Below are 64,248 nucleotides of genomic sequence, written 5' to 3'. Positions count from 1 at the left end.
GCTGACAGGCAAGCACATCTTCCTTGGGAACTGCCTGCAGCAAGGGAATGGGGCAGTGCTTTGTGAAGCCACAGCCCTGCCTCCTGCTTGATGGGAGCCCACCGTGAGCCAGCAACCACTGACAGCACTGTCTGTGCCTCCAGGTGCCTCCTTCAGCAGTGACACCACTTGAAGCATGCAGGTAAAGGAGGATAAGCACAGTAGGGGGAAGGTGTGGAGTCAGAGGTGCCAGCCAGACTGTACAAGTACTTGGGCATCTAAAGATGGTGACAGGTACCTGTGGGATTGGGAAGAGCGCTGGTTGCAGCTCTGTTCCCCCATCACCATGCACTACTCTTGTGTAAAGTTATGGTACTTATAGGAATTCATCAATACAAGCAACAGAGCAAGAACATTGCCCCTCCACAGGAATACCTCTGGCTGCAGAGAGCCCCCAGGCACCCTCACTGAGCAGCCAGACCCACTCCATCCCCTGGAGACTGCCCAGCTTCTGGAAGCTATAGGACCTCAAGGGAGGCCCAGGAGCCCAGCATGTCTCCTGTGGCATTGCTTCCCATGACCCAGTGGCCCTGTGGAACAATTACATCAAGCTGCTTCTGTCTTGCATCCCAGGGGAGGGGGCAAATTTTGAGCACTGCAGGCAGCTGTGGGAGCCTGTGGGTTTGCAAATCCTCACATTTATGTAGGAATGGCAAAGTCAGTTGAGCATGTTTTATGCACAGGACAGATGAGTTCCAGAGAGTGGGCGAAAGACTGCCTATTTTGGTTAGGCTGGCTGCACTTGTAAGCAGGCATCTTGTTAAACAGTGAGAAATTAAGACAGCTGAACCTTTGTTAACCAAAAGCTGGCAGAAATTTCTAGTAGCACCTTTTCAAGCAAGGTCAGAACATGTGACAGATCTGTCCAAACATTAGTGCCAAGTTTTATGGGGCAGGTAAAATAGTTTGTATCACTTCAGAAGTCAAAATGAGGATTGCAGATTATTCTTCTGCTGCCTATAAACCCAGGTAAATTCCAGGAGTGTTAGTGGGTGGACCAGGTCCAAACATAGAAGCGTTTTAGGATTTCCTCAATTTGTGTGTGCCTGGGTGATGTTTAATAGTCTGTCTTTAAGTTTTAAATAGCACTCATTCATTTTCCTCTTTAACTGGATGTGTTTCTGCCAGGGCATGTGTGTTTCTCCTGCATTGTAGCTATTACCTTTTGCAGATTTCCATCCCATAGATATTTTAAAAGCCAGCCTAACTTACATCACTGACATGAGGGTCTTTGCCAACCCACTTGCTGTTGCCATTTTCTTTCACAGCTTGGCTGTGGAAGGTTGAAGGATTAACTCCAGAAACAGGAGAACCAGTGTCAATCACTCCTGTGTCTGAAGGGAGTCCTTGGCTGTCCTACATGGGGAGGAAGCAATGCAGGAGTCCCATCTTCATCTTACCTTTGGTGAAACATCTGTCTGTGTATCTCTGCATACTCATCTGGCTGGCAAGAAATTGCAAGAGGATTCAACTCCTCACCTGCTTGTTAGGATGCTGACGGGATTTGAATCCACCTTCTCTGAGGATATGGGCTCATTCCCCTGCCCAAGCTGAATGTCAGGTGGGAGAGCTTCTGCATACTATGTCTGTGCTTAAAAGGGAGCCACTCCAGCCCAGGTACCCCTCAGAGCTGGAACTGTGCCAGGCTCTTTCCCAAAAGGGAAGCCTGAAGGCATAATACTCAATTATGGGAGTAATTGTGGGTATATTATGGGAGTAATTCTCCCATAATATTTAAGCACTGGTTTTGTTAAAACCAGTTAAAACTACAAGCTTGAACAAGGTAGTTTCTGCAGCAAGAGAAAGCATGAGGTGAGACATTGGGCATAAACTCTCCCTCATCCCCCATGCAGTCTGGCAACTACAACTCCTTTCCACTTTTCATGGCCTCCTGCCCTGCAACAAACTCACAGCTCCTTGGGGGCCTCTAGAAGAAAAACCATCTTTCCATTACTTCTGTCTGCATGTGTTCTCCCTCCAGTCAGTGCACCACAGCAATCCTTGGCCATCTTCTGTGCCAGGAGCTCCACCTGTCTCTGGGGGCACAGATCCTGCTTCCCTCCCCACTGCTCAGCCACAGCTTTTGTAACAAGACACAGCACTGACACATACTTGTGTGGGTCGCTCTCCACCAGTGCTCCTGGGGGTGTGTGGGCTAACTCGGGTGACAGCTCTGCAGGACAACCATTTCAGGGGTCAGCCATGCCACACCTCCAGCAAACCAAGGGATCAGAGATTTGGGCTCTCCCCAACATCACTGGTCTGTATGACCTTTACACAGATGCCTTTCGGAGGGCTGACCCAACATTCCCCTTCCAAGGGTTCCTTGTGTCAGACAGGATACAATCACCTTCTTTTCCTTAAGCATAAGGGTTGCTGAAAGAAATACACCCATGGCATTTCATGCACTGCCCCTTCACTTAGCCTTCCGGGGGGTGCTCCAGTGCTGGAGACTACAGCAACCAGTGGAGAGGGGCTGTTGGGAAAAGCCATGGGAAAAAGGGAGATAAAACCAAAATATAAAAGTCAAATTTGCTTCTGCATATAAAAGAACACCACAAAAATGTGTTAACAGAGCAGTTGCACAGCAGTGTTTTCCCATGTCTAAGTCATATGGGAAACTTTGTCGCTTCATCAGCACACCAAGTTCTGACCCAGCTGTGGTGCTGCAACACAGCCAAAGCCCTTCTGGCTTGTGAGGGAACCTCCCACCAAGGGGCTGAGCAGTGCTGGCTCTTGGCACTAGGTTGTTGCACTTCATCCATCCAGCAAGACATCTGCAACTTTGCCATTCCAAGAAGCACCAAGGTTTTCTGCTGTGGTGTCCTTTGAATGAAAGCATATTGTAAAGAAGAACTGTTGATTCACACCATTTGAAAACATAAAACTATATAAAATTTTCTACTATATGAAAAATGTTATCTTTTCAGAGAGGTAAATCCTGCTTTCCTGTCCTCCAGCAGCAGCATGAATCTGGCATATGACTACTAAAGCCATGAGCAGTAGCAAGAATAGAGGAATTTCTAGAGAGAGTTGTTTTTCCATGCCAGCTCATTGGAGATGTCGTGTCTAAACCCACATATTTAAACACATAAAAAAGTCAATGTATCAAAACCCAAATTGTTCTTGTAAATAAATATATTCTGATCTGTAGTGTTCCATTTGCAGGGCTATATTTTTAATGTACACCTTCACAATTTGAATTTTAACATCTTTTTCATTGAGGGTTGGAATTATCCTTTCAAGCCTTACAGCTAAAGCACAAATTTCTCACAGTGCTATGAGGCAGGTGTGCTGTAACTGCTGGTAGGGACTCTGCTCTGGTTTTATCACTAAGGGAGACAGGTTTGATTTTCTGAGCTGCCAGCCCTCAGAACAACTCAGAAGCTCTGACATCCACCTCTTCAGAGCCAGTTACAAGTCAGTTTGCACCACTGTAAATTGGCTTCACAAGAATTTAAAGTATCTCCTATTCCTTGCAGGAGACAGGCAGGAACAGGCATAACCTGAAATACTTTGGATACATCCAACTTCAATTAGTAAGAATTCCCTAGTCTGGAACAAAAGCAACAGCTGAGGTCAGAATGGCCAGATTGACATGTTCAGGAAGATTGTCTTGATCAACAGCTGCTCACAAAAATGTGCAGTTCTGTTCCCACAGCCAAATGCTTCTGCTCTGGTTTGATCAGCCCCCAGCTAACACATCTCATTGGAATTGACTGCCAGTAGCTCTCAGTGAGCTCTTTAAGAGCCTCTGAGCAGCAAGTGACCCTTGATTATTAGACAGGCAACTTATTTCTGTAAAGTCTTTCCTTGGAAGATCAGAACATACTCAACTCACTTTGATTTCTTCATGATTTTATTCTACATGTAAACTTAACTGATTTATACTAGGAATATCTAGTATTGCTCTACAGCAATTGTCACTTATTTCTCCCAGCTCTAATGCAGGAAGGCCAAGTCTCTTGATTCACTACTCCACGTTGTTACATGAGGTGTGTCTGTCTCATGGAAATGGAAAACACATGGTCAGACCCAAAGGCTGTTTCTCCAAAAAGGGTGAGATCTCTACTTTTGTTCATGGGAAAGTGTGCTTCTCTAGAGGATGAGTCAAGAGAGAGAACAGCACTGCAGGGAACTGATTCATTATGTGTCTGTGTAACACTCTGAGAAGAAAATGGGAGGAAGGGAACAGAATTTAAAGACAGAATCATTTCTTTGTTCCTTCGAAGTGCATGCTCCCTTAAAAACTGCTGGGTTTCTCAAAGTTAACATGTATCTTCATGATCCCCAGACTATAAAGATTAGATGCAAAGGGGGCTTTGTCTCCCCACATTTAAACAGCTAGCTGAATCCAGACCACAGAGAAAAAGGGTATTATGTTTCCCAGATCATAAGCCAAGAAGAGTGTTTTTATGGGAATACACATGCTTCTGTATGTAACACCCAGTGAAAATCTTCCTAAATGCACTCAACACAAAGAGCCTGTGCTCTCCTTGACACAAGGGGAGTGTCTAATGATGCTAAAAGACAAACATTACAGAATCAACAGGGAGACACTTACACTGGTACCTGAAGGAACATTGTGACAAAGAATTCCATCACTGAAGGGTTATAAAGAAGGTCATCATGAAGTCAGTTACTTGTCTTGTAGGAGCTTGTTTATGAAACAAGAGCTGTAAACCACAATCAAGAACCACATCTGAAGATGTGCTGCCCTTTTCCCCTCAAGAGCAGCAGAGTAGCAGGCCCTCAGCAGCAGAGAGCACGTGATCTTCAGGCACACCACAGTGCTGTGCTGCTGCCTTAAGGTTCCCTGCAGCAACTCCCATGTTACAGTCAATTAAATAGGCAGATTCAGCCTATTAGGTGATCATGGGCCCCATCCAATTAAGTCTGACTAATGACATCTAGAAACCATTATTTGGAAACCCTGGATCAACAGGTTATTTTTAAGAAAAGGAGGTTAATAAGAAAAATCTCTGAAGACCAATGTCCCTAGACTGACAAATACTCCAGCTATATCATGACAAACAGATCCACAAAGCATGTCTCATGCTACTTTGGATAGACTTCTTGCATGCTGTGCACTAGAAGCAAACAGAAATATGTGCTGACTCACCTGACCTGTGTATACTCTACAAACTGGAACCTGATAAATTCCACTTATCTGTGTCAAATCCCAGCTACACTGCCACTGAAAATACCAGTGCATGATACTTCACTGACAGCACTGCAAGTTATTTACTATTCCCCATATTCCTCATGAATCCATCATGAGCCCCAAAAGTGGTTCTCCATCAACTCTTCCCATTTTCATTTGGTAAACAGTGACATTTCTCCTGCTTTACAACTGAAGCTAAAAATAGCCTATTTAATTTCATAACTTCCTGAACTTCATCAGAAATGTGTTTTATGCAGCAAGCACCAGCACTGGCAACAAACTGGGAATATGAATAGCTGTGAAGAGCCTACAGAGGATCAAAGTGAATTAGGTACCTCTTCAGGAGGGGATGATGCTTTGAGCAGATTACAAAATACCACAAATTGCAAACCAATACACCCCCTTTAAAAACATACTTCCAAGAAAACAATTCAAACAGTATTGATAGTTTTGGGGGTTTTTTTGTTTGGATTTATTTTCTCATATTTTATTGAACGAAATGAAACAAAACAGACAAACACAAGAAATAAGATCTGTGTTCCTCACGTCTCATCTCTAAAGCAGTCATTCAAAATCAACAGCTAGGAGCTCCTCCAAGTGCAAAGGCCAAGAGAGACCACAGTGCCACAATACCAGAGATTCTAAGGGAAAAGAATAATAAAATGCTGTTAAGCTACTTATATTTACGGTCTAATTTTGTTCTTATCAAACCCTGAGATTCTCTTCCAAACCATGTCAAACCAGAAATTCACCCTTCATGAGCATTGCTGTCACCACCTCACTTTGAACCTGGAATTCTCCCTCTACCAAGCTTTCAACTCAACTGTAGAAATAAAAACACATTCATCCCACACCTGGGAGACTGTGCCTCCCTCTCATCAAGATTATTAGAGCTGGCCTACAGCTCATTGAGATTATTGCCTGTCTGCTATAAGAGCACCTATATAGTTTTGTGCTATCCATGGGGTAACATTCCCGGGTTAGCCACAATCAAGAGTTAAAGTCCAGTTGTCCAGGGCTGAAAGCTCAGCCCAGCAGTCGGCAAGCAAACCTGTTTCAGCCTCCCCTATTCCTCCGAGGGGCTAGCAGGAGGGCAGTGCAAACTCGTGGCAGGCTGCTGCAGTGCCAGGGCCTCAGACCTGGAAGGAATGCTTCCCCCTCCCCATTGCCGTGCTCCGCAACTCACTGCAGCAGGCAATTGACGCTCGGCGAGTGCCTCCAGTGGCGATAGACGGAGACGTGCAGGTGAGGGTGGTGCCTGTAATCCCGCAGGACGAGCCTGACGCTGCAAGGAAAGCACAGCTTGAGCCTCAGCCCGCAGGCTGCTCACAGCATCCCACAGCTCAGGGCAGGAATTTCTGTCCAAGAGCTGTCACAGCAGAGAGAGGATGGGATGAAGGCCTGGATCAGAGGAACAAAGAACTGAAAATTAAGAGTTCCTGATCACTTACTGCTTGTATTTATTGGAGAGCAGAAGGAACTGGTTCTTTGAAAGCCGTCTGACATCAAAGCTACAATGACCATTAAACTCTTGGTAAATCTGTGTCTCGCTCAGCTCTGGCCAGCCTCGGACATGAACAACCAAGGCAGGGGGATGACGACAGGGAGCATCTTCCCCAGAAAAATTCTGGAAAATGTACAATATTGAGACATACCTGAATTTGGAAATACTACAGAGGCACTACTAATATAATCAGAAAATATGTAAAACATGACAAATAAATGACAGGTTGCATAATACAGCTGTTGGTGTAAAACTATTTTTCTTTTGCCCCAAGATTCATCCAAATATCAGTCATAAAAACAAACTGTCATAATTACCATGGAGAAACCACCTGGACACAGCACTGTAAACTGCCTAGTGCCACCTTACAGAGTAACAGTATGAATACATTTCACAAAGCAGAAATTCAACTCATGTGCCATTTTAAAAGGTCCACTGTGTCACTTGTATGACAACAATTTCTGCCAAGGTGGGCCCCAGCATCAGTGGATTCCTCTCCTCTAATGAAGCCATCAAGTTGGTTACTGACCTATGCACCCCTCAAACAGGTCACAGACCTGCAATTCATACGCACAATGCTTGAAACACCACCTCGGATGAAATTCACTTTGTTCACATGCTCAGCTAACGCGGCAAGATACTGCGAGAAAGAAGGATCAGCCCCCACTGCATCACTAAATCAGAAAAAAAAAGAGAACAAAACTTGGTTTCTGCACTACTGCACTGTTACACAGTGTCAACCTCTTCAACTAGTGACAAAACAGGCATTTCAGATCTTAGTATCTTCTACAGAAGTCAAAAAGCTACAAGAAAAGGGAAGGGAACTTAACTGAAGGCACTCATTCACAGAGATTTCAAAAATGGAAACTAATGGAAAATTATTTGACCCTTACCCAAGTGAACTGAACTTGAGAGAGCTTGTTCAAGAAAAAAGAAGTCAGGTCATTTCCCAACCTCTGAGCCATCACATGGTCCCTGATTTCATTTTTAAAATGTCAGCTTTGACATAAAACTACTACGACTACTATAAAATAAAAATCTAATTAGAACATGACATTTCCAATAACACTTTCTTTTGTCCAAAAGGAAGGCCAGCCTGCGAAACAAAAAGTCAGCCACAGCAAACAGAAGACTGTTTTCCATACGACCCATCCATGTAACGCAATTTTCAGTCAGCACTTAAACATTACTCACTCTGTGGATCTGCACAGTAGCAAATGAGCTGACATGAGAAGAACTAGAAGGAATAATGAGATGGCATTAGAACAAAGCTAGAGAAACACAGCAAAATACGTAGAAAGTAAAAATGCACTGAAGTGCAGCTAAGTTACTAAGAGCAACAGACTGTATATAAACAAATATTTCTTAGCATCAAACAGATCTACAGAGAACGATTGCCAAGTCCCAACACAAACTCTGAAGGAGTTTTAAAGCAGCATTTTACCTGAACCACAGAGAAATGCATCATAGCCAGCCTCATGAGGAGATTTCTTCTCAGCTGTAAGTGTCCAACAAAATCAGGTAGTAAACACATTTAGCATGTTGTGAAAACTGCTGTACTGCAGAATCCTAATTCGTAAGATCTGCTGTTCTGGAGGTTCTTTTCCCCCTCCCATCAACTTCGTTTCCTTTCTCACCCTGAAAACTTTACACTCAGTAGAAAGTCTGTGCTTCCTATCATGCATTTTAAAACAACACCAAAAAATGCAGCAGTTACATGAATGTCTAAAAAGCTTTGCAAGATGCAAAGATGCTTTTTTTTTATTGATGGTAAAGGAACCATTTCAAAACACAGGAGGCTCTGTGCTGCAGGACACTATGCTGCAAGAAGCCAGAAGACATCTGCCTCACAGCAGTACCACACCATGGCCTGGACAAAACCTCCTGCATATGCATCACTAACCCTGCACACCAGCCACTGAGCTCCTGTTACTTTGTCATTAGCTCCCTGTACTTTCCCTTCTAAGCCAGCTGCTTCCCACCTCCCCTTGTCCCTTTCAAGGGCTGCTGACTCTTCACAGCCCAAGTCAGGCTCAGTTCAGCCCAACACAGTGCAAATGTTGTCTGTGCCAGCAGCATAATGCAAACCTGCCCTGCATTACTCTCAGCAGCTACCAGGGACATGCAGAACACACATTTTGGGAGCCCAGGCTTTGGGTCTGGACAAAAACATGTACCAGCAGCTCTGGCCAAATTCAGCAGACCCACTGGCATTCACTCATGCTCTGCATGTGGTCATCCACAGAGTAAAACAGGTTTGATCTACCTGGCTTTGAAGATTTGCTTAAGAACATACCGTATCTTGAGCAGCCACTTGCAAGAGCTATAACAGGGCATGGTGGACCTTTGCGATTTAGGATGCTGCCGAAGACAAGCAGATGTGTAAGATTTTTGTCTTTCCTAATTATGTTAGAGAAAAGTTACTGTTCTCTAGTGACCTGTAGCTTCATTTCAGAGAAACCTACTGGAGACTTTGAAAGGAACTTTGGTAGGCCTCTATGAAAAGGCCAAAATACTTACTTGAGCAATATCTACCAGTTTTCTTCCTGAAAACTAACTCCTAAATACTTCCTTAGTCTCTTGCCTCACTCAAAACTTGTAAGCAGCAACTCTGTTCTAGTTGCATGCAAAAAAAAAAAAAAAAAAAAAGTGAGCAGAACTAACTAACACTGCAGGGAAAGAGGTTCTAGATGGTTCTATCTGAATGGGGAGCCCTGGAGGATACACAGATAACCCTGGAATGACTGAAATAAAAGAAAGAACAAACAAACAGAATCTGCAGTCTGAAATTGCTAAGAAACAAACAAAACCTCAGAATGCCAGTATTGTTTTTAAAAAAATACTAATTTTGCACCTTCTTCTTGGTAGTAGCGGTAAGGAGAAACCGGCAAAATTTTCCTTTCCTGAGCAAAACTGACATGGAAAAAAATAATTCACAAAAGAAGTGTGAAATAAGAGAAGTCTCCTACCACATCAGGACTGAGCTCATGAGATACAACATCTACTCATGTGCTCCATTTGAACATTTTATGTACTTACTCCTTTGGACTCAGTGCAGCCCTGTCTTAGGACAGGCATTTGAAATTAGGAAGTGTTTTCACCATGAACTGAATCTTGCTCATTTCAGAACATGACATAAGCAACATAATTCTCAAGCTGCATGTATGGCTGTCTGCAAACCAAATTTGTGACCAATGAAATAGCAGTGATTCAATATGAAAAGTTACTCAGAACAAATAACTTACTACACAATTACTTTATAGGAAAGACAGACAAATCCTTTGCTCTTAAATTTAGAAAGACAAGAACACAATTGAAAAACATTTGGGAGGAGGGAAAGTATGAACATCGGAAATGACTGATCACAAAATATTTTTTCAAAGACACAGGGATTGCTGAAGGCTCTATTGCCCACCACTCACCTGCACAAAACTGCATACACCTCCGAAAGACTAGAAACTCGAGGAAACAGATATTTCTACAAAATAAGGATGTATTAGAAAACCAACCAAGACAGACTTTATGGTGAGTTCAATTACTTGCATTGCCAATTTTTTTAACGAGATCTAAAATTAGAACATGCCAAGGCAACATTGAGAACTGGTTGCATTTCTGTAACCACGGGGCACTGAGGGAAGATACCCTCTCTTTTGGGTGAAACACAAGTTTGAACCTCAGACAAAAAGACCTGTGCATCTCACCTTCTGCACAGATTTTGTAACAGTCTTAGTGTCTATGATGACAGGAAACAGGTTGTGAATGTTCCTTTTAAACTCCTCATAGCTTTCTGAAAGCAAAGCATATGTAGAGAAAGGCATCAGGAAACTGGGAAAAGGCAATGGTATCAAAAAGTAATGGGAAAGAGGAGTGGTAGCAGGCAATGATGCCCACTGCAGCAGTTAGAGCTCAGAAGAGGCAACCAGCCCTGCTGCTTGCTAAGCCCTGCAGGTGCCTGGGGTGGCAAATGGCCACTGCACATCCTGTTCCACCCCCAGGGCAAAGGCAGCAGCCCGGGACAGCAGCTACGCATAGCAGTACCTGGGAGGGGCCTGTAGAACTTGTCATGAAGATGCATCAGGTCCAGAAACATGTTGTGTCCCACCAGGGGCTACAGGAGGAATAAAACGTAGCAGCCCATTGGAGCATATTCGTGGAGAGAGCTCAGAGATAAACAACACAAGCACACCCAACAGCTATAACCCTTTCCTCCAGCAGACAGCATCCACACATGCACAGGAGTCTACTACTGCCTGCAGGAAATCAGACTTGTGGACTCCCTGAGAGGGTATTGCCTCAGCAGCATTCTATTTTCAGTGGACCTAAGGAGCTCGGTGGATTCTCAATTCAGCTGAACAATGTTCCAACCATCAGATTTATATGCTTGCTCACAAGGGCAGGGACACTCTTTGCTGCACATCACCCACAGTCTTCTGAAGCTGAAATCCATCTGATAAGCTGCATACAGAATGTAAGAATTTCCACACAAAGTCAGACCAATGAGGTCCATATGGTCCAATAAACTGGTCTGTCATGTGCTGAAAAGCACAGCTTGCCCAAGAGGCAAGAACCTGCTCAGCTTTCTTAAATGGTGACTCAAACTGTAATACCAGAATTTTTAATATTGTATTTAGCACAGCAAATTCAAAAGAGATGAAAAAAGAAAGTAGGGATAAGGCATTTTACCTTCTTGGCTTTAACAAGTATCTGGAAGAGGTTGGTGAAGCCCCGAGCAGCCAGGAGAATAAGCTTCTTCTGACAGTGGTCATAAGAAGAGTTCTCAAGAAGCTGACGATGCTCTGGACTCACTTTTTTCACCATTAGCTGAAAAGAACAGTCAGTGGGTATCTCAGCCTCCCATGTTAGTTGTATGTACATTACTTACTGGGGTTCAGTAATACTGAGGTCAAGTTCAGCTTCAAGACACTGAAGGACAAAAAAAACGCATCCCCTGGGACCTTGGAACTGTCTCACTTCTACATGGAGATCAGACTTGCTCAAAGTGAGTCTTATTAGTGCTTCTCTACTTAAGAGGGTGATTCCTACCACAGGCCTTTTCTGAGCACAAAAGAACGTAATTCAATTTAACTTGAGACCAAAATGTTAAGTCCATGGCACCAAAAAGCCAGAAACAAACACCAATCATACCAACTGAGTCTCCAAAAGCAAGGCTGCAGGTGAGAAGGCTGGGTAAATCTAACACTCTGTGGACATTGGTTATCAGACTGAAATAGGACTAATGCAAGAAAAGATTTCTGTAAGATAATTCTAAGCAACTGACTGATATCATACTCATAACCATGGTTTGAGAAGTCCACAGACATAGGTTTAATACACAAAATATTGCACCAAATGTAAAATACTAGTAGCCAATAGCAAAACAGTAAATCACAGAGAATAAGTCTTCAAAGCAACTACATGGCAGAAGTCAGAAAAGGAAAACCACAAAAAAAGGCTAAAACTGTACATTCTTGTGGAGGTATTGAAGAAGAGACCTAATAAAGGCTGAAGATACAGAAGGCACGCCTGAAGAAGCGCCCCAAGGACGAACACTTCCATTTCAAGGGATTTTGTGGCTACAGGACAAATAAAAAACAGTTGCTCAGTTTTCTGCATCCCTTTTCTTGGGATCTCACAATCAACGTTTCCTTTGTCATTGTCTTATCCTCCTCCTAGACCCTATCATAAAAACACAAGCAACATTTCAGAGTCCCTGCAAGAATGCCAGTCCTATCTGTCTAGGCAGAAATCCTCTTTTCAGAAAGTCCACATTTTCATCTCACCTTCCTGTCTCCCAGAGGCTTTGTCCAAACATTTTGGAGAGCCTGCCTCAGAACCAGCTGAACGTCAAGCATATGATAGCCTATGACAAAAAAAAAAAAAAGCTTCAGAGGGGTGCAGACAAGCCTAGTGCAGACAAGCTTATTAAGGAAAGCATGTTTTTCTAGACAGACACACTGACCATATGTTTCTCCCCCAGTATACAGAAAACATTCCTGGTACATTACCATACACAGTACATAAACAAAACAAACAAACAAACAACATGCACACAAAAAGAGCCCAAAGGAAAAAATTTTAAAAACTACAAAAACCCCTGCAAAAGTCACAGCAAAAATTTCAGGCAAATGAGCTTTTGCAAGGACATTGAGGAAAGGAAAAGACTAACTGAAGAGGGAGGAAGGTTACTACCCTGAAAAAGACACTCTGTGGTTTTGGACAGTTTCAGAGCAACAGATCCAGAAGCCAACCACACAAAGGGTACCAATGCATTTTCCCCCACAGCTGAAAAGGAGCTAACCCAGTCCTCTCCTGAATAACATTAAAAGAAACACCTTAATCTGTCATCTTGTTTACTTAACAAGATGTGTGTCTTTCTTATCACAGGTGTTCACCACTGCCAGACTATTGAAATATCAGCATCACATCTAGCTGACAAAGCAGATAACAAACACACTACAGTCCCCACCCTTCATATTGCACTTTCTGCAAAACACATCAACAGATGAAGCCTTGAATACTCTCTGTCCTTCCTAACCTTTTCTGTATTTTATTCCCTGACCTGGGCACTGGTGCTCTCCCTCTGAACAGAGCAATTTAACAGAAGAAAGGACAGTAGCAGCCCCAGAGGTTCACAAAAACTGATTAAGCCACTTAGAGCCCACAGGTGCCTACGGGAGGCACCCTACTTCATACCACTCAGATCCTGCAGAATCATAGTCTCCTCTTCTGCTGCTGCAGCTATCCAAGAGGTCACTTCATCAATAGCTTTCTTCAGGACATCCCTGTCTGCATTATTAGTGCTGGATGAGGGGGAAAGAGGCAGTGTGAGAAATGCTCTTTACAGCTGAAGCCTTGTGCCTTGCTGTAGGAATGCAAAAGCTTCATTTTGCAACATGCACCCAATTCTCCATGTTGTATACTGTGATCTCAAACTTCCTTCAGAGACCACAGCATGCTGGAACTGCTGGCAGCAAGGTGTTCAGCCCACCAAGCTTCAATATTTCTTCAAAACATTATTTAAGTGAAGCTGAGCCATGAACACAGAACTGAGGAGAAACACTCTGAACAGCATTCACCTGCAGACTTTCCAGCTATCCTCTAAGAGATGCTGCCTAAGGGTCTTCTCCTGTACCTCATTCATGTATGGGATTCCATCTTTGAGGAACTGAGGGGAGAAAAGATGCCAGGTTGGTTATGTTCCCCTGGATTTTCTCACAGCACATTAGAGAATAACAAGGTCAGGACAAACAGACTATAGGCAGTCCAACAGGTATGGAGGAAAGAAAAGGATATTGGGCAACTGTAATAATTTTGTTTTTCCTCTGCTTTTACCTTCCCTTTAGTAAGATACTTCCAAGCCTCAAAATATCAGATGCTCCCTGCCCAAAATTGCAGAACAGTATTCTTACGGGATGACACAGCCTGAATTTTATAGAAAATGTGGCAATACAAAAGATGTAGGTGAACTGGTATTTCTGCACCTTCATGGATAGTAAAGACACCCACCAGGGTCTGTTTAGTAAATCCTCAGCTCACCAGAGATGGGTCTTGGGTTTTTTTTTTGAGAAAGCTAATTAGTTCAGAAAAAACAGCACTCACTACTCCTGTTGATAACAAACTGCATAATGCACTCATACTAGCAAGATGTAACATTTAGGGATACTAATCCTTCTGCAATTGCACAGATTTCCTCTGTTCCGCCTTTTTGGCAAAGAGATTATTACATACCTTGTTATAGTCAAAGCCATAATGAGATAGGAACTGAATACTAGACGCAGAGAGGGTGAATTCAACATCCCTTATTCCCAGTGTTGAGGGAAAGAGAAAAAAGTTGTATGAATGTACCACATACCTAAAATGAAAAAGAAAAAATCTCTGGAAGATAATGACAAGAAAGAAGTCCAAAGGGAATTATGTATAAAACCACTACTGTATTATCCTCATTATAACAGAAAACTGCTTTTTTACTTACTTGTTTGAATTTTCTTTTGAGAATATTGCCAGCCCTGCAAGAAAGAAACCTCTATTGAGATGGCAGTGGTTAGCTGGATGTCTACAGAGTGTGTGTAAATTAGATAAGGGATGTGGAGAGCCCCTCAAGAAGTACATATCTGCCATTCACTAATATCACAGGGCCAATCTTAGCAACAACGGCAAGGCCACTCCTGCCTCCCTGAGAGCTAAACAGGACAAGCTTTTACTGCTATGTGGGAAAAGGAGTCAAATCTGAATTAAATAGCAAATAGACTGAACAATGGGCAAAAAGTGAATTGGTGATGAGTCACTGACTGTTAGTGATGAGTCTGTGGGTCCAACTGCTACAAAAATGTTTGGAATGAGCTGGGTACCACAGAGGACTGAAACATGGGTTTTACTTCTCAGGTTCTTTTTTCTTCTGTCAATCCCGAAAAGGCGCATTAAGATCTTACATACCCAAACACTTTGAACAATATTTCAAACTGTTTTCAAGCTGGCTTCTGGATTCCTTACTGGTTCTTAACTGTCAAAAGACCTCCTCCACAGGCCCCTTCTCGTGTTGATTTTTTTGTTATTTTAGGAATATCAGAAATAGAAGCCTTCATTTTCCTCACAGTCCCCTTAGTCATCATGCACTGTATCAAATGACACAGGACTGAACAGGAACTGCCATAATATGCTTCTTGCTTGCATCCTCTGATTTAAAAGCCTTGTATTTTTAATTGCAACTTTTAAATATGATCAACTTTAGACTATTAAAAATTTGCTAAGTTTGAAACATCAGAGGGGGAAAAAAGCAAACGTCTCTGTAAGAGTGAATTAAGGCCAGAGCCACCTGCAGGAACCACCTGTTAGCAAAAGGCCAGTTACCTCTGAGACCTCGGAAATCACTGTGTCAGAGCAGCACTTACCAAGCTGAACGAGAGTGAAGCGCTGAACACTCTGCCTGGCCTTCAAGTACCGATCCACAGGGGAGTCAAACAAGCTAGGAACAAAACCAAAATTGGGGAAAGGAGAGCAGACACACAAAGGTTTGCTTTCCACAAGTTGTTCTCACAGGGCTAGAGCAACAAGTCTCCCTCACGTTTCAAGTACAACAGCTTTACCTGGGCTCGTTGTTTTGTAGGGAAGTTGAATGCAAGCCAGTGAACTCCGTATCAAAGGCTGTTGAAATGGAAAGAACACAAGAAAATCTGAAATTTGTGGCATGTGATTTACCAGCAAGAGGACACGGGTCTCTCAAACACTTCTCTTCACAGTAACCTTTGTCAAACCACCGGCAGCAGGCTCAAGAGAAAGGCTTTGGGGCTTACGCCTCCAGCTGCCTCATACCAGTGGCAGGACGAGGGAGGGACACTCCCCACGTCCCTCAGGAGGGGCCTGCCTCACCCTGTGCAGTGTCGGTGCCCCCACCGCGGACCCCCTAGCACCCCAAGCCCCCAGCCTGCCGAGCCGGGCCAGCACCGCAGCCAGGGCTCCCTTTCCAGCCTCTGCTGCCTGTTGGAATCCCCGCGCCTCAGCGCTCGCTGTTGTGGGCGCAGCAGCGCCATGATCGCTGCAATATCCCTCAGTGCCCGGGTCCCTACATCGGCAGGGGCCAGGGGACCGAGGGCAGCACCAGGGCCGGACGAGACGCCCCGGCGCTCACCCACGAAGGCGGAGCGGAGGATGCGGCGCCTGAGGCGCGGCAGGCGCCAGGCAAAGCCCTCGGCGCCCACCTCCATCGCCTCCCTCCCTCCCTGACTCCCGCGGCCCGGCCCGGCCCGGCGCGCCTGCGTGCCCGGCGCTGCCCCGCGGGGCGGGCCCGATCGGCTGTAAGGATGGGACCGGCAGCGCCGCGGGGGCTCCGAGCGTGACCCGAGCGGCGGAGACAAAGGACAGGGAGAGTTAGGCTAAAAACGGGAGAGGCTGTGGAGCCGCCCCGCGGAGCCCGCGCTCACAGGGAGCACAGGGCAGCTCCTGCTGCGCTTCTGCCGGAAATACAGGTCGCACAGAGGCCGTCACTATCTGGGAGTTATTATGAAGCAACTGCTAGGTAAAAATCCAGTAAAACACTGGGGTTTTTTTCATGATGTCAGTTGAACGCTGAGGATTTAGTACAGATGCCAGAAGGGGGCTGGGCTCGCCCTGCACACTGGTGAACCCCGGCACACAGCCGTGGCGTTCACGGCGCTTGCCCCAGCGCCTGCAAACACAGCAGCAAGTACAGCACCGGGATAGAGAACTGCAGTTGCACTGACCAGGCTGGCCTCCTTGAAGCTGTTTGACACAGAGGTTCAAACACACTTAGTGTGGGGATTTCACAGCCTGCTCATACTGGGGAGCTCTGCAGATCCACCAGGCAGAGAGACGCTGACAGCCCCAGCCTGTGCCAAGCAACAGGCAGACACACAAGGAGAGAATGGGGCTTCTTACTCCCTACAGCTGCCATTTCTGCGCCTTCCCTCCTAGACCTATGTGGTTAAGCAGTTGGAATCTCAGGATTGGAAGAAAGCTGCAAAGATGAGTTGGGGAATTTAATCTTTTCACCAAGATTAGCACATTACTTTATCACAGTTCTCAACATTCACATAATGACTACATTGTGCTACATTAGACTGGCAGTTTACAGGGAACAAATATCAAAGCATTTCCAGAGCTCAGGTTAGAACAAACAAAATCAAATACTAAAAATAAAATACATTTTTTAGATTTTATTAATAAATTCTGTCAGGTTGAACTATGGTAAATTTATTCTAGCCTTAAAGGTGTTGATCATTTTATTATAAAGAATATGACACACTTATATCCATTTGAAAATATTTTATTATGACACATTCCAACTTTTTCCAGCTCTGGACCTTCCATCTGCCAGTACACAAACCTCAAGAAGTGAGCCTTGTCCCTTGGAAAGTCTTGCCAACAGTCTCCATTTTACCGGTAGATTCTTCGTGGCTCATGCAGAACGACACCACCCTCCTCCATAGCTTTCTCAAATTCCTGAATCTTGTTTAAAAAACAGACATAAATAAATATCAAAAAAAGCCATCAGTAGTGAAATATCAGTGAGGACATGTTATATGGAGGGGCAGAGGTTAACAGCCCACAGAAGCGTAATGCCAAGAACTGCAGCTTGTCAAAGCTGCTTTTCTTAGTGTTGCAGGGAGGGATTGTCAAGCCACGTAAGAAAATGAACGGTGAAGAGAAGTAAAATAAATGGCTAAAAAGGAAAAAAGGGCCAAAGGAATGAGATGGGTACTTGCCGAGTCACAACGGTGCTCCCAGGGGATAATGGCTTTAAAGTTCACAAAGTTGATTCCTGCTTCCAAACAGCGCTGTGCCATTACACGGCCAAGGTTTTTGCATGCAGCTACTCCCTTGGGACTGTATAAGTGTCTCTTTATTGCCCACTCTCGGGTAGAGGCAGATACCACAACATCCCCGTTACAGCGCTCCACAAAGGCTTCTACGTAATGCTGTGTCCGCTGAAGCCGTAATCTGAGGGTAGGAAAGAAATAACATGGGATTATAATGTCTTTTCCAGAGAACACAGTCAAATGTTTAAATTACTCCCTTTATGAAATAAAATTGAGTATTATATTATATTACATTATATTATATATGGGCTTTGCTTATTAAGACAAAATAAGACTCATGTTGGGAGGAAAGGGTTAAAAGCAGAAGAATGGCAAGGAGGATTTGCCCAAGTGACCTTGCAGCTGGAAATGCCAAGGCCTGGAGAATAACAATGTGGGGAACACCATATATTATGCCTACTGCTGTTTATACTCTGTTTTGAGAAGTAGAATCTCTGTGTAGAGATAACATAGGTGTTTGGAGAGACTTGGAGGCACTCTCATGGATGTGCTTGAGCTCCCTGTTTTGGGAGAGAGATCAAAGCTCAGAGAAAATAAAAAGCACAGGGGAGACCACAGCATGATGGTAAAGCTAAATGCCCTTAGTAACAGCAGGTGTCAACAGCAGACCCACTGCCTGCTAGCACAGACTAAGCCTAACAGTGCCTGCATTCCCACTTGTGTGTCTCTGCCTGGATGTTGCTTTGGGATCCTCCAGATAGCGAGGTAATGAAATAAATGTACTCTTTGCATTTCAGACATAGTTTTGTGGTTGTACCAGCTGCCTGTGTCGACTCACGTAACTCCTGTTACTAGCTCAGAAGAGAAAAATCCCAAGAGCAACTTTTCACCAGTCATTCAGGGCCACAGTCCTACAGTGCCTCAAAACTCACTCCAGACCAAGAACTGTACACCTGCACAGTGTGGAACAAGTACATATGATGAGGGCAACTGGTCCTGCAGAAATGGAACTTTAGGGTCTCTATGCAGTCCCTTAAAGGCTTGTGCTGACACAGCACATAACTTGTTGAGACCAGCAAGTGGTCAGAAATTACCTCATGAACATCAACACATAACAATAGAGTATTTATTAGGAGCAACTATTTCATATTGCACTGAGTCAGTATCAGCTTTCCCAGTATGAACAAACCGCATGTGGTTCTCCCCTCAAAAACAAAATAAGATTTTGAAATGCCAACTTAAAGTGAACTTACTTTCCAGAGGACAACCAAATTTAAAAAACACAAAACAACCAACCAAACAAAAAACTCCCAAACCCCACAAACAACCCCCAACAGACTATTATGGTGTTTCAAATAAAACAGTGAAGCATAGTAAGCACAGGACTAAGAGAATCCTGTGTTACAAAGCAGTTGCTTAAGCAACATTACAGTTGCCTTAACAGTAGACAGAAAAATCTTGACCACATATGCTGAATTTCATGTGCTGCTAGTCTCCTGTTCCCTGAACACAGAAAGCACCTGCTGATTAGGAAATACTAACATGATAACTGATTCAGCAACCCAAACCCCATATTTTGTATGTGGGTTTCTGGGGTTTGTTTTAGTTTGGCTTTTTGTTCTTTTGGAGTCTTCATTTCTGCTAGTGCTTCCTGACTCACCTGTGCCAGAACTCACGCTTTGGCCATGTTGTCTTCCAGCCACGCTCCTTCCTAGCCAGGGCCATCTGCTCCAAGTTCCGAGGATTTCTGTTAGTGAAGTTGGGGGAAACAACCTCATTTTCACTTGTGTCCACCTCGGTCTCAGTTTTGAGACTGGCTGTACTTGATGCAAAACAACGACCTTGAGGGGAGAGTAGGAAAAAAAAAATCCCAAAGATTCAAATAACATATACTGCAGACAGTAGAATGAATACAGTACAGAATCAGGTCGCTTGTAAAATCAGCATAGCAAAATCAGCTTGCTTTTTTCTCTTAAACATTTAATAGGTGGATGACAAGACCTCAGCCTGTTTCTTCAATTCATGAGGTGAACTGCAAGTAGATTAACGCCATTTCCAAACTGGTATATAAAATACAAGCCCATGCGTGACTAGGAGATCGCTAGGACCGAGGCTTTAGAAAACACTGAAAGCGAAGCACACAAGGAACCAAAGGCAGCGCTACCAAATGACAAGCACAGCAGCCCCGCCAGGACACCCGGCCCCGGGATCGCCCCGGGGATCTCGGGGGACGCGGAGCCACCGCCGCGGAAGGCCGGCACGGCGAGCGCTGGGCTTACCCGCTGCACGGAGCCCGCCGGCCGCCAGCAGCAGGCGGCTGCTGAGCGCCATGGGGAGCCGGGCCCGGCACAGCCCCCAGCGGCCGCCACTCCTCTCCCTCCGCTCAGGGACAGCCGGGCGCCGCCATGCGCCAGGGGCGGTGCTTCCCGCGGAAGCGGCCGCGGGAATTCCTGCCGCCGCCGGCGGGGTCAGGCGGAAGCGCCGAGCGCCGGGCTGCTCCCGCCCCGCCGGCCGAGCGGCTTCCAGCGCCAGCTCCCCGGGAAGGGCGCCCGTGCGTCAGTCGCCCTTCACAAAATAGAGCAGAAAACATTTTGCCAACCCGGGGGGTCATCTTTTCACTTCTCCCCGTGGAAAAAGGGCTTTAGGAAATGCTGGCCTCCCTGGGTCGGCGTTTCCTGGGACGGGTCTGAGCAAGAGGGAGCAAGGCTCGGAAGGGAAGGGAAATGGGTGAGAGCAACAAGTTTCTCCTGATTTCTGGAATCCATTTGATAAGCGCTGTGATATGAGCAAAAAAAATTTATTTCAGGAGCTACCATCACCCTGTCTTAGGCTTCTTTCCAACAGCTCCTGCAGCACACAGGTACAGCACAGCTTCTCTGCCTTCTCCAAGCATCCTCCTGCACGTACGACCACGCAGGGCTTGTATTTAACTGCTGTGGGCCTGAAAATGCATTTAACAGCCCATCTAACAGCAACTTGTGTTGAAGGGAGGCTGAAGGCCTGGTGAGACCCTGGCACCCCGTGACAGATGAGCTCTGACACTGCCGCAGGTGACAGGCAGAACTCAGGCTGTGGTCACTCCTGGCCCCTCGAGGTACCTGTTGTCAAAATACGAGAACCCTGTTCTCACCACGTCCTACGAATCTACACCCATTCCGTGCCCATACTGACCCTTGCCCATTCCCAATCTTCCCCACCACTGCCTGAGACTTTTCCCTCGGACTGCAAGCTGACAAGTATAGCCACCTAACCTTGACATTGGAAGTGCCACGATAACGGGAACAGTTACAGCTCAGAGCCCTTCAAACAATACAGTGGTGCCATTAGCAACTGCAATCGCAGTCACGACTGAAGGTAATTCTCATTAGAAGTGTTTGCCTAAAGTATCACCAGAGGTGATGACACTGAATTTCAGTTTCTCCAGGAAGCAGGTCTTCAGCTTTTGCCATCGCAGAACCTGAGACTGGTCTCGGAATTTGCAGCCGTTCCCCCAGGACTTGGGGTACAGTCCTGAGCAGTGGGTACCGTGTTTGAGCAGCACAGCTACAGACACACACGCCGAGATCCCCCGTTTCCCAAGGAGGCTATTTCCCTGCCGGGCAGCAGGGACCATTCCCGGGACCATTCCCGGGACCATTCCCGGGACCATTCCCTGCCCCGCCGCCAGCGGGACCCCGAGCGCCTGCGCGCGCAGGCCCGCGACACCTTCTAGAAGCTCGTGGAAGCGCCCCCGGCCCCGCCCCGTCGCGCGGCGGCTTTGTTCGGCCGCGCCCGCCAATCGCGGCTCGAGGCCGGCGTTGCCGCGCCCCGGGATTGGGCAGGCTGGCGGCGCGGTCCCGCCCCTCGCGCAGGCGGGGCGCGTTCCCAGCGTGCCTCGCGCCGCCCCGGCCATCCCGCCGCTCCGCGCCCGCCCGCTGCTTGCCTGTGCGTGTGGCGCCGCGCCCGGGCGGGAAGATGTCGGCGATGGAGGGGCCCTTGGCCGTGTTCGGCGAGCGGACCAGCGGTGACACGGTCCGCACGCAGAACGGTAACGGCGGCGCGCCCCGGCGGGGGCCGAAGGAGCGGGCGGGGGGAAGGGAGGGGCAGGAAGGAGCGAACATGGCGCGGCCATGGTCATCCCTGCCATGTGCTCACCCGCCCCGGTCTGCCCGGGAGCCGCTCCTCTCGACAGAGTCCTTCCGTCCCGGGCCGCTGCTGCTGCAGGCAGGGGGGGAAGGAGGGAGGGGGGCAGGCGGGTGGAGAGCACACGCCATCCCGCGCCGCTCCCGGGAGTCTGAGGGGCGAGCCGATCCCGTTCCGCCGCTCCCTCGGCAGCACCAAACACTGGGGTGGGGCGGCTGCTGCACGGCGGTCTCTCGTCCTGTCCTGTCCTGTCCTGTCCCGACCGCGTAGGGCCGGAGCCGGCAAGGCCTGCGGGGAGCCCTGCAGGGGAGGGGGCAGCTGAGGAAGGTCTCCGCTGCCCAGGCACAGGCGGATAACTTGCTCCTGAAAGTGGGGACCGTCTGCGAGATGTGTAACTGTGGTTCTCAAACACGTTACCCATTGCTTAGGATTGTACCCCAAGTCCTGGGGGAAGGCTGCGAGTTCCAAGACCGATCTCAGAGTCTGAGTAGACGAAAGACAAAGGAAGAAGCCGAAGGCTTGCTTCTTGGTGAAACTGAGATTCACTCATGCAGCTCTGACGATACTTTAGTAGGCAGCTCACTTATAATTAGCCTTACCTTAATTTACGAGTGAGATTGCACATGACAACGGCACCTTTGGTACGTTATTTCTTCCAGAAAGCTGCCATTACTCCTCCTAAGCAGACGAAATTGTTCTGTTGTTTGAAGGCCTTTGAGTTATAACTATTCCCATTCTACTACCACTTTTTCAATTTCTAGATTAAGTGGCTATGCTTGTGGGATAGAGAAAAACTTGCCATGGTCTGAAGGAAAAGGTTGATTGTATCTTTTTCCTATATGAAGATGGCAGAACAACCTTTGAATGAGCCAGTGTTTTAGAGGCTTTGTGTTGCTTCAGTAGTCACTCAAAGGTCACTTTTCGGTGACTTAGTTGCAGGAGTAGGTGTTTGGTCCATATGAGGTCTGTGACTGAAACAAAAGATGTTTTAGTGGTTGATACACGGTGATGCTGTTCTCTGCCCAGAACTGAGAACTAAATGAGAGTGAAGTCTCATGGCACAGCTTGCTGCAGTCAAAAGCAGCAGTGCTATCAGCCCTTTCTAAGCAAACACTACTGCTCTTCTGACCTCAGTCCTCCATCTTACCCAGACAGCAGAGAAAGCATTCTTTTTCTGGTCAGTCAGTTTTGCCAGGTTAGTTAGCTAAACCAGCTAGGAAGGAGGAGTGAGGTTTGGCACAGATAGTATTTTTTTAGTAGCAGCAAGCCTAGCAAAGTAAGATAAAGTTTCAGGTTAGGTAGGCTGAAACTGTAATCCTCGATTAGATCACTTGTTGTCAAGTTCCTGAATTGTTCTTGGCAAAGTTTCTTTTAAACCTAAGAATCATCCCAAGTTGGAAAGATAAAACTTTTTGTTTTTCTTTTATTTATTCAGTCACTGCTGCATCTGCTATTGCCAATATTGTGAAGAGTTCTCTTGGGCCAGTTGGTCTGGATAAGATGTTGGTAGATGATATTGGGGTAAGTAAAGTTACTTTAAGAAGTGTCAGGAGGACTTGTATTCCTGTGTAAAAGTGCTTCCACTTAGTGTGCTTCATAGGCTTAATGTGCATGTGTCTGTTTTTCCTGTGGTTCTAAGAGGGGTAGGAGGATAGTGGTAAAATTGAATATCAGGTAATGTGTGTTACATTGTTTTAGTTTCATGTATTGTGGTAATTTATATGGTACAGTTATTTCTTTTCTGTTGGCAAGTTCTTGTAACCACTTAAAATACTGGTCAGATTGCAAGAACTGAGTTTCACCATTTAAATCAGGTTTAACTGGTGCTGGCTTGTACATCCTGATCTCCACATTAGGAGAAATAACATAAAAATTTCCAGAAATATCATAACAAATTTTTAAGCAATAGTTTGTATTTTAAAATACTTAAAGAAATTAAAGAAATATTGTCATTTTCCAGGCTGCTGTAATAAAATTCTGTGTTAGAGGGAGGTCACTGCATGACTACTAATCCAGTATTTGCAAAATGTTTGATGAGTTTCTGTAACATAAAGGCTTTTCTGATCAAAAGAAATTGCAGATTCTGCACTGGCAATATTTCTGTTGTTAGAACAGGACTCCTGGTGAAAAAGAAGCAGAAAATTTTTGGTATATATGGTTATTTTATGGATAGTTGCAAAGAATAATTAATTTCTTTTTGTATAAATGTTATGAAATGCAACAGTGAAAGTGTAATAGAAATTTACATCATAGTCACTTTGGATTTCTGAAAATTAGGACGTGACCATTACTAATGATGGTGCAACCATTCTGAAACTGCTAGAAGTGGAGCATCCTGCTGCAAAAGTCCTTTGTGAGCTGGCAGACCTGCAAGACAAAGAAGTTGGTGATGGGACCACCTCTGTGGTATGTAGCAAGTTTTACAGGCAGATATGTCAAAAGTCAGTGGTTAGATTTTGCATTTCTCTAAAGATGCTAGTTTCCATATGCAAGTGGTACTCCGGAAGGGAATTTGCCTACTTCTGTTTCATTTTTTTTCCTTTCTTGAAGGTTGATGGTAGATGTTGAATTTACGTTTTTAATTTTTAACAACTGGGAGAAATGAAAGTGACCAACCAACAAGGATACTGTGTTGCAAACTTGCCTGACACTTTAGACACTTTTGTAGGGGTTGGAATCAGGTGGCTCTCGCCTCGTGTCAGAACCTGGTTTTAGTTCTGCATTGCAAAAAGCAGTTACTTTGCTGTTGTGGAATGCACGTATTTAGTGTTTGTATTTCAAACAGGTAATTATTGCTGCAGAACTTCTCAAAAATGCAGATGAGCTGGTGAAACAGAAAATTCATCCTACCTCCATTATTGGTGGATACCGACTTGCCTGCAAGTAAGAAACTGATACCATTGAATTTCTGTATTTTGTGACTACAGACTTCTGGGTGCCAAGTGGAATACGGTGGTTTGTTGGAGGGGTGGTGGGGTTTTTGTTGGTTTAGATTGGGTTTTATTGTGGGGTTTGTTTTTTGGTTTTTTTTAAATTATATTTCTGTAATCATGTAACGGAATGACAGTCATGTTACTGTCCTTGGAGATTAATTGATTTTAGCCCTTTGTTCTTTGAGGTAACATGTAGAAGAACTGAGAACATTAAAGTTTTTGTCTTTTTGTGTGGGGGTGGTTCTTACCAGTGTATTTGTCTTTATTTTACAGGGAAGCTGTTCGCTACATCAATGAAAATCTTGTTATTAACACAGATGAGTTGGGCAGGGAGTGCCTAATTAATGCTGCTAAAACATCGATGTCCTCGAAAATTATAGGAGTGTATCCTTTAACTTGATCAAGTGAGTGAAGTGAGAGGGGTTGATTAGACAGCTTGAGTAGCTAGGCTAGAGTACCTTTTGCAGCAGTTTTTATAAAATGATGCAGTATTGAAGCTCTTGTGTTTGTAACACAGTATGTCCTACCAGATATGACCTGGCATGGGAAGGCATGTTCAGACTCTTCCAATTTATTTAAATCTGGGTTGGCATATTATTGCTTTAAAAGAGTATTAAAACGGTATTGTCTCTTAACAGTTGTGTTGCTTGTTAGGGAGGCTAGATAAAGAATTGTGTAAATGGAAGAATGTGTTACAGAAGTAGCTGGGGAGTGAATCAAGAGGAAAGAAAGTTGAATTTTACTCCATAGGCACAGAAAAACCTGCATTGTTAGCTTTTGTGCAGACTGAACATAGGATATGTATTTTCCTTTAGGAACAAAAAGTACATAAAAGGCAGGCATCACATTAGTCTGTAGTAATATTCTTACCAGTGTTTCAGCTTTTAGAATTACTCATTCCTTTAAGACAGTGGTAAAGAACACTTTCATGGAGAAGGCACTTCATGCCTTTCTGAAGCTGTTTTTTTTGAAAGTTAGTTTGGGCACTGTCATTTATTTCTGTTTGAGGTTTTTCGGCTTTGGTTTCTTTTGTTTTCTTAAGCATAATACTAGTTTTCTTCTCCAGCTTTAACCTTAACAGCCTTTTAGTGATGGTGATTTCTTTGCTAACATGGTGGTGGATGCTGCTCTGGCAGTGAAATACACAGACCAGAAGGGTCAGGCTCGGTACCCAATCAACTCGGTTAATGTTCTGAAGGCCCATGGCCGCAGCCAGAAGGAGAGCATTCTTGTGAACGGTTACGCGCTGAACTGTGTGGTGGGCTCTCAGGGTAAGAGCACACTGTGTTTCGTGAATCTTTTGTGTCTACTCAGTCCTTTTCATCTTCGTGTGTGGCTCTTCTTACTGGCTGCATTCATTGCAAATCATGTGGGGTTTCAGTTCCAGAGCAATTAAACAAGAACACAAAATAGTGCATTTCACCAGTGTTTCTTCTGCCAGCTAGTAGTGATCCACAAAGTGTTGGTAAGTTGCTGTAGTTTCCCTAGCTCAGTGTCAGTAAGGTAGCACTGTGGTCTGGTGGAACTTAAACACTTCCCTTGTGGGGAGCCAGTGCCAGGTTTGTGAGAAACTGTTATTTTTGGCAGAGCTGTGCTGTGATTAGGTAACTTGAAAGATGTGAGACTGATAGGTCAGATTGTCATGGTCATTCACATTTCAAGGATAGGATTTGTCAAAATGTAACACAGGTCACAGGAAAGTCTATATTGGCATTTTTCTGCAGTAGGGTCGAACTGGAGGTAGAGAAGCAAACAGTAGAAATCTGAAATGTGAAAGTAACATTAATATTAATCTCTAATGCTAACTTGATCTTCTGTTAACTTGATTTGACAAAATCCTTCTCTTTATTTTTCCTCATCAGGTATGACCAAGAGAATAGTTAATGCAAAGATTGCATGCCTTGACTTCAGCCTGCAGAAAGCAAAAATGAAGCTTGGTGTTCAGGTTGTTATCTCAGACCCCGAGAAGTTGGACCAGATAAGGCAGAGGTGTGTGGAAGCTTGAATAACTGAGGCAGTGAGGTTTCACAGGCTTGACTTGGTCTCTTCAGTTGAGGTGGCTCAATGTAATTTTGGCTGAGTGCGAGAGGTAAAAAATGTATTGAATGTTAACATTTCCCAACAATACCATGGAAGAAGTCTTCACTTCTGGAGGCAGAGCTAGTATTAAGTCAGTTTTCAAGAAATGCAAGTGTGTTTGTGCAGTGGTCCATTCTTTCAGAGCTCTGCATTAAGGTTTCAGGAGATGGGCTGACAGGATCTGATGGTCTATTTTTTAATAGCTTTTTATAACTTTGACATTTGTCATTGTAGAGAGTCAGATATTACCAAAGAAAGAATTCAGAAGATTCTGGCCACTGGTGCCAATGTTATTCTCACCACTGGAGGTATTGATGATATGTGTCTGAAATACTTTGTTGATGCTGGAGCTATGGCAGTACGAAGAGTTGTAAAAAAGGACCTTAAGCGGATTGCTAAGGCATCAGGAGGTATGTCTAAATAAGAATAACTGATTTATAAACTTACTCTTCAAAGTAGAAGCTGTTGTTAGGGTATTTGTTACTGATTTTTAAAATACGGCTTCTTAACATTCAAGGTCAGGATGAGTAAAGCTGAGCCACTTCTTTTTAGCTTTACTGTTGTTTTTATGTGACCTTTGTCAAAGTAGATGACTACTGCAAGACTTGATAGCTGAAAATTTACAGTGGGGGAGAAAAAGGGGGGCCTTGCACTGTGAAGATTGGCCTCTTGTGGAAATGGGAGCCATAATCTGTATTTATTTAGAAGTCTTTATTATGTATGCATTCATAAGCCTCTGTTTAGACAGTTAAGTACATTGTTTAGATAGTTCAAGACAAATGAAGAACTTCTACATCACTAAAAAAGTACTTGAAAAAAATCTGATCCTGTACAGATTTTTATCTGTTAGTTCTTAAATTTGGAAGAAAACATTTTCATTGTGGTAAAGCATGGGAACTTGTACTAACTGTGGAGAAGGAAGTCCTGTAAAAGTTGAACAAAAGGAGCAGTCAGTATCAGTTATAAACTGAAATACTGAATTGCTGCCTGAGAACTAGAAGTGCTGTTTAAGAAAAATCTATTTAACAAAGCTTTTATTTCTGTTTTTCTTTCTGTACACCTATTCTGGGAAGGGAGCAAAGGATGATGTGCTGGAATTGAATGCTAACTTCACTTTCTTGTTTGTTTGTTAAAGCAACCATATGTTCAACCCTTGCAAACCTTGAAGGTGAGGAGAGTTTTGAGGCATTAATGCTGGGACAGGCAGAAGAGGTGATTCAAGAGAGAATCTGCGATGATGAGCTGATTTTAATCAAGAAGTAAGGATCCTTTTAAAAATAATCCATTTTATACATGTTCTCTGCTAAGTTTGCGATAAAATGCCATTTATTTACTCCATGCTATCTAAGTGGTTGGAGTAGTTACACACCTGGGAAAAGATACACAAATCCAGTGCAAATTAGAGGTGAAAGGATCAGTATTTAATCTCTTTGGTGGGAGCTGGACACTCTTTGTCAGCCACAGTATATGAGACAATCAGATTGCTAGACAGATTTACTTATATTTTTGTTTATAAATAAATGTTTCTAAACTGACTTCCCTTTACAGAAAGTGATGGAAAATAGGTACCATCTGAGTAACTTCATCTGAATAGAGGTGCAAGCTAAATCTTGCCATTTGTGGTGAAAGACGGCATTCACTTGTGCTGGTGTCACTGATGTCTGGCACCTGAAGACTTGAATAGCAGTTCATTTAACAAGAACATATTTTGGATAATAACTTTTCCACTGCTCCACTATTTCTTCTGGGCGTTCATGTTGCTGTAGTTTAATTTGTGTGTGAATGAAATGCTCTGCCCATGGCACTTGTGTGTCAGGTACATGATGACAACCCATTCTGTAACGTTGGCAGTCATTGGCTTACTTGAGAGCTCTGCAAAATGAGTCTTTCATAATATCTAAGTCCACTTTCCCCCTCTTTGATGAGAAAACATCTTTTCATCATACTTTGGCAGGTAGCTTTCTTTGAAAGACTAAAACTCTAACTAGGTTCTTTCACGTTAGAAATTAAAGTGTTGACTTGCTATGTTACAATGTATGTGTCCTGCAAGTGTGTATAACAATGTTAAGATTATCTTTTAAATGTTGAGAGAATGAGGCTCAACTGAACCCGGCATTAGAAGAGAAAATTTAGCAAGAATAATTTTAACTGAAATTCCATTGAACACAGCTGACTTCTGATTCCTTTTTTCCTTAGTACAAAGGCTCGTACTTCAGCATCAATTATCTTAAGAGGAGCCAATGACTTCATGTGTGATGAAATGGAACGATCTATCCATGATGCTCTCTGTGTTGTTAAAAGGGTTTTGGAATCCAAGTCTGTTGTACCAGGTGGTGGTGCTGTAGAGGCAGCACTTTCAATATATCTTGAAAATTATGCAACCAGCATGGTAAGGTTTGCACAAAGAAGCAATGGTGTGTAATTGTTAGACTAGGACAATGAATCTCCAAGCATTTATTTTCATCTACTAGAAGTCACTTCTGTGATTCATGAAAATGTAGATCATCATACAAAATCTAAGATGGTTCTTCAAAATGGAGGATATGAGTTAATTCTTTCTCTGATAATTAGATTCTACAGTTCTTTGATCCAAACACGTTTTGCATGTGAAAATCCCTACCTATTAGTACTTTTCTTGATCATGGCTGTATTTCTTCCTCTCTTTTTGTAGCTATTGGTTTAAAAACCTTTTTCCTTCTTCTAGGGATCACGTGAACAACTTGCAATAGCAGAATTTGCAAGATCCCTCCTAGTAATTCCAAATACATTGGCAGTAAATGCCGCTCAGGATGCCACAGATCTTGTTGCAAAGTTGAGAGCATTCCACAACGAGGCTCAAGTTAACCCAGATCGCAAAAATCTGAAATGGCAAGTATCTGTCTGTTAGAAGGCTACTAGAAGTGATGGGGGTTGATGACCTAGATGGAAAATTGTTCTCCCAGTTTACTGAGCCATGATTTGCGTAGTAAAAAAAGGCAGTGAACTCTTCTGCTCCTGGCCTTCAGTCACATGTATGCATTGCTGTATAGTTACACAGCATACTGCCAGCTGTATTTGTGCTGTTTCTCCCTCTCCATCTGACAGCATTCTTTCTTTGCAGGATTGGTCTTGACTTGATCAATGGAAAGCCTCGTGATAACAAGCAAGCTGGTGTCTTTGAACCAACCATGGTCAAAACTAAGAGCCTCAAGTTTGCAACAGAAGCTGCAATTACTATTCTTCGAATCGATGACCTTATTAAACTGCACCCTGAAACTAAAGAAGAGAGAGGAGGGTGCTATGAGGATGCAGTTCAGTCTGGAGCACTTGAAGAATAACTTAGGCTTTATTTATGTTTGTTTCACTTACACTTCCCACTCTTATAACTAAAATGTTAATAAAACAAGTGGTTGAATGTTGCTGCTATTTTCTTGTGATAAAACTAATTTTTGAAAGCAAGCTTGGTCCTTGCAGTGAGAATTTAAGCTCCAGTGTGTAACAACTCGAGTGCCTGCAATAGCCACTAGTATTTGTCAAGTCAGTGCTTGAGTGTCAAAAAGTAGTGGTGTACACTTGTTTAGTTTTAGAAAAAACAAACAAAATGTGAGCTCTGTGATTAGAAGTTTATTAGTAAAATGTTTCAAAGCTAGTTAACACTAGCTGTTCATTTATTCCCTCACATTTATCTCTCAACACACATGGCTATTCCCATTCCTCCTCCTATACAGAGAGCAGCAACACCCCGTTTTCCACCAGTTCGTTCCAGTGCATACAGAAGAGTTACAAGGATGCGACAACCAGAGGCGCCCAGAGGGTGACCGAGAGCAATAGCTCCACCTTGTATATTGATCTGAAAAAAAAAGCCAATATAGACAGTCAAGAATATTTAACTACCTTAGCTGACTTTCAACATAAATTACTTCACTGGGATGTAGCCCTTGATTATGTGTGAGCTTGAAACCACAAACAGTTTCATAAGAGAAGAGAAAGTGAACATGAGTGCAACAGCTGGTAATTAGTACTTCTGAAAGGGTCCTATCTTCACTCTGCAGATAACTGAGGTGAATGTAGGGAGGGGAGAATAATACCCATGCTTTTTTGCCATCACTGAAACAATACTGTGGCAAATATACTTGCAGCAGCATTTTCAAATTCTGAATCAAGTATGCTTGAGCAGTTGCCTAGATTTGCATAAAAATGTACTGCAACAATGTTGGGACTTGTTCAGCTGGGAAACACTGCCTGCCAGCAGAGCCAGAGGCCCGAGCTGTGTGAGGAAATGCCTGCTGGGGCTCCCACCCTCTTTGCTTACACCAAAGTGATTGCAAGAGAGCTGTGTTCACCCTTACAATCCCCATGAACAGAATGGGACAAGTTTAGTGTTACAGAAGGTAAACTCATGCCAGCCAACAAATTCATTACCTTTTCTGGATTTACTTTCAGTTCTTTTGATATTGCAACAGATAGTGATGCAAAGGCTTCATTAATTTCAAACAGGTCAACTTGCTCCAGAGTCCAGCCAGCTTTGTCAATCTGAGAAAACAAGACAAATAGGGGCTTATTGTCTTTCAAGTCTTCCTGAGCACCAGAAGCTTTTTATTAGATGTAAATTGGGTGATTTGAAGCTACCACTTCTAAAAAGTTGAAGGAAAAACAATTTTTTGTATAGCCAGTGTCAATATTAGAATTCTTGAAGACTAGAGAGAAAATTTCAGTGCCAGACAAGTCAGCACAATGTGCTGTAATAATGCTGGCTGCTCATAAAATCTTGACTAATTTTACTCATGTAGCATGGTAGTGTAATTGTGACAATCAAACTATGTAGTGCCCTTACTAGAACAAACACTGGATTCAAAAGCAGGCTCTTAACAGATTAAAAGCAATTTTTTTCAGGACATAGTGTGACTTCATTAGGGAATCTCTATTTAATAGAGACTTTTACATGGGAAATAGTGAGGTGCTGACCATTGGTGATCAGTGCCACGTCTGTTTTGTCCAGTCTCTCCTGCCTTTACATTTAAAGTTGCCACTTGAAGCTTTTCATGAGTGACTATTTTGGGAGATGGTTTGGCTCATGTTTTCACTTGAGAAACCCTCGAGATGCAATTGCCTACTCTGGTACAGGCTTAGGCATGTTCCCAGATATGTATATTTTTACTTCCACTCTCTTTGTTTCTAACAGCAATGGTTTATCAACAGAAGCATCAGCAATGATATTTCACAAGCTAGGCTAGTCAGACTGGTGCACCTCCGAGGCTATAGTCAAGGTGGAGGGCCTTTTTCTACTAAATGAAATGAAGACAGTATAGAGTACCCCATTCTTCTGGGAAAAACAATATACTATGTTATTGTAACACAATGTGTAACATAGTCATTCTCTCACTATAAAGTGCTACTATAAAATTCCGAAGTGATGAACATAATATATGGAGTGTGTGAACATTTGACAACACGCATTACAAAGTTTAATCACAGAATGTTCTGAGTTGGAAGGGACTAGAGGATCATCGAGTCCAACTCTTCTTAAGGAAATGGCCCAGATGGAGATGGAACCCACGACCTTGGTGTTATTAACACCATGGTCTATGAAGGAGTAGTATGCCCTTTTTCATGGTATTTATACACTTACAGGTACTGTTAAAATACTGCTTGTCTGTTCTACAGTTTAAACTAAAACTCTGTACTGTATACGCAGTTACTGCATTCTTCATTTAAAAGAACAATTTGAGATCTGATAAGAAAAAGCTTTAGCATTACATTTCTGATTTTGTTGTCAAAAGCCACAGAGGTTGAGTGAGTTCAAGTCAGACATCCATATTGCCAGGACATTTCAGAGGTGAACAAAATAAGGCCTTTACACAGTATTAAAAAATATAAGGAACATTAAAGCTAATCTGTTCTTAGCTGTACAAGAGCTCTTTTCATGCTCAATTTCATAGCTAAGTTTTCACAAATAATCAGATGGGGCTGCCATGGGCTCTGTATTAGCAAGCAGTGTGGTACCAGCAGGGCTGCTCACTGGGGATTGAGAACCTTGTCCTGTGGACTGACCACTGAGCACATCAGTGGGTGCAGTAACGGTCTGAGCACATTAGATGTGGTTTTGGAATACACCTTCCTGATTAGTTTCACCTGAAAGGAATCCATTTGTAAGCTCCAACATTTTCACAGGCCAGACTGAAATACAAAGGGCACCATCCCATTTGCTAATGCTGATGGCACTCACTGGCCCTTCTCTCAGTGCTGTAATGCTGCAAATACAATCAGGCAATGATCTGAAAATTACCCTGGCCAGACACAGCATCAGACTTGTATCATGGCAGGACCAAATCACTCCTGAATTAGGTTAGTTATACACATCCCTGAAATTTGATCTTTAGCCTCCTAGGTTATCTAGGTACCCTTCCACAAACCTGACTAGTTTGTGCTCTGAAGTCCATTCATACACTTATATGTTGGGGTTGTCTTTTTCCAATGAATAGGCACTAGGAATCCTTAATTTTATACACTACACCATTTTGAGTCTTTTTTTAACTTAGTTTACTTTTTTTCTATGATGTTTTCTTTAGAACAGGGCAAAACCAAGACATGGTCAGAAAATGAAAAGCAATTACGAGAAGGGTTTTAACTTAATAGATACACAGATAGGTAAGTGATTACTTACAGCTTTCCTTATTGCTGAAATGGGCCCTACTCCCATTATAGATGGATCTATACCTGTCTGAGCCCAAGATACAATCCGAGCCAAAGGCATAAGACCTCTCCTAGCAGCTTCTGATTTCTTCATTAGAAGAACAGCTGCAGCTCCATCATTTAGACCTGTGGAATAACAAACAACTTATATGTATTTGTTGGGCTTTATGGCTTTTACTGCACCACTTTTTCCTGCTTGCGTAAGATCACAATCTAGACAAAACAAAAATCACAAATAATGCATTGGTTTAGGTCAGTATTGTTCATATCAGCCAAGTCTGCTCTCTGCCACAAACACTTGAAACTGTATATTGCTGTAAACGCGACACATTTGTGATTCTGTTTGGAAAGCAGCAGGTGGAAGAATCAAAGTACAACCTGAAAAAGAAGTACATCAGATTTGTTAGGCAAGCTTTGAAAGGGGCAGCATAAGGACAAAGGAAGAAAAAGCTGCTTGTGGCAGTGTTATTGTTTACCCACAGGAGTAACATTTTCAAACATGAATTGTTAAGTTTTCCATTGTCCAGATCTGCAGTATCAGAAACCCTTAATCAGTTTTAAAAAGAAAGAATGTAGTTTCCATTCTTTCCAGCCTATCAAATATTGCTGTTATTGTCCCAACTCTTGTATTGTTTCATTGAAAACAAGGAAACAAAAGACAACTCTTTAAAGAAATCCTCCACTGTATCTAAAATGGAGTTCTACCTACATTGTCAAACACATAGCCGTTTCCTGCAAAACACATTCAGCAGTAAACACACAGCAGCCACACCCCTCACAGAGACCCTATCTTGAGCCACAAGTAGCTACTTTCTTTTCCATTTCACAGAGGCCAGATGGACCAACCTGAAGCATTAGCTGCTGTTACTGTCCCAGTTCCATCTGTCAGGAAACAGGGCTTTAACTTTGCCATTGTCTCCAAGTTGCTCCCAGGTCGAGGGTGTTCATCTGTTTTAACTTCTAAAGGACCTGCAAAACAGAGCATTAAGCTCACAGGAGGGTCTAATCAAATACACACATCTCAAACAGAAAGACAGCAAAAACAACAGGCTGAGTGGGAATATACACCATATTCCTTTCAACCAACAAGGCATTCTTACTCAGAGACAGCTTCCAACTCAAGGCGGTTTAACAAACTGCTGTAACCCTCCAGCTCCTGCCAGCAGAGCAGACTGCAGCTGATACAAACAGTATCAGCTAGAATTCTACAGTATCAGGTAAAATACTGTCTAGTTGTGCAAAAAAAATACTGTTCTTGCTGTGCCTACCCCAATAGCTTTTCTTTCAGCAGGAGGCTCTATTTCAAATGATACTTCTAGTAAACTTGTTACAAAGAGTAGTCAAGTGTTATTAAAAGTTATCATCTAAACTGGTATCATGAAAGCCCTTCACTGGTTTGTAACCAGCCTAGTGCCAGGACTTTTTCTGCAGGGTCTATTCAATGGAAATGCTGAACAACTGATTCTTGATTTCTTTTTGGAAAATTCAGGTTTTGCATCTACCTCACAAGAAGCTGTGGAATTCCCCTGCCCTAGAAACAGACTTTTGGCTCAAGCATCATAAGAGGTTTATTTTTATCCCTAACAGAACTAAAGAGAAGCATATCCAACATATGTAACCTGACCTAGTCAATTAACTAGGAACCCTAATTATTGTCAATGTGTATTTTACTAGGTGAGCAAGGTTTGCCAGATCAACATGACTGTTTTAAATTTGGTGCAGCAGGAGTCTCAACAAAATGAAAAATACTGATTTTGGTACCATACCCAAGCCTATGTTAAGTCAATGCTTTGTCTAGGTAGTTGTTCTATCTCCAGCACAGTGGTAGTATTTGCAGAAAGCTACATTGAAATATTCCATATTTGCATTGTTTCTCTCTTTTTTAAAATACAACCACTTAAAGCTGACAAAGAGAGCAATAGGCTACATGCTTACAAAAAGGTTGTATAAGTGGGAAACTATCCACTGATTACAGGGGACATAGTAGAAAACAGATTTTTTTGTTAAAATCAGCTCTCATTATCTATTCACACCTACCTTTTTTAGAAGGTACAAGAACAGGAACTATTTCTTTTGTAAAATAGCCAGCTTTCTGTGCTGCCTCTGCCCTGTTTTGTGACTGTACAGCAAGTTGGTCTTGTTCTCCTCTGCTGACTTGCCACTTATTGGCCACATTTTCAGCTGAAACAGGAACAAAATGCAAACAGCCATCACAAACTGCCAAAATTTTAAGTTGCAAAATTGTAAGCACAAATGTAGTCATTAATGTTTGCTGTAGCAAGCAGCTGAGTTTGTCTAACAGATTTCATTCTGATTTCCTCATTTTGTTTACTCATGATTCTCTACTATATTTTCTCTTAAGGGTGAAAATTTCCATGTGGAATCTCCTCCCAGATGTTATATCAAATTAAATACAAACAAGCTTTTGTAGATTATTGCTTCTCTGAATTATTATGCTCAGAACTCTCTGCAGCCACTTCAGAAGAGGGGACAGTTCTGAAGTCACTCTTTTTCATAAGCAAGGTCTGGAAAAGCATTTGGCTGACCATCCCATCCAGGGTGCAATAACCTGAAGCTGCAGAACTACACATATCCACAGGACACTTTACATAATTGCTCCTCACTGTAAATCTGTGCTGCTGAATGCACCAGTTACATAGAGGGATTATTTTATTTTTTTTTCTGAAATTAAATTTCTCAGATGTAGACAAGATGCAGAGAGATTAGCTCAGACAGAAAAAAACCCCAAAACATCAGCTCTGCAAACAAAATGGAAAATGCTTTCAAGGCCATTCAATATTACAGATTTCTTTCTTTCTTTTTCATGACTACAATATAAGGACAGCTTGAAATGTTACATTATTTGTAGCTTTAGATTTCTGAAATTTCCTGTCAGTGAATTCTTTCCCCCTCCCCAGTTGACCATTTCATTTTATGGACTGTCATCACTTACCTGTTATGCCCATATGATACTGATAAAAAGCATCTGTAAGGCCATCAAGGATTATAGTGTCCTGCAAGGAAGCCTCTCCCATTTTCACCCCAGCTCGCATGTGAATGACGTGAGGAGCCTGCAAGAGGGTATTTTGAAAGGAGTCAGATGTTTACATCTCCAGTGCACAACACAGCCAGACCACTGAAGAAACAGACCCCTGCCTGGTGGCTGGAGGTACCCATCCCAAATCCTGGCAGTCTCCCCAGCTGCCCACTCTGCCTGTCCCTCCAGAGCCTGCCAGCTGGCATGCCATTTGGCCTGTGCATTCCCCTAGCAGATCACCATGCAGCAAGTGTTGCTTCCTCTCCCCAGACTGAATCTATTATTCCTGGGGCCACATGGCTGTGACTCTCCCATCCTACTAGCCTGCTCCAGGTAGTTCCCAATTGCACTCTGCTGCCAGTGAATGTCAACATCACTCTCAGCACAGGCAGCTGAGCCCTGGCAGAAGAGGCCATCCCTTCCTTGGGCATTACTATCTCAGAACCATTCCTGAATACAGCCTTGGGACGAACACTTTGAAATAAAACTGTTTTGCTTTCTTTCCAAGCTCTAATTGTTTGGTGAACAATAACATTTTCAGTTATTCCTTCTTTGGGCTTCTTGCAATACAAAAAAGTTGTCTATTGCCAGCTTGTCACAGGCAAATCATTCACTACAACAGGGCTAGATGGAAATGAAAATGAAATCTTAAATGCAGTGTTTGCAGGGCAACTTTTCAGCAGCTACAGTATTAGGCCTTTCCCTTTTTTTAAAAAGAGCACACTACTGAAGTCAACTGCTGCATGTGTAAATTCATTCAGAAGCGCAGCAAGTGACCCTTTCGCTCTGCCTCCAGGCGCCAGCCTAGAAGCTCAGGGTTTCAACATCAGCCTGTTTGCTCCCAGCACAATGCCAGTGTAATCCTCTGCCTTACCTTGCTCATACTTTCCATGCCTCCTGCGACCACAATGCTCGAGTCTCCCGTCAGTATGGACTGAGCAGCCAGGCACACTGCCTTCAAGCCCGACCCGCAGATCATCTGGCAGCTCCAGGCAGGCACAGAGTATGGGATTCCTGCAGCCACACTGGCCTGCCGGACAGGGTTCTGGCCAGCACCTGCAGGAAGAGGCAGCATTTTTCTTTTGTCTGTTCTTAAAAAACAAACGTCTGCCTTGTTACTTTCCACAACAATATCACAACTCCACCAAAATTTACAGCTCAGTCCTACTTTTGGTTGGTGGGTAGAGGAGCGCCCAGCAGTAATCTGTTCATAGGAGCCTCTCTCATTTATATTGTTGAGTAATGAATACCTGCTGCTGATAGTTTTATATCTGCAACTCTGCTTTTGATGGCAGGTTGTATGAAACACAACTTCAGATCAGCCCTAGCCTGTTGTATGTGAGAGATGAGAGCTCATTTAAATTGCTGCTTGCTGAAGTGTTTCTTTTGACATCTTCTGTACATCACCAGCAGTTAACCTTCCCTGAAAGTTCATATGGAAACTAAAAGCACAATTATGCTTGGATGGACCTGAAAGCTTCCAGTCTTTGCTGCGATCCTGATGGAGATAATATGAGCACTATATTCAAAGAAAACAGTCTTCATCTGCATCTCCCCAGGCCAAAGCTCTTTGTATGCAAAGAAAAGGACAAGGATAACACATCATTCAGCAAGCTAAAAATACAGAGGAATACGGACCATCTTTAAGTAAGACAAAAATATCTATTTCCTTCCTCCACATTTAAAATACAAACCTGCCTATGACTCCGCTGATTAAACATTACCCTGGAAAAACCAAGAGCCTGTTCAAAACAAACAATTCCCTGTCAGCTGCATTTTCATTAAATCAAAGTATTTGTCTCCAAACAAGTAGCATCACAGATCTTTCAGGCTGGTCCTGCAGATAAACACAAATGCAGGCCTAGCTCTTAAAACCTCAGAGTTATCGTTACTTTGGATGTAAGATTTAGGAGCTGATATGACCAAGATGGGAAGAAGAATGCTGTAACAAAGAAAAGAAACTGATTTTCACACATACACTGCTGGCTACTTCAGGGACTAAAAAAAACCCCGAACTATCCCCCCACAACATCCTTTCCAAAACCCCACCCTTTCAGTCACCCAGAGCGGAGGGAGAAGCAGCCACGATGCCGCTCAAGTCCTTTGTTAAGGAACCGTGTCCCCAACGGCAAGGGATAATGTCCTGGAAGGTGAAACACGAGCTGTTTCAGCGGGACAACCCCGGCGAGATGCAGCCTTAGAAGCAGCGCCCAGCCGCGGGCGGAGGGTTCCCGCCGCCAGCCGTACCTGCGGTGAGGACCTGGCCCAGGATCACCTCCGACACCTCCTCGGGAGCCAGCCCGGCCCGGCGCAGCACCTCCCGGATGGCGGCGGCGCCCAGCTCGTGCGCGGGGAGCGACGACAGCCCGCCGTTGAAGGAGCCTGGGAGGGAGGGGTGACACACAGGGAGAGCGCTCAGCACCCGGGCACCCGCCCGGACACCCGCCCGGACACCCGCCCGGACACCAGCCCGGACACCAGCCCGGGCACCCGCCCGGACACCCGCCCGGACACCAGCCCGGACACCCGCCCGGACACCCGCCCGGACACCCGCCCGGCCCCGGCGGGAGCATCCCCCACCCGGCGCGCCCGCCGCTGCCTCTCACCCACGGCGGTCCTGGCGGCGGACACGAAGACGACTGGGTCCGCGCTCATGGCGGCAGCGGCAGCGGTGGCAGCGGAGCGGAGGCGGTGGCAGAGGAGCGGCAGTGGCAGAGGAGCGGCGGTGGCAGCGGGAGCCCGAGCGGGAGCAGCGGCCACGGCCGGAGAGAAAGCGGAGTCGGCGCCGGTCCCGCCCCTCGCCTGCAGCCGGGCGGGGCGGGAGGACGGAGCCCGAGCAGGGGATTCGTGGCTGGGCACCTGAGGATAGCGCGGGGGCCGGGCGGGCGGTGGCGTGGCAGGGCCGCGCCGCCCCCTTGGGCGATGGGGCGAGGTGGCCTTGGCCGCCTCCTTCCCAGCCCCTTCCCAGCCGGGGCGGAGAGAGGAGTGGCCCCGCCGGGCAGGCCGGCGCTGCCGGGGTTGGTCACTTCCCGGTGCTCCCCGCTCAGACACGAGGTGCCTGCGGAGCGCCGGCTGCCAGCTCCGTCTGCTGATTTACGAAATAAAGCGTGCGGCTCAAGTGCTCTCTTGTCGTATTGTGGCTTTAAGGACAGTTTGTTTATTTCATGACGGCATTTCATGGGATCTGCGTGAGCAGGGAGAAAGAATAATAATTTGAATTAAACTATACAAAACTGCCTATCACAGGTTTGGTCTACTCAGCAACTGATGCCCAGAGATTACCAATACCCAACTCAGCTTTTTTTTTTTTCTTAATTCTAGCAGAAGCCTAACATGTATACATATATATTATAAATATATATATTAGCACAGGCAGTGCTCTGCCGCTGGCCCAAAAGCTGTTCCTGTCTGACCTGACCAAAGAGGCAAGCAGGGGCTGCTCCCAGGCTGCCTCCATGGGAAGCTGCAAGGGGAAAGGTGAGGCAGCCGGATAGGATGCGGCGCTGGCTGCAGGAGCTCCTGGCAGACAGGGAGCTGGAAGGAGAGCAGGCGGCTGAAGCAGTGGCCGCAACCCACAGCTGGGCGGGCAGGCAGGAATGTTTCTCTGCGGGAAATGTAGGTGGGAAGCCTAGAGATGTGAGGTGGGGAGCAACAATATTCAGATATCTGGAGGAAGAAGGGACGGAGTAAAAGGAGAAACCAAGAAAATAAGTCAAAGCAACTAACAATTAAAAACAAAAAATTAGGTGGGCTAAAATAACTGCTCTATCGCACAGCATAGATCTTGAGTCCTTACTCCTTCCTTCCTCATTCACAGATACCTGGCCTAAGGGACATGCCAGCCAAAGCACTGCATTGAATTTGCATCTCAAAGCCAAGAAGATTGTTAGAAAATGAGCTGTTCCTGCTACCTTAGCTACAAAGTTAGGAGACATTTTTTTTATCCAGGTAGTAAAATTCCGGAGGATTGCACAGGGAGAACAGAAGTACAAATTACATCCTAGAAAAGCACAGCATACATGATGACAAACACCGACAAACATAAATGAGGTTATATATGCAGTGAATGCACCAGTACACCTGAGGTCATGTCCTGCATGTTGGCTAATCTGAACATGCCAGTATTAAATCTGCATCTGCAAAATGCATCTGAATCTTCTGTGGGCACAATGAGCAACAGGAGCACTACAATGCCTGAGTTGGATTCTTCTGACTCCTATCAGCCACTATTCTTGCTTTACAATGTAAAAAGCTGCAGCATTACTAGACAGAGAAAAAAACCCTACCTCAGCTATGGAGCACTAGAGTGTTGGCCTAGACTTCACCAATAACTCGGTTCAACCATGCTGCTCAGAGGACTCCAAAACTCAAAATATAGTCCTCCTTTTAGATATTGTGGTCTTTGTAAAGGATAAGGCCAAAGCAGAAAACCGTGTGTCATAAGATTTCTTCAGTTACTTTGGGGTTTCCAGCTTTCAGCAAGAGAAGAATCCCCTCAGATATCTTCAGGAAAGGAAATCTCTGGAAAATCCCACAGGCAGCCAAATGCTTAGGTGGACCGAAGTACCAGTCTCCTAAGGAGATGCATTAAAGGATGCATTACTTGGCAACATGCATGCACCACTGCTTTTCTTTAAGGATGCTGTACACTCAGAGCAGCTGATAACACTGCCAAAACACTGGGATTAAATTGGAAGGGGAAAATATGTTTTGTGTCTTTTCAAAAGGTTATCAGTAAGCAACTAGTAGAACTAACATACAAGAAAAACTCAGGAATGTAGGATTTTAAGCAATATAGTTATTGTTTTAGAAAAATATTGTATGGTTCCTGAGCAACCCTGTATGACTGAATGTAGTCCCTACACCTTTTCAAAATTCAGTCCAGAGTGAGTAACACAGACATATGAGCGCAGCACCAAATCAGATTATCAACTGTATCATATAGCACTAATATATCATATAGCACTAATATATATGTCTGATTACCGCTTTAGGTCATCGATGGAAATACAAAGTCAATAATGAGATGAGTGAGATGAGTTCAGGTTAAATGTCAGCACGTGCCCAAAGTCCACAACCTGAAGTAAGCCTTACGGACAGGATTCTCTTGTACTTAAAACTTTACAAATATCACCACAAAGATTGAATTGAACATAAAGCAAGGCTTCAGCCCCTTCCCTCCCCACACTTCCTTAACAGACAGAAAGAGTTCAAATATGAAGCAGCCCTAGCAACTTCAGACCAGCTCACCCCAGTGGGCTGACCTGCTGCACCTTTGCTCACAGGCCCAACCAGCAGAACTGCTTTGCAGCTGAGCATTAGTGATGAACCAGGCTAAGATGTTGGGGCATCCTGAAACAACAGACATGAATTTTATCTTGGTATGTCTATCAGGTTTGCAATATTCTACTTAACTCTGCTTGGATGGTGTCCAAGATTGAGATCCAAATGGATGAAATGGGCATGTAATGTAAACAAAACAGTGCAGCAATTGCACAAAGGCAAATAATTATGAAACGTGCATGGTACAGATCAAAGTTAAGTTTTTTAAACGAAGAAAAAAGTCCTACTAAATGTCACTAGGCAGCAGTGCTTCTAAATTCAATGCAGTTAATGAGCAGCATAATAGTCAATAGAAAACTACTGGTCTATGTTGATGCATTTTACCATTTCTTGGAAATCTAAACTCTGAGAAATGAGGTCATCAATTCAGAACAAAAAGCTTACTTGCTATCAGTTGCCCAAAGTTTATTTACTACTTGGCTATGAACACAATGAAATGGACATGTGCCTTCCATGAAATACTTGAAGTGCAAAGATTTTTGCATTTTCATTTGCTAACAGTCACTCAGTTTTATTAGAAATAGGCTAAAAATTAGAGAATTCCAGTGTCCACTAATTTACTCTTCTGGTGAATATATTTTTTCTAAATCTGACCTTTACAAAGATCACTGTTGTTACCAAAATTACCAAAATGTGAAACCCTTGCTTTTTAAAATAAAACTGAGACTTGGACAATTAATATTTACAAAATCAGGCTTGTTTGGAATGTGAATTTAATAAAAACAAAGCTACATGTTTAAAGAAAAAAAAAAAAGCCAACCAATTACTTAAAATTCATAACCCTTGATATATTAAAAAACAGATTTCACAAATTTTCTGTAATAGCAAATTCTCTAGTCTATAAAATGTTATACACAAATATTGGTACTAATATCTGCTGAGGGCACTCAGGCTTTCTGGACACCTTTAATACCTTAAGGCCCTTTTTCATGTCTAGAAAGACAATTTTTTCCATGTTTTCGTATCAGTGGACTGGCATTCAGTTGTCTACAAGTAGGTTCAGCAAAAAATGGCATGTTTCAAAGGATACACAATTTTCCCAGTGAGGACGAGAGCTGTACTTTCTAAAATTCCTTAGTGTCCAACCTGACTGACAGGGTGCTTGGAAATCAAGGCAATAAAATGTCCTTGGCTGTGTTAAGAGCAATTTGTGTTTTCCTTGAATCCATCTCTGTAAGGGAAAGTTTATAATCTAATCGGTGTTTAATTAAAAAATGTTGTCTTCCCCTCAGACAGGAAACCATTTGCACTATTGAAACTATCTTGGCCTTTCTATGGTTTAAAAAAAATATAGTAAACACCTGGGCTTATATCCTTAGCAAATATATGCACACCTGTACTCCAAACACAAGCTTGCAGTATTTATCAAGCATCCCCCAAACCAAATTTAACCTGAGTCACCATTTGGTTGTAATTGTATCTAAATGGATTATCAGTCAAGGGATGTCTTAAGGACAGGTTCTGGAGTTCACTCACTGGTGCAGTCAGCCCCTAACAGGAAAAAACTGACCACTCTGAAATACACACCAATTCATAGGGATGTGTGGGAGCATTGCAAGTGCTGCCATCTTGGAGACGAGGCTTGCAAATCAAATTGGGTCTATGTACTTGTACATTATCATAATGCTGATTTTATATGCTTTCTGGGGCTTTGATATAGATATAGATATACCCTGATAAAAAATACTGGTCATTAAAAGATAATCCTTGTAAGAGCTTTCTGAAGAAGTTTAGTTACTTCTTGCTATAAAGCTGTAAGAAAAATATGTGATAATTCCACTAAAACCCGTAAAAGCATATTATCAGGGGATATAAAGACAGCATTAAGCCTGCAGCCTAGTGTTCAGGAAGATTCTCTAAAAGAGGGAGAGTTCACTGACATTGAATTTGGTCTGTCTGCTGCCCAGATGTTTACCTACTAGTTACCTGAAGGACCTCTCTGTATCACTTTCTTCTCAGTGCAGCAATCCATAGATTTTATCTCTTCCCCACACCTGTAGGCTTCAGCAGCCTTTTCCAGTGCACCCAAGAGCTCATTCTCTGCTCTAGATGTACCACAGTTTTGACTTGCTCCATCTCCTGTCCTTGCAATCAAGGACAGCCTTTGCAAGAGCTAATTGGCCTTTCTTTAGTTCCTGATATTTCAAGGCCAAGAAATGTATGCACAGTAATCCAAACATCTTTTGTTACTTTTGAAAAATGCTTTATCTAATTTTCCCCCTAAAATTCCTCACTTTCCTGATCTGCAGATTAATTTTTTTTATGAGTGTTTCACACTAGAAAGTGTTTTCCCCCAGAGCCTGCCTTCCCCAGGGACAAAAAGCATCCCTCTGAGCTGGGAAACACAGTGTTTGTGTTAGTCCAGAGGGCTTCTGTGTGAAACCAAGGGGTGGAATAGAAACCCAGAACTGAGCATGTAAAACCAAGGAGGAGCCATCAAGTTAATGGACAATTAAGTTAATGAGTAACACACTGTCACTGGAGGAACCTAAAACCCGGTGAGCTGTTCTGCCCACACATTCATAATCTGCTTCCTGTTCAACTTTACCATTATAGGTGAATGAATGTGTGAATTTGGCTTTTGTGTTGGTGCTTGTGCAGATCATGACATGCCCTCTCATCCAAGGACCAATGCTGCTGCTGGGGGTTATGATACCACCTATTACTTGAAAAGCTAATTTACTCCAGTTACTACACTATAAACACAACTTAAGGTGGATGTCAACACATTTGTTCCAGCAGCACTAAAAACTCCCAGCCTGGTTCTCACTGTGTAATGTGATGTGCAAACAGAATAAAAGAGTATTTCAGTTAAATTTCCTTTTCCCAGAGGTATCAGAGGACTGGTTACCAAGTTGTTGCCCTTATGTCCCTAAACAAAAACTATAGGTGTAGCCTGATAATACACTTACTTGTTTGGAACCACAGAAGGAAAGCAGCCCAGAATATTAAGCTCTGCAGGCTGATTCCACTTATCTCTACATGTCCCTGGCTGCCTGCCTCTTGCTCAGCTAGCATATTTCCCACAAATGTAATCCACACTTGTAAAGACAAATTTAAAATAACTAGGTGCTGATAAGGGGTAAAAAATGCAGGATACTTTCCACCTGCTCACAAGCACAAACAATGGTGGAAGGTTTACCATCCCACACCTTAGAGTGTATCTGAGCTAGACCTTTATCTGTACTATACTAAGAGGACAAAAAGGAGGCCTGGTTTCCGAACATTAAAAAAAGTAGCCAAACTCTAGAAAAAATACTGGGAGATCTTGAGTTTAAATCACCAATACACAGAAAATGTTAGGTATGTTGTATGCAGAATAGAAGCAGCCCTGAGTGTACATCTGCAAGTATTTTATGTAGGAGTTTGAATTTCTTCTCCTGCTTGGCTTATATGCTTTTAGTATTGTAATGTTTACATTTGTACACAAGGAAATCAAGTCAATTCGCTGCATTAATATTCTTATTAAGACCTACTCTAATATTTCAGTGCATCTCTCATGCTGCCATATCCTATGATGGCTTCATCTGTTGGTATCTTGAATGCTTAAAACAATTATCTGCAAGAAAAGCAGGAGCAGGAAACAGTGTACAGTAATCACAGTGTATCTCTTTTTCACTTTAAAATGAGGTAAGACTTCATAGGAATTTATTCAGGTCCTCTCTCCTTGTGGTCACCTTATCACCCTACCTTGGGTAGCCGTGTTAAATCACTTGGAGCGTGTTTTTTAAACGTTCCAAGTTCTCACTGAAAAACCTGTGTATTCACAGATATATACATATACATGTGAGGCCACGTGCATTGGATTCTATTCTGCAGTGATAATCTTCTTTTTACTAGCAGTAAGAGTCAGGAGAGATTTCTGGAGCATCTTCAGCACTGCGATAGTGGGTGACAATCCATTTCCTTTGTGCAGCCCAGGTGACAGACTAATTTAGCCTGCAGCAGCTTTACGACTTTGCCGGCAAAAGGCAATAAAGTATTTACCCAACAGCACAGCTCGGGAAACCACGGACAGTAAGAAGGATAAACTTTATTTTAAAGCACCAGCCCACTGCTAGACTCCAATGAAAGGCAAGCAGTGCACTTTATTATTTTTATTCCCAAACGCGGAAACTGCTGTTTAATTTCTTCGGAGCAGCTGTAATTTGAGTCCCAGCGACTGAGGACACTGGCTCGCACCGAGGCGGCCGAGCGGCGGGCAGCAGCCCCGGCAGCCCCGCCGAGCAGCCCGGCGCCCATCCTGCACGTTATTTACTGCTGCGCGCGGTTTTCCTCCCCACAGCTCCCATCTTCCCCTCCAGCCTTCCGGGAAGGCGCCGCACAGCTTTTCCCAGGAGGCGCCGGGCTCCCGCTCCCCTCAGCCGGCTTGGCGGGAGAAGAGAGGGGCGCTGCTCGCCCCATCCCGTCGGACAGCGGCGCCCCCCGCCGGCAGGAGGCCGCGCGGCACCCCATGGAGACGGGCGCTGCGCGGCCCGGCCGGCCGGCGGGCTTTAAATCGACGCTCTGAGAAGCCGCGGGGACCGCCGCGTCCCGGCGGGGCGAGCGGCCATTCCCCACACGCCAGCCAAGGCACCCGCGCCGTGACCCGCCGCCGCCCCGCGCTGGGTGCGCGCGCAGCCGCCGCCCGCGGGGCGGGGCGGGCTCTCATTTCCTCCCTGGGCGCCATTTTGTAGCGCAGAGAACCCGCAAATAAAGAGCGGGCGGGAGCGGCGCGCGGGGGAGCTCGGGCGGGGGAGGTGCGGCTGTCCCGGAGCTGGTGGTGGCGGCTCCCGCGGAGCTGGTGCCGGCAGGCGCGGAGGTGGCGGCGTTTCGGCCCCGCTCGATGTGAGGAGGAGCGCGGCCCAGGCAAGCGGCGTGCGAGGGGCGCGGGGCCTCCGCGCCGCGGGCGGGAGGTGAGTGGCCGTGCGAACACTCCGCCCCGGCGGGACGGACGGAGCAGGCACCCCGCCGTCCTGGGGCGCAAGACGCCGGCGGCGCCTCCATCCCTCACCTCGGGCGCGGGGGGGAGGAGCGGAAGCACTTAGAGCCATTTTGTGCGAGGCCCCGAAGCCCGGCCTGGCTGTGCGGCCGGGATCCTCCTCCTCCCAGTGCCTCGGGCTGCCGCTGCGCCCCCGGCCGCCGGAGCCGCGTTTGTCGCTTCCCGTGTTGGAGAGGAGGGAGGGCGGCGGGGCGGGCACTGCCGGGGCTGGGGGCGGCCGCAGCAGCTGGGGCTGTCAAACACCTGCGGCTGCGCCCGGGGAGGGGGGGCGGCGCGGGACCCCCGCGGTTGCTGAGGCGAGTGTGAGGGCTGAGCAGTTACGGTGCTACTGTGAACCTTTCCTTTTTAAACGTCAAAAGGCTTCTCAGTAAAAGACAAGGAGCCACTGGAGGGGGTCCAGGGGAGGGCCGTAAAGATGATTTGGGGTCTGGAAGGTTTCTGTTGTGAGGAGAGAGACTGCGAGAGGTGGGCCTGTTTACTTTAGAAAAGGGAAGACTGAGAGGGGATCTCATCAATACATACAAATATCTTAAAAGAGGGTGCCGAGTCAATGGCGCCAGACTCCTGTCAGTGGTGCCCAGCGACAGGACGAGGGGTAGTGGCCGCAAACTGAAACACAAGGAGTTTCACCTCAGCATGAGGAAGAACTTTTTTCCGTTGAGGGTGGCAGAGAACCAGAGCAGGCTGCCCGGGGAGGTCACGCAGTCTCCCTCTCTGAGACGTTCAGAGCCCACCTGGACACGTTCCTGTGTCACCTGCTCTAGGTGATCCTGCCTGGGCGGGGGGCTGCACTATGTGATCTCCAGAGATCCCTTCCAGCCCTGACGATTCTGTGATTCTGTAAAATGTATGTATGTGCATGCGCACACATGCACATGCTTTGGGAGCTGGGGGCCCATGCTGGGGCTTTCCCCGTGGAACTCTTTTTTCATATCATTAAAATAACTCTGAGTTAGTTCAGGTATAACGAGTAAAGCCTCATACCAGATATTGTTCAATCACTTTTGTTCATTGAGGTTTTTTTTTTAATCTTTAAATCATCCTGTGTTTTATAAATGTTGTAGGAAAATGGGTGCAGGCCTCTGCCAGAATTACTAAAATTAAAATGCGCTTTCCCCATTTCACATGTCTTTTAATTGAAACTGCCATAAAAGCCTAAAACATTGAGATTTCCTAAAAATTGTTTTTAGTGCCTGTGACAATGTTATTCTAAGTATGGAGTATGGTTTTATGTTGCTTGTTTCCAGGGGCAGATATGCAGAAGGAGTGGTGTGTAGCAGCCACTGTTTCTGCAAAATCATGAAAGTGCTTAGTTAGGATAGTACAGTTAAGCTGTTCGTAATTTAAATCACAAAATATAATCGTGTTAATTCCAGTCAGTTATGCAGGAATGTTGTTCACATTGATTCTTTTTATTGTAGAAAGTAACACTGCATCACGCTCTTGCAAGATATTTCTGCTATGGGGAGGAGAGAGATCCTCTCTTTCGGAGAAGAGCCGAGTGATGAGAAACATCTCTCGTTGCACAGCCCATGAGAAGTTACTGTATTAAATTTAAAGAACGAACATTTCAGTTGCAGTGTTGCTGTCTGTAACCTGTCCTTTAACGGAAAACTAAGGCAAATCAGTGTAACAGTTGCTGTAGTCAGCGTGGTGCTTCTAATGTTTCTGAGAAACACGGAGCAGAGCGATGGCAGTATACAGCCGTAATAAATGTTTAAGCTTTTGGTAAGTTACTCCAGGTTCCCAAAAAGCTGTTGCAGGACAGTAATGAGGTGTGGAAAGAGCACTAAGTGTTCATCTGTAGACATTATCAACCTGAATTTTCCAGTATAGCCTATAAAATATTTTTAGCTAATGTGTTTTTATTTTTTAGTGTGTGGTTCTATCATGGCAAGTAATAATCGGTGGCAGTAAGACAGTAACTTCTGTGATGCAGTGGCACATAACTTCAGTCTTCACTTTTGTGCTTTTGTCTGAAAGCAAAAGATGGCTTTGTAAATGGTGATGTGATGGGTGTAGAGGCTAGAGTAGCCTGGTCTGCTGGAATTTTGTGTGAGGTCTGGAGATGCAAAGTTGACTACCTTTGGGTGGTGCATCAACCTTTGTTTCTTGTAGTCATCATTGTGACAGCAATCATGTTTATAATTGCTGTATGCTGCAGCAGGAGTCATAAGGCAGGTCTTTGGGGGAAATTCACCTCTTTTGGCGTTTGTGTGCTTCTGATACTTTTTTGAGGAACAGACATGTAATGACAATGTGTGCACCATGTTATCAGTGTTAGCTGTAGTCGTGTGGAACACTGAAAAGCTTGTTTCTTTCTGTTGGAGACTTAGCACTTGCTGAGATCCTCAAGACTGCTTCCGAACTCCAAGGGGTTAAAAATTCTAAAAATCTTCAGGAAAGTTACGGTGGGAGAGGTAGCAACCTAAACACATGTGTCACAAGCTTTCCCCCTGTAATCTCAAGTTACTCTGAATGACTGAGTTGGGTGCTGGCAATTTGTGTCAGTAGCCTCTTATGCTTGTATTTTATATTTAAGGTATGTTTTTGGTGAAACAGTTTCAAATCAGGAGCTGCATGCAGAAGTTCAAGCAAAATGCTTGAGTAACTTCATGCGAGTGGGAGGGAAGGGGGTGGGAGTGGAGGGAACTTGGTTTATGGAAGCACTTACGTGCCTGCGTGTTACTAAGCCTAGCAGCAGGAAGCTGCCATTCATTAGTGAGATGCTTCTACTGAATGTTTTCTTTCTGTGGGTTCTAATGTCAGTATTTATTATAGGAAGGGAGTGTGAGTGTTGGTTGTTTTGTTTGTTGTTAACCAGGATCTTGTTTGGTAGGGTGCTGTGTAGTTGTCAGTGGTGTTAGTTGCTGCAGACTGAAAAGGCTCTACTTCACTGGAATGCATTTGCTTGTCTTACTGACCAACAGCTTTAGGGTTTGGATAAGTTAAATTAGTTCACTGAGTGTCATTGTGGAAATACTAAGGTAATCCATGAAAATCATTGAGAAAATAAAATACCTGCTCCTTAAGAGCATTATTTCCTCAAAACTAAGTGTTTGCAACCAAGGAGTTGACACATCCTTTCCCTGGTACCATGTGCATTGTAGCAGCTTTACAAGCTAGTCAATTCTTAATATTATGTGCAACTTTTCCATTGACAAGCATATTGCAAAGATGCATGCTTCTAGCAAACCTTGCATTTATTCTTATTTGAATACCTGTAAGATTTATGAACTCAGTATTTTTTGCATAATCATAGTATTTTGTAGAAAATACTGTGTATTATCCTTTTGAGATAAGGAAACATGTCCTGTAACTCAGGAGAATATTTAACCTAGCAAAATGTAGTTCTATTGCGGTCTGTATGCACAAGAGGAGTTCAATTTGATGGTCTATCTAAGCCATTTTGCATCTTTTCCTGAAAATACTCACATGGGTTTTAAAACAATACTTCCTGGTCATTAGTATCTTAACAGAATAAGTACTTGCAAGAACATGTTGTAATGTTCACAAAATGATTCTTTTATTCCAAAGAGGAGGAGGAGGAGTATAAATTGCTTTCCTCAGACCCCGATTATCCTTTACCATGTAAAATACAGTGTTATGTAGATGTAGACACATATGAAATGTCAATTTGATACAAAGTTGGGTGGTTTTGATTAGTTAAATGGGAAGAATTGATTACTGGTAGGCTTTTTAGCCATAAATAGAAAGTTTTAGTTCATTTAGAAAAAAATGCATCTAACTATATCTAGATGACAGGAGCAAACTTGTCATAGGGTTGTTTTTTTACTCTGGTGCGGCATTGTATGGAACCAATATTTCAGTGGTGCAGTACAAGCTTCTGATTTGTTCAGTGTTCCATGTACACTGGAAACTACACTAAATAAAACTCCTTTTTTTCTCCTCTCCCTTTAGAGTTCACAATGACGAATGAAGAACCTCTCCCAAAGAAGGTATGTGTAAAATTACTTGTGACTTCATCCTTCCAGGTAATCATGACAGCTTGATAAGTTACGCTTTTCTTTTTGCTTCATAGGTTCGCCTTAGTGAAGCAGATTTTAAGGTTTTACCTAGAGATGAGCTTATCCTAAGGTAATGTAACAAGTGTTTTTTCCATCTAAGCATTTTAGTGAACTTTTAGTGGAAGATGTGTGCATTTACTCTTCCATTGTCTTTTAGCATCCTTGTTCCAAAAAACTATTTTGTCGGTTTCATGATGCATCTCTTCTGTAAAGTTCTTCTCTTGTCCCAAAGATTTTTATTTGTAGTTTGGGAGGGAACTCTTACCCAAGAGGCAAAATCCTTAATAGTATTTTGTAAAACATGAGCAGAAGTGTTTTTTTTCTTCACTTGTAACTATAGAAGATATGATTGTTTACATTCCTTGCTAGATAGCAGGTTATTTTAAACATCAAAAAATGCCAACTCTTTACTCCTCCAGTACGTTTCACACTTTCTCAGTCCATGCAGTTGTCTTCTCAGCATGTTCAGATACTAACAGAAAAATATTAAAATGAAGTTTTCATCACCTAGAAGTTTCATAAGGAAGAGCCTGGCCATCTTTTTCACCTTCTAGAGAGCTTAAGTGTCACCATGGAAACAGTGGTAGGGAATTCTGTTGCACAGACTGCCTGCTTAAAGAAGCCATCCGAAGCAACTTTTCTCTGAATGCCTGAATTTCCTGATCTGTAAACAAGGAGCTCTCTAAACTAGGCATCTGTGGGTCATCTGTGTGTCTGCTGCATTTTGGTAAACATTAGTTCTTGGCTTTTTGCACACTAAGTTATTAGCGTTATTAGGGTCTCAAGATAGATTTTTTTCATAGAAAAAAGCTGTTTCCTAGAACAAAAACTAAATTGTGTAGAAACATGGGGGTGTTTCTTGCAACACTTAATGTTCATGGTGATCAGCTACTCTCTCTTCTGGGTAAACTATCCTGTCAGCAACTTTTGGGGTGACAGTTTTTCCAGGGAGTAAATGCAGTCTGGCTCCATGCATTTAAAACTGGTTTCTATCTTCCTCTGAGTATCTAGTATTTTGGGTAGTAAAGAATAATGTATTTAAATGGTAAGAAAAATGCTTCTTTGATAAGTGGGTTCAGCCTTGTGATCCTTTTTGTAGAAATTTCCATACTTAAGATTATCTCTGGCAATACTGAACTCCTAAGTCTGGAAAGCTGTGCCTTTACTTCCAGTGATAAACTTCATGTGAAAATACCAAGGCATAGACTCTGTGCCACTTGCTTTCTGACTGATAGTGTGAACACAAAAGAAGGCTTCCAGTTGTAATCAGCTTCTGTAACTTAAAATGATTAGTTGCTACCATAGAAGAGGTGAATTTCCAGCATATATTCAAGAGAGAATGTGATTGAATACACTCAAGGAGGTAAAGTATGTCAGCAGCTAACCTGTGTTAATAAAGAGGCGAGATGGACTTTGCTGATGACAGCTGTGTTGCTACTGGATCATCTTCTTAGAGTGTAGAAAAACTAATATGCTCTCAAAAAGGGCACTTGATGGATTTAAGGAGAATAACTGTTCAGTATACCCAGAAATGGAAATTTAAATTTCATTTTGGTCAGGTCCATTTTATTAGTTTCCATTGATAAGTGTTTCAAACACTTGAGATTTTTTTGTATGGGGGACAAATTATGGATTTATAATAAGTTAATTTCTAATTGTGATTTCACATAAAACTAGCAATTACTACGTTAACTTCTGGCTTCATTTGTAGGCTGGAATAAAATATTACACATATATTTTAATCAACGTCATTTTTACTACTCCATGCTTTGGTGAGGCAAATGCTTCTTAAGAAAGACATGGGTCATCACCTTTTGGTCTTTTAGGTAGGCAAATGTTACAGCTGTGCAATTGCAGTGATAAAATACATATGTAGAAAAGATTATCTTTTTTGGTCTCTTTCTGTGCCATGGTTCCCAATTTCACTGTATTTTTCCACGAAGTACGTAAGTTAAGTTTGCTCATTTTAACTTTTGTTGACTAAACATGGGCAGGATCAACACAGAGCCTTTAGATCTGACCTTGAATTTCTGCTTGTCTCATGACTAGTTGTTGTGGACTCATCCTAATCTTCCCTCTCTGTAACGCAGTAGTTACTTAGCTTGACTGTAGGAGCTTCTGAGAGAAAGAAGAACCAGGAACATGATAAAAATACTCTGTGGATTATAGCTAAAAATCTGATCAGTATTGCCCTGGTAGTTTAGCCAAGTGGTTAGCTGGTAAAACCCTGAAGCACTGTGATTTACACAAGCAGGTCTGAGGAAATACAGTGCTTTTACTGAACTTGAATCAACAGGGACTTGGAGTCAGTAATTTTTGGAATGGCCTGGGTGCAGTGCTGTGTGCCTCAACGCCTAACTTCTTATCATTTACTGTGAACTCCAAAGCTCAGCATAAAAAATGGGTGCTCCAAGAAAAAGTATTTAAGACTTCATGGTTTCAAATTACCTCTATAAAGTCTGCTTAATATTTCTAGAGAATGAAGGGAATTAAGTAACCAACATAATGCTCAGTTACCTTCCAGTTCTTGTGCAACTGTAAGCGGTCTCTTGAGTGTAAAACAGATTAAGGAGTGTCCTTCTGGTTCTGCACACAGCTGTCTCTGTTCTTAAGTGCATTTCCAAGTAGCACTTCAGTGAAGCTTTTCAGGTTGTCGATTTTGAACCATTAGATTACTGGCATAAACTACCAAACAGATCACGAAGCCCATATTGAGTGGAAACCAAACTGATGGGAGGAAAAAAGCTGGCTTTTAGTCTTTTTTCTCCCCACTCAGATTCACTGCCTTAGTCTGCTATAGGTGTACTAGAAGGGATAATGTGGAGCAAGGAGGTTCCAGGCCTGGCTGTGTTCTCATCAAGATCTTTCCCATTCACCCTCGACTGTTGAGGGGGGAATGTTGGAGAATGAGCCTTGATGATGTATGAGTTCTTTCCAGCAGTGGCAGAAAGACACTTTAGCTACCAGTGCAAAACTCAGCACTTGAAGGTTCCTGTGGTGAAAATTAACTCCATCTCAGCCAGACCAAATACAAGTTGCTTGAACTGCAAGAGTCTTCACCAGGTTTTTGACAAAATGCCACATCTGAATGGTTAGTTTTCTATGAGAGTTGCTAGGCATGTGACTTAAAATCCATGATATGGCCTCATGACATTTAGGTTTTCTTTCTCAAGAGTTGGGTTGTTGCCTAAATACTAGCAGTTGTTGAGAGAGAGGTATTGTCTACAACATTCTTGGTGACTGTAGAGTACATGATTTTTTGGTGGGTGGTTATTTGGGGGATTCTTTTTTTTCAGGTGGTGGTCTGTCATGTCTACTTAACTTGTGTTTCAGGTCCTCATTTCACTTGCTTTTTCTATTTCTCCTGTTATGGAAGTGTGGGTGTGTCACGATTTTGATAGAATTACTGGGTTTGGGCTGGGAGGTGTAACTAAAGTCAAGTAGTCCTGTATATTTGAAGACCAACTGTTTAATTGCATGTAATTGTTTATTGTAAAATTAGGTTATTACTTCCTAGGTTTGTTATTTAGTAGACCAGTTTTACTTTGGGGAAGTAGAAATCTCTTGAACAAACATAGCATTTTTAATGGTCAAAGAGTGAAACTACTTCTTAGAGCAAAGACATTAGTTTAAGGGTTAAGTAGGAATACTATGGCTCTCTTCTACAGAGCATGAGAGTTCATTTGTGCTGTTTTCATGTTCAGCTGAAGACATGTAATTTTGTTGTTGCTTGAAGGAAGAGATCTTGTGCTTCCTTCTCCCAGTGATGCGATCTTGCTTGCTGTTACAGATCTCTGATGCTTTTTTACACCCTATAACGAGCTGCTTGAATTCACTAAATGGTCAAAATTACCTAGAGTTAGATTTTATAGTTTCAATTGAGGTAGTGGTGTAGGTTAGAGAGTTAAAATAGAGCACTTATGTTAAGTCTGGCATAAAATATGTGTCAGGGAGGAAAGGTAATTGGGAGGAGGGAACAGACACCTTCTCTTGTACTGGTAAGCTATTAGTTGAGTTTGCTTTATAATGTGTAGTTGTACCATCATGAGGAACACACACAGTTAGGTTCAGAGTACTACTTAAAAATCCCAAAATACCATACTGTGAACTGTTTTCATAAAACATTTCATGCTAAACTTTACTGCAGACTTTATTTGCTACTGATTTGGTGGTTTGTATCAAATGCAGTGCTGTTTTTAAGTGTGATGTTTCGTGACTGCAGAAGAATTGCCTAAATAACATGGCTTTCAGAGAGTTATTAAACTGTTTGGCTTCTGGATGATGAATATAATCAGAGAATGGTCTTGACTTGAATGAGCTGATACAACTACTTAACCTAGACTGCCATTTCTAGTGTTGTACTACATTTTTGCTAGTCTTGTTCACTTGGTAACAGACTTAATATTGTATTTGTAGCACTCTTTCTGTCACAGAATTTTGTTTGAGTTGTTCTGCTATGAGAATAAGATGTATATAGGGTAGTTTACAAAGACAACAAAGTCATTAGAGTTTGATCCCAGTGTTTGTCTAAAATACTAATTTTTAAGATGTCAGTTTGAAGTGTTTGTAATGCACAGCTGCTGTTTTATTCTTCTGACATGCCAAGCGGATTTAACTATTTCCACAATGAAAAGCCCCTTTTTTAAAACGGGAATCGTCTTTTGTGCAGTTGTGTAATTCCCTCTTGACATTTTCTGATTATGGTATCAATGTGTGCTCTGGAAGCTTAGGAATGAGATGCCTTGATTTAATAAACAGCTTCAGAAAACTCTTTTTTCTTGTCTTTATATCTGCAACAGGTGGAAACAGTATGAAGCATACGTGCAAGCTCTGGAGGGCAAGTACACAGACCTTAATTGTAAGTTGTCCAAGTTTCAAAATGGTGCGAGTTACCTGAATGTATAAAGCAGAGTGGTCAAGTAGTGTCTGCTTTCTGAAAATGCTAGAAATAAGCAATAATAATATATTATGTCAGTTATTTGTCAGGAAAATGGCCCCTGTTTTTTCTCCTGTGAGTTTCCAGCCTCTCCCAGCTTTCTTACACATTTATTTTTCTGTTGCCACTTTATCACCGTATATAAAAAGTCTATTTTTGTGTCTATAGGACACAGACTGCTGGGCAGGGAAAAGCTTCAAAGCATAACCTCATAAATAGGTGTATTTTCAGAACTTTACCTTTGGAAGGGAAGCTGTATCCACGAAGGTACTCCAGGAATGTCTGTGCCTTTAGTAATCTTACAAGATTGTGAGACTGAGAGGGGGAATAATGATTAGAAGTAAATGATTAAAATGAGTCCCCAAGTAATAGCTGATCTGATTAAGCAGATTTGATTGTCGTTTTTACATGGTCATTGAAACTTGGTCTTTTGGAGGATAATATGGGGAAAACATCCTACTCTGAAATGAGAAAATATGAATACATTCTGGGAGTGACTGAACAGCCAATCCTAAGTCGCTTCTAAAAATTTTGTTGGCAGCTAGAGCGGGTATGTTTCCTGCTTCCCTCTCACCTTTTTGGTTTTAATACAGTGGAGTACCACTGAGTTTGAAGGTTATTTTTCTGTCAGTCCAAACAGAAGTCCTCTCTTTTGCTGTGCTATATCCTTCTACTGCTGTCTCATAATGTTTGAGTTTTGAAGAGACTAAAATATGCAAGCAGTTGATTTCATTCACATCTCAAACTGTCTAAACATAGATAAATAAGTTGTTTCAGTGGTCCTGGTTTCTTGATTTTGGAAACAGTCCAGGCCATAGTAATCAGTGTTAATGAGTTACATAGAAATATGTTAAAGAATGTGTTAAAGAATTATTTAGAAATCATTGTCCTGAAGCAATTTGTGATGTGCTCAGGTTACATTTACAGCTGATTACTTTCAAGAAATTAGAAAAAAATTAAAATCTCAATTATTCCAATTTTGCATAGTTTTATACGTGACAGGTAGCAGAGTGAATGTATACAGTTGGTATTGGGTTGCTTGAATGTCTTTTTATTTGAGTAATGTGGAAGTATGCTGCCTTCTCTCATATTTCCTATATAAATTTTCATAAGTGTTCATGGATCAGAATTCTAGTTGTAACACTGTTCTTGAATGTCTTACCGTTTGCTTATGGAGTGTTGAGACCAGTTTGAGGATTGCCCACAAAAGCACTGTTTTGCAGACTACAGATTGGCTTAACCAGAGCACAGACTTTTCCTCATTGCCCATCCTGGCCTCAACTTTTCTTACACATACCTGGGCAGTTCCAACTTCCCAAGTTTCAGTCTGCAAGTTGTAATGACAGTTGGTTCAGCAAACGATTTAAAAGTTATTTCCTATATAAACCTGGAAACATCTTCAAAATTTAGTAAGTCTTAAAGAACCAGGAATTTGGATTTAAAGCTACCTGTTGTCAAACTTTTCTAATATTCAATGATATTTTGTTTTTTGTTTATGCTAGTTATAAGCTTGGTTGCAAAAAGCATAACTGTTTATGACTTCTGTTAATGAGTTTGGTTGTTAGATTCTTTTAGCTGTCTTCTAAAAATTTTCTATGAGAGGGTACTATAAAACGTGCTTTCTGTGTGTTGTTGCTTGTGTTAGCTAATGATGTGACGGGGTTGAGAGAATCTGAAGAGAAATTGAAACAGCAACAGCAAGAGTCTGCCCGAAGAGAAAATATTCTGGTGATGAGGCTGGCAACTAAGGAACAGGAGATGCAAGAGTGTACTGTAAGTATTTAGAAAGAATAAGTGTGTATAGACTGTTGCAGGAATATCAGCTTTTCAACTAGTAGCCATGTGAAATGTCTCTTGTGTATCTACAGCATCACACTTTTTAAAGAAATGGCAGGGTACTTTAGCTTTCATTGAATTAGTAAATATCACTTCTTAAAGTTTGGGTTTTTTTTTTTAATATTAGTTATTTCTCTTGATTTTCAGCAGCAGTTGTGATTGGAAGGGTGTTTACTTCAAGCTAATTCTTGCATGTGCCATGCTTACTCTCTTCTAGCATGTATCTACAGTGCATATCTACAAAAAATGTTACTTCTGAGTATCATTAGAAACAGGAACAATTTGAAACAAGGATATGACTGAATTCACTAGGTTTCATTTAGGAGGTTTTAGGCTGGTATTTACATTGCCTTTGGATAACAAGGTACTTGTAAGCCTCTGTCTGTTTGGCTAGGTAGGTGAAGGAGCTGACTTGTTCAGAGAAGGTTCTTTTGAAATTTGGCAGATCTGCTGCTTCATTTCTAATGTTCTGAATAAATTTTCTTATTGATCTGTTTCTCCTTTATTTCTGGCCATTTTCTGTGACATTTTCATCTGTGTTTGGTTTTTGGTTTCTTGAAACTATCTCATTCTGGATTACCTTCTTAGCATAATTTTTGTTCTGCTAGAATCTGGTAGTTTCTGAGAGAAGATTGTAAAAAGCTTCTTATTGCTTGTTTGGGTAATACACGCTTTGGAGCTTCTCTTACAAAAAATATAAACTCTGTGCAAAACTAATTAGTATTGTAGCTTTCCTTTTTTTAAGTTTTCCTTTTTCCCTGAAGGTTTTCAGAGCTGTCAGGTATAGTAGTATGACATAACTCTACTGGTGCTGCAAGTTTCTCTGTAGTTTTAGGGTGACAAAGAGCTGCACTGAAGTTCAGGTGTTTAACATCTTGTGTGCCCTGTTGTCAGGAACAGCCTTGAGCTACCTTCCCCCAGCAGGAACAACCCCCTAGAAGAGGTTGCTGCTCTTGGGGAAATGTGGGTGTGGTATTGGCTGTGGTTTCTACATAAAGCTTTATTTCTGGCAGAAGTGGTGGTAAAGTTAATGCTACTTCAGGGAAAGGCCTTAACCCCCTCCTAGGCTACAGTACAGTTACTGTAAGTCAGTAAGTGCATACGACATTTGGAAATACTTGCTACTCAAATATGTTTTTCATGGAATAGATACCAATGAGTGGAACGTTCTGTGGGTGCAGTTGGACTGTAGCACTAGATATTAATTACTTCGGTGGTTTAGGTTACGGCTCTGTTGTGTTTTTTCTCAACTGTGCACTTCATTCCTTCCACCTCATTCCTTATAAGAATAATATGTAGTTGTTCTTACCTAGATTGCTTACATTTGTTGTTAAGCACCTGTGATCTGTTTTGTTAAATTGTTCATATTAGAGTCTGTCTGGTTTTCTTTGGATTATTTCAGCTGAAAGAATGCAGCTGTATCCAAGAATATGTGAGAACTAGAGATTGAAAGTGTTATTGTCTGCCTGTAACAAAAAGAGATAAAAATCTAATGGAACAAAACCCTACACAACCTGATGTCCTCTAGACTGCTTTCAGTGCTCTTGTGCCTTGGGTTAGAACAGAAAACTGATAGCAAGGTTTTTATTCTGTGTGTGAAAATGATCCCTGCTTGTCCATCTGATGGGTTTTTGAAAAATACCAGCTAGTGTGTGCTTTCATGTTTGGGAATATGAACAGTCAGTAGGCATTTCAGGTGTTAGAGTGGGCATTTCTTGGAGTGTGCCATTGGACATACATGACTATTCTTGTATGTTCAGCTGTAGCCTGAAGTCCCTGGTCCTGACTACAGGCAAACTCTCCTGCTCCCTAACCCTTACCACCTGGAATGGTGGTACCATACCAGAAAGTGGTTAGGGGGAGCGAGAGTGTGAGGTTTGGAGTGGCTAAGGAGGACCACAGATGTAATTAGGAAATAGGCAGAAGAGGGAAGATGTTTGGGCTTGCTTTGTGAGCAGGTCATATTGGGATGAGGTTGCTAGGTCTTCATGGATAAAAAGCCTGACACATGAGAACTCTGGAGTTACTACTGGAGAAAGCACCTGTGGAGGGATTGAGAAAATTTGAGTTGGAAAAAGTGGAGGGGGAAAGGAAAGTCTTTGAGTTTGGGGAGGGAATGAGCAAGGGTTGTTCAGCTTAAGTGAGTTTTTTGTACATGACTGCTTTAGGAATGATGGTTGAAGTGAAGTTTTGTGCAGGTGCCATCTGCTGGGCCCGCGAGTGTGAGCTGGAGAGAGCCCAGTGAGATTTGGCAAATAACTGGCTTTGGACAGCATTGGCTGGGTGCTCTGGACTGTTTAAATGCATTTCTGGCATGAGTGAGGAGCAGTGACAGCAATTCTATGTGCTAGTGATCCAAGGAATGTGTTCGTTTTTAGGTTGACAGTGGAAGAGGGAGGAATCTAGGCCTTGGTAAGACAAGGAACATGGCCTTTTTTTTTTCCCTCAGCTAGTGATGACTATTTAAAATGGATTTGGAACAATATCATGATTATAATTCTGTATTATGCTACCAGTGAAGTTTCCCTTTTCACTTGCTACTAGCTCTAGCCATCACCAAGAATTGACAGGTTGTTGAAATATTTCAGTAGTGGAAGAATCAAAAAGTTGAGTGGATAGAAAAGAAATGTCAATAACAATGAATAAAATTGATCTTTATTCAGTGAGCAACATATTGTGCATTCAGTGAGGCAAAGGACCCATGGGGGTAAAATGCCATCCAAGAAATGGTAGGATAACCTTAATTTTGACTTCCTGTATCTAGGAAATATTTGTTTGTGGATTCTTGAATGCTGTATTTCTTGAAAATACTTACATGCAGAGCTTTATTCCCTTTCTATTTCCTTCTGGATACATGGAAGTTTGTCTATTTAAAATTTAAAGTATGATGATTTCTGTTTTTTCAAGTAGCTAAATATTTTTATTTTGATAACATCAAATTAATGTGGCAAAGGAAATATTTGTTATTCTAGTACTTTTGAAACCACTTATTTGAAACAAAATCCAGGAATTTCTTGCTACTTAACAATATATAAGTTAAAAGATGTTACACTCAATATAGAAATGACTGAGGTTGCTGCTGCACACTGAAAGTACACAGGTCTTCTGTACTTTCTCTTCACCACTGCTCTGTAAAGACCCCATAACAGAGTAACTGCATGTATGGGATCATGCTTAAGCTGACAGTGCTCCTGGTGGTGCTGTGGGTCCCAGGAAAAGTAAAGGGTGCAGGAAGACTCTTTCCCTTTTTGGTTTGTCTGTCAAACTCTGTTGCTCTCAAGTCTGGTTGCAAGATGTGTGCACAGGACACAAATAACCTGACTTTCAATTAATGTCTTTTAATGTAATGTAATTCTGTTCACCTCTGGCTGATGCAAAAATTTGTGTGATACAGGGAGCATAATAAATTAAATTTAAGAATTAATGCATTCCATGCAGGCTGATGTGATACTGGTGATTAGCATGGTTCTAAACATGTACTTTTAATACAATTTAAGATAAGTCTGTTGTGATGGGATTAAAATCTAAGAAACTTTTTAAACAAGTTAATCTTATTTGTATGCGTTCAAGTTCTGGCTAATAAATACTATATTTAGAAGAAAACATCTCAGTTATTCTTTCTGAAATTTTGACTATTGTAAGTTTGTGGGATCTAAATACGTAAAATTGTGACTCCTTTGGCTTGTGGTTATTGCAAGAGAATAAAATCCAACCAAAATCTTTTTTAATTGCTGTCAATATTTACAAATTATTTTAAAACTACGCAGTCTTGCATCATAAGTGACTACTGCATTTGCAGAAAACCCTAGAAGTTTCTAAAAACCCTTTTATTATTTGCTTGTAAATATTTGCCAATTTTTGCTGTAATATTCCTTAACTTAAACTGAGCTCAAATGGGAACTGTCGGTTTTAAGCTGATAATTCTTTCCATATGCCTTTTGTTCCCCAAAAAGAGGCAGATACAAAAGAAAGGGAGGTTTCTACTGCTCCAGATACTGCTTTGACAAACACAGACTGACATGTAGAAAATAATCTGGGGTGTGGAGGGGATCTGCCTTGAAAGGTTAAGCATAGCAGGTGGTAGAATGGGGTCTTGGGTAAGCAAACACATGGATAAAAGGTGCAAGGTGTGCACAAGTGATTTTTATCCTGCATTTTTCTGGTTACAGTGTGAAAGAAGGCAGGCTACTTTGATATTACCTTTGGAGCAACTATATTTCTATCAAAATTATTTGTAACTTTTCTTTAACGCTGTGTGAATAACAGTCTCTTTTTCTTATCTTATGCAGAATCAGATTCAGTACCTCAAGCAAGTCCAGCAGCCTAGTGTTGCCCAACTGCGATCAACAATGGTGGACCCAGCCATCAACTTGTTTTTCCTAAAAATGAAAGGTGAACTGGAACAGACTAAAGACAAACTGGAACAAGCCCAAAATGAACTGAGTGCCTGGAAATTTACGCCTGATAGGTAAACAAAACAAATACTCCCCAGTCAAGACTTCCCTGACAGTCCCACTACGAGAATGCTATGGTGGGACAGCCAAGTACTCGTTTCCACACCAAGACTCAGACGTTTTGAGGCAAAAGCCACATTCTTATACTGTCCAGCTTGTAATGCTTAATGTAAAACTTACCAGATGAACCTTGTGTTTCAGCTTTTTTCTCCCCCTTTGCTTCAGAGGCCTGACCACGTCGGACTATTCTGAAGAAATGGCCATCTTCGAAAAAAATCTTTTCTAGAACATGTAGACATTTGCAAAATTGTTCTATTTGAAGAAAATAGAGGGAGAAACAGAAGTCTTAAGTCTGTGGCACACTGTGTCTACAGACAGTTTGGAGGCGAGAGAACCTAGAGATTATAAATCATGAATTGAACATGTAAAATTCCCGTAAAATGTAGAAGTGGAATATGCTTCGCTCTTAACCTTGAGCCTAGTGACTTAGAGACACTGTAAGTCAGTTTTGCCAATAAGACTGTGGACTTCCTGCTTGTTCACTGAACTGCTGGGTCAAAACTTGATGAGGTGAATTTTGCATTAAAGAGTTTACTTGCTAACCAGTTTTTGAATAGCCATGAGAGTGCTATTTGATATCACAACAGTGGTAGTGTACGCATTTGACTGTTTAGCCTTTGGGCTCTCTAGCACTTGATGCAGCCTTAAATCACTGTTGCTAAATAATGAACTGTTTTCTGGATGGTTGGTAATACTGTGGACGCCTCAAAATTAGGACTGTACGAAAATGTACGTTCCATCTAAATGCAGGTTTAAAATTGTTTGAAGCATTACATACTTGATCACAACTAGCATGTACAAGAAAAACTGGTTGTGATGAGAATTTCACTGCATGTTTTCATGCAGAAATGAGAATTTTTTGATCTTCATACTAAGAACTCAAATGCTCAACACAGAAGGCACACGATGGCAGCTGTCTTCAGTGTTGGTGGGGTGTTTTTATTTGGTTGTACACCTGGGTTTTTGTATTGTGCTTCTCTATAAAATGTGCCTTGAAATAGTTGTAATATATAGTTCAAGGAACACTTCTGGTTATGCTGTTGTATTGTGAAACTCTTGGGATGAACGAGAATTGAACAGGTTGTTATTTCTGCATTGTCTCGTTCGCTGAAAACGAAGTCAGTATTTTAACAAACAAAAAACCCTTAAATGCATGCATTTTCATTGGTGGAATCAGTGAAGGAGTCTTTGCTACTCTTGCTGCCTCTGTTCTGTTGTCCCAAGTTACTTGTAAGAGTAGCGATCTGGGACAGTTGGGAGTGCATGTCTGAGGTGTGTAAAGCACAATGTAGATTTGGTGTAGCATTTGTGTGTTTTTTCCCATAGCAAATAGCTCTATTTAGTAATCTGAGGTTTTGATTTTTCAAAACAGTTGGGCAACGTTTTATGACTCAGTCTGATCCTAAAAAATTCACTTTTAAATTAAGAAGACATTAAGCTGTCACAGAAGGTGATGTATTCTAACTGTTTTGATGAATTTTATTAAGATGCCGTTTCATAATTTTGACTTGGAAGTATCTTTAACTGTTTGTGCTTCAGATGATTAACATGGGATCAAAGAGTAGTACACTTATGCAGGTTTATTTTTTTTTGCATGAGTAATGACTTAACAGCAAATGAAAAATCCACAGAAAAATTTTACCTTTTTAAAAGTGTTACATCCGGAATGATTTTGCTATAGCAGTATCTTAAGATTTTACTGATCTAGCATCAAAACAGAGGTAAGACTTACATTAATAAATTGTAAATGTGTTACCAAGCCATTTGTAAAGCTCACTATAATGTGT

The 64,248-nt window shown here is 42.8% G+C and overlaps 5 protein-coding genes and 1 non-coding gene across 7 annotated transcripts in view; 3 read left to right on the top strand and 3 right to left on the bottom strand.

Annotated features, from left to right (window-relative positions):
* Window positions 1-5,648: 5,648 nt before the first annotated feature.
* PNLDC1 (PARN like ribonuclease domain containing exonuclease 1) lies at window positions 5,649-16,637 on the bottom strand. 2 transcript variants are annotated; one of them, XM_085055877.1, is made up of 19 exons: window positions 16,333-16,631; window positions 15,791-15,848; window positions 15,596-15,669; window positions 14,680-14,713; window positions 14,436-14,559; window positions 13,784-13,872; window positions 13,401-13,507; window positions 12,488-12,567; window positions 11,391-11,528; window positions 10,746-10,815; window positions 10,409-10,494; window positions 10,130-10,185; window positions 9,004-9,068; window positions 8,152-8,205; window positions 7,902-7,944; window positions 7,282-7,381; window positions 6,655-6,830; window positions 6,390-6,488; window positions 5,649-5,844 (listed from the first exon to the last, which is right to left on the bottom strand). In XM_085055877.1, the coding sequence occupies exons 1-19, from the start codon at window positions 16,406-16,408 to the stop codon at window positions 5,778-5,780; spliced, it is 1,596 nt and encodes a 531-aa protein (XP_084912003.1). In that variant the 5' UTR covers window positions 16,409-16,631; the 3' UTR covers window positions 5,649-5,777. The 2 variants fall into 2 exon arrangements, 1 of the variants encoding a protein (XP_084912003.1); XR_014850894.1 differs by lacking the exon at window positions 5,649-5,844 and having other exon boundaries at window positions 7,265-7,381; window positions 16,333-16,637.
* An 829-nt stretch (window positions 16,638-17,466) lies between these two features.
* Window positions 17,467-20,421, bottom strand: MRPL18 (mitochondrial ribosomal protein L18). Its single transcript, XM_085055878.1, has 4 exons — window positions 20,260-20,421; window positions 19,641-19,821; window positions 17,927-18,161; window positions 17,467-17,669 (listed from the first exon to the last, which is right to left on the bottom strand). Exons 1-4 carry the CDS (start codon window positions 20,309-20,311, stop codon window positions 17,598-17,600), a joined length of 540 nt encoding a protein of 179 aa, XP_084912004.1. The 5' UTR covers window positions 20,312-20,421; the 3' UTR covers window positions 17,467-17,597.
* Window positions 20,422-21,838: 1,417 nt separating this feature from the next.
* Window positions 21,839-30,519, top strand: TCP1 (t-complex 1). Its single transcript, XM_085055875.1, has 12 exons — window positions 21,839-22,007; window positions 23,538-23,623; window positions 24,380-24,508; window positions 24,888-24,985; window positions 25,309-25,419; window positions 26,125-26,306; window positions 26,898-27,024; window positions 27,349-27,524; window positions 28,250-28,373; window positions 29,311-29,503; window positions 29,819-29,982; window positions 30,215-30,519. The coding sequence occupies exons 1-12, from the start codon at window positions 21,935-21,937 to the stop codon at window positions 30,429-30,431; spliced, it is 1,680 nt and encodes a 559-aa protein (XP_084912001.1). The 5' UTR covers window positions 21,839-21,934; the 3' UTR covers window positions 30,432-30,519.
* LOC146439762 (small nucleolar RNA SNORA29) lies at window positions 22,830-22,965 on the top strand. The gene has a single exon (XR_014851444.1). It is a non-coding gene; the product is annotated as a small nucleolar RNA SNORA29 (small nucleolar RNA).
* A 178-nt stretch (window positions 30,520-30,697) lies between the features above and the next one.
* On the bottom strand, window positions 30,698-39,666 carry ACAT2 (acetyl-CoA acetyltransferase 2). The gene is made up of 9 exons (XM_085055876.1): window positions 39,430-39,666; window positions 39,071-39,205; window positions 37,698-37,879; window positions 36,740-36,857; window positions 35,824-35,967; window positions 34,633-34,755; window positions 33,758-33,912; window positions 31,516-31,626; window positions 30,698-30,943 (listed from the first exon to the last, which is right to left on the bottom strand). The coding sequence occupies exons 1-9, from the start codon at window positions 39,476-39,478 to the stop codon at window positions 30,776-30,778; spliced, it is 1,185 nt and encodes a 394-aa protein (XP_084912002.1). The 5' UTR covers window positions 39,479-39,666; the 3' UTR covers window positions 30,698-30,775.
* A 7,254-nt stretch (window positions 39,667-46,920) lies between these two features.
* WTAP (WT1 associated protein) overlaps window positions 46,921-64,248 on the top strand; it is a 23,576-nt gene continuing 6,248 nt past the window's right edge. The window contains exons 1-6 of the mRNA XM_085055874.1: window positions 46,921-47,061; window positions 51,069-51,106; window positions 51,190-51,245; window positions 55,975-56,033; window positions 57,757-57,884; window positions 62,237-62,415. Of these exons, the coding sequence (XP_084912000.1) occupies window positions 51,077-51,106; window positions 51,190-51,245; window positions 55,975-56,033; window positions 57,757-57,884; window positions 62,237-62,415 (452 nt within the window). The 5' untranslated portion in view covers window positions 46,921-47,061; window positions 51,069-51,076. The remainder of the gene's footprint in view (window positions 47,062-51,068; window positions 51,107-51,189; window positions 51,246-55,974; window positions 56,034-57,756; window positions 57,885-62,236; window positions 62,416-64,248) is intronic.

Source organism: Lichenostomus cassidix, chromosome 3 (genome assembly GCF_008360975.1).
Source record: "Lichenostomus cassidix isolate B80296 chromosome 3, HeHo_3.0, whole genome shotgun sequence".
Lineage (NCBI taxonomy): Eukaryota > Metazoa > Chordata > Aves > Passeriformes > Meliphagidae > Lichenostomus > Lichenostomus cassidix.
The sequence above is the reverse complement of the archived record's forward strand: the minus strand, read 5'-3'. Positions and strand labels throughout refer to the sequence as shown.

What these genes read in the sequence shown, in the direction of transcription:
- PNLDC1 (XM_085055877.1), bottom strand. Translation starts at nt 16,408, where the DNA reads ATGGAGGTGGGCGCCGAGGGCTTTGCCTGGCGCCTGCCGCGCCTCAGG. An exon ending in GATAGCTGGAAAGTCTGCAG is followed by an intron (nt 13,508 to 13,783) that starts GTGAATGCTGTT and finishes CCCCTCATCCAG; the next exon opens with CACTAATAATGCAGACAGGG. An exon ending in CTACTGTGCAGATCCACAGA is followed by an intron (nt 7,382 to 7,901) that starts GTGAGTAATGTT and finishes TTTCTGATTTAG; the next exon opens with TGATGCAGTGGGGGCTGATC.
- MRPL18 (XM_085055878.1), bottom strand. Translation starts at nt 20,311, where the DNA reads ATGGCGCTCAGCAGCCGCCTGCTGCTGGCGGCCGGCGGGCTCCGTGCA. An exon ending in CGGCGGGCTCCGTGCAGCGG is followed by an intron (nt 19,822 to 20,259) that starts GTAAGCCCAGCG and finishes TCTCCCCTCAAG; the next exon opens with GTCGTTGTTTTGCATCAAGT. An exon ending in AAGCGTGAGTTCTGGCACAG is followed by an intron (nt 18,162 to 19,640) that starts GTGAGTCAGGAA and finishes TCCTACCCTCAG; the next exon opens with ATTACGGCTTCAGCGGACAC.
- TCP1 (XM_085055875.1), top strand. Translation starts at nt 21,935, where the DNA reads ATGTCGGCGATGGAGGGGCCCTTGGCCGTGTTCGGCGAGCGGACCAGC. An exon ending in AAAATTATGCAACCAGCATG is followed by an intron (nt 29,504 to 29,818) that starts GTAAGGTTTGCA and finishes TCCTTCTTCTAG; the next exon opens with GGATCACGTGAACAACTTGC. An exon ending in GATCGCAAAAATCTGAAATG is followed by an intron (nt 29,983 to 30,214) that starts GCAAGTATCTGT and finishes CTTTCTTTGCAG; the next exon opens with GATTGGTCTTGACTTGATCA.
- ACAT2 (XM_085055876.1), bottom strand. Translation starts at nt 39,478, where the DNA reads ATGAGCGCGGACCCAGTCGTCTTCGTGTCCGCCGCCAGGACCGCCGTG. An exon ending in CGCCGCCAGGACCGCCGTGG is followed by an intron (nt 39,206 to 39,429) that starts GTGAGAGGCAGC and finishes CCTCCCTCCCAG; the next exon opens with GCTCCTTCAACGGCGGGCTG. An exon ending in GTATCATATGGGCATAACAG is followed by an intron (nt 35,968 to 36,739) that starts GTAAGTGATGAC and finishes TTCCTGTTTCAG; the next exon opens with CTGAAAATGTGGCCAATAAG.